The sequence below is a fragment of a genome, unplaced genomic scaffold (genome assembly GCF_019419815.1).
Source record: "Pyrus x bretschneideri cultivar Hongxiangsu unplaced genomic scaffold, Pyrus_bretschneideri_v1 Contig7, whole genome shotgun sequence".
NCBI lineage: Eukaryota > Viridiplantae > Streptophyta > Magnoliopsida > Rosales > Rosaceae > Pyrus > Pyrus x bretschneideri.
In genome coordinates, this window is record NW_025999809.1 from 4,982,620 (window position 1) to 5,046,158 (window position 63,539).

At 36.8% G+C, this 63,539-nt stretch overlaps 2 protein-coding genes, 1 long non-coding RNA gene and 1 pseudogene across 4 annotated transcripts; all 4 read right to left on the reverse strand.

Annotated features, from left to right (window-relative positions):
* Positions 1-39,941: 39,941 nt before the first annotated feature.
* LOC103928693 (3-ketoacyl CoA thiolase 1, peroxisomal-like) lies at positions 39,942-42,885 on the reverse strand. 2 transcript variants are annotated; one of them, XM_048573691.1, is made up of 11 exons: positions 42,778-42,885; positions 42,428-42,655; positions 42,277-42,344; positions 42,085-42,187; positions 41,918-41,995; positions 41,447-41,837; positions 41,111-41,234; positions 40,908-41,016; positions 40,665-40,748; positions 40,421-40,557; positions 39,942-40,141 (listed from the first exon to the last, which is right to left on the reverse strand). In XM_048573691.1, the coding sequence occupies exons 6-10, from the start codon at positions 41,497-41,499 to the stop codon at positions 40,481-40,483; spliced, it is 447 nt and encodes a 148-aa protein (XP_048429648.1). In that variant the 5' UTR covers positions 41,500-41,837; positions 41,918-41,995; positions 42,085-42,187; positions 42,277-42,344; positions 42,428-42,655; positions 42,778-42,885; the 3' UTR covers positions 39,942-40,141; positions 40,421-40,480. The 2 variants fall into 2 exon arrangements, with proteins under 2 accessions (XP_048429648.1, XP_048429647.1); XM_048573690.1 differs by having other exon boundaries at positions 39,942-40,220.
* On the reverse strand, positions 41,526-42,861 carry LOC103928694 (3-ketoacyl-CoA thiolase 2, peroxisomal-like). Its single transcript, XM_048574183.1, has 7 exons — positions 42,778-42,861; positions 42,590-42,655; positions 42,428-42,487; positions 42,110-42,187; positions 41,918-41,995; positions 41,655-41,837; positions 41,526-41,543 (listed from the first exon to the last, which is right to left on the reverse strand). The coding sequence occupies exons 1-7, from the start codon at positions 42,859-42,861 to the stop codon at positions 41,526-41,528; spliced, it is 567 nt and encodes a 188-aa protein (XP_048430140.1).
* Positions 42,886-43,597: 712 nt separating the features above from the next.
* On the reverse strand, positions 43,598-50,249 carry LOC103928692 (annotated as a pseudogene).
* A 2,001-nt stretch (positions 50,250-52,250) lies between these two features.
* On the reverse strand, positions 52,251-52,944 carry LOC125472369. Its single transcript, XR_007254295.1, has 3 exons — positions 52,773-52,944; positions 52,573-52,654; positions 52,251-52,438 (listed from the first exon to the last, which is right to left on the reverse strand). It is a non-coding gene; the product is annotated as an uncharacterized LOC125472369 (long non-coding RNA).
* Positions 52,945-63,539: the final 10,595 nt, after the last annotated feature.

Sequence of the window (63,539 nt, forward strand, 5' to 3'; positions counted from 1 at the left end):
ATGGCCCAAGCTGTACCATTCAAGCCTACATGGGCCTAAGCCAAGGCGAACCGACCCAAGCCACACAAGCCCAACGCGAGCCTAACATATTGCTGAGCCGAGTCCTAGCCTTACACCCATTTGCGCAGCATGCAGAAAAGCCCACTTTCATGGCTTAACCCACTCCTGTGGCCTTCCAAGCAGCCCAAATTGGTCCAAGATCGATCAAATCGTCCCAAGTTCAGATTTCTGGGCCGACGATTGAACCAAGGGCATTCTCACCATATTTCTCTGCAGATTTGATATTTCCTAACTCAAATCTCGTGCCCGGAGTCTACCATACTCCACTGCTCAAGGAGATGCATTCCTTCCAAGCTCTTCCAACCCAAATAGAGAACAACACTTGTTTCAACAAGTCATAGAGTTGACGAGCGCCCTCGCACAACAGACGACCTTGGTGAATTAGCTCTTGCAATGAACAGAGATGCAACGTGCCTTAGATGAGGTGTCCCGAAATAGGACAAGGGCAAATGAAGAACCTCTTCAGTAATGTCCCAGCAAGCAGCCACTCAACTAACCATGAACCGAGAGTTCAAGTAGTGCACACTCCTGATTGGGCCCCGAGATAGTGTATACTTCAGTCTTAGAGTGCAAAGGAGTGTACATTCTCGACTAGGCCCATGAACGAGCATGCATTTACAGTTGAGGCCACACTCCGATAGTCAACATGAGCAACCTTCCAGGTGAAGTGTTTATTTACGGCTAAGCCCGCAAGGAGCATCCTTCACCTCATATTGGAGTAGGCAACATGAAGGATAAAGAGAAGCAGTCACTCAGTTTAACTTAAATTCAACCAGCATTTTACGAAGAATTCCCTTGTCTGCTAGGAACGAACCACATGCACCACTATCGCGATACAGACGAGTTTAACATATGGAAGAGCAACCGAGACCAGTAGTAGCAGTCGAGAGCTTCGCTACCCTAACAAAGGAAAATTCAAGAAGAGGTAAATATGCTCTTAAACGAGGGATTGCACGATTTCCAACGTAACAAGGTAATTGACAAGGCACTACGACGGAACATGACCAACATAAGTAGGTCACCCCTCATGGACGAGATCGAGCAAGTAAAACCTCCACGCAAATTTAGCATACCATAATTCACATCTTTCAAAGGATATGGAGACCCGGATAAACACTTAAAGCACTACTGAAGTGCAATGATCCTCTATCATAACAACGATGCTCTCATGTGCAAGATATTCGTCACTACTTTATAAGGCGAGGTGCAAGATTAGTTACACACCCTGCTACCATAATCCATCCAAAGTTTTGACGAACTTTCTTTGGTTTTCACCAAAGAACAATCATCATATCCCTCGATCAATAAGATGTTTAACCACTTGATCAACATCAAGAAGAACCCAAAGGAAGCGCTTCGCGACTATATGAAGAAGTTCAAACTAGAAAAGGAAAAGATAGTCGGATGCAACGACTCGATAACTAGTGCAAAATGACTCTTAGCAGACCACCCACTATTCAGAAAATTAATCATGAAAGAATATCTAACTCTGGCAAACTTTTTCATTCTGGCAAAGAAGCATGCACTTTGGGACGAAGCTTGCTGATGCACATTCAAGGCAAATTCGAGCGATCTTGAATATAAAGTCCCCTACTAATCTGAAGGAGATTCAAGGTTTGATTGGATGAGCTGCCTAATTTGAAGCAATAATAAGCTCTACCCTCATACGAGAAGAGTTGGGGGCCTAACTACCTGTATTCCACAATTCAAAAACTCTCATCGATGTGGAAACCAGCTACCAGAAATTCAAAAGCTAATTTTGGCGACAATTTTTACAACCCGAAAGCTCAAGTTATACTTTCAGATGCAAGTAGTCATCCTCATGACGCAACATTCCGTTCCAGATGTGTGACGATAAAAACGCAGACACTGGCAGTGCAAAGTTCTTTGACAAATGTAATAACTCAACCCAAAAGGAATGCCAAGGGCAGACAAACACTAGAAGAACACTCAGAAACAAGTTTTGTCATCATAGCCCAAAAGATTCTACATACAAGCAACATGTACCGGCAGTTGAGTACCACCTTCTACTGCACGTCACACGGCCCCAGCCGACCCTTGCTCCATAATTCAGCTCTAGAGCTACCCGATACTTGAAGTTGAGCATCTTTTACTACGTGTAACATGGCCTCAGCTCCACGGCTCCCTATCGCGCCTTCACGCCTAGCCTAGGTGATGTAACAGAGCGATCCAACGACACTCTGGAGGTAGCTGAACATGCCCTAGCCATGCCTGCTTCACCCTATGAAGAGTTCTGGCATTTGCACGTCGACGACGCTTCCAACTACAAAGGCTCGGGAGCAGGCATGGTCCGTGTCACCCCAGACGGTTTAATGATCAAGCAGGCGATCACTCTAGGTTTCAAAACATCCAACAATGAAGTAGAGTACGAGGCCCTACTAGCAAGCCTCTGAATTGCGAAGGACTTGGTGGTGAAAAAGCTAGCAATTCATTCTGATTCCCAACTAATCACTAGCTAGACTACTGAGGAGTACATGGCAAAACATTTGAGGATGGCGTAATACTTAGAGAATGTACGCAAGCAACTTAAGGTAATTCAGACTTACACTCTCACTCAAGTTTCGCGGGCAGACAACGCCCACGTGGATGCGTTAGCCGGCCTAGGATTTGCCTTCAACCACCAACTTAAACGCTCTATTCCAATGGAGTATCTAGACAAGCCAAGCATAGAGGCGGAACCAGCAGCCGAAGTGTCACAGGTTAGTACAACTCCCAACTGAAGACTGCCTGTTCAATGGCACACTCCCCACGGAAAGTTTGAGTTTAGAAAGCTCCAAATAAACTACATGTGGAATGGCATTATCGTCTAAAGATCCTACATCGGACCACATCTCCGCTACCTAGCGCCTCCCGACAACCTAACTGTTCTAAGCTCAATCCACGAAGATGTTTGTGGAAATCACTCTGGAGGTCGATCCTTAGCACAGAAGGCCTTTAACGCAGGCTATTACTGGCCTACCATGCATCAAGATGTTAAGAAGTTAGTGTAAAAGTGCAACTGCTGCTAACGCTACAAGCGAGTACCAGCACTGTCTGCTAATGAACTACACCTGCAAATAAGTCCTTAGCCATTCATGCAGAAAGCAATCGACTAGCCAATGCCACCCGCTACTAGGGGCAGATGCATGATGATCGTGGCAACCGATTACTTCACCAAATATGTAGAAGCAGAACCCATGATAACTACGACTCAGACGGACATAGATCGCTTCATATGGAGGAACATCATTTGCCGATTTGGTATCCCTCAATCCATAATCACCAACAACTGCCTGTGATTTGGCGAAGTTCTTCCAAAAGTATAGCATCAAGCAGCACATGTCCATGCCGAAATATCTTCAAGGCAATAGGCAGGCCGAAGCATCCAACAAGACAATCATCAACTGCCTCAAGAAATCCTTCACCGACAGGAAAGGAAAATGGCCAAACGAACTCCCTGGATGTCTATAGGCATATTGCACCACCAAAAGAGGAGCAACCGATGAGACTTCTTTCTTTTTGGCATTTGGCTCAGAAACAATCATTCATCCCAATATCATCGTGCCACGTATCAGCATTCTACTACCAAACATTGAGCAGAACAGTAAGGAGATGGCCACAAGCTTAGATCTGGCAGAGGAGAAGCGCGAGCAAACTATAGCAAGCATCGCAACCTACCAGCAGCAACTCATCTCCAATTACAACAAGAAGGCCAAGATCATGCAATTCTAACCTGAAGATCTGGTCTTAAGAAAAGCCTTCATCACTACTTGTAGAAAAGACTCCAAAAAGATGGATCACATCTAAGAAGGTCCGTACAAGATCAGTAGAGTATGCAGCAAGGGTAATTACATCCTGGCCACTATGAGCTACAAAAAGATCAAAAAATAGTGGAACACCTACAATAGGAGGAAGTACCATGTCAAAGCCCGAAGACTCAAGTAACTCGATGGGCACCACCTCACAAACCAAGGATTATCTAGCTATTATGTAGTTCTTACCTCACAACTAAGTCCTCGTTCGTTTCACTCATTTTTCAATGAGGAATTCAGAAGTAATCTACAACTTGGCTCGGCTACATGCTTATAATAACTGATCAGTCCTGTACTTCAAAAGAAGACAACGTTTTTCTCAGGGACTCATTGTATGAATTGCACTCCCGAAGGGACCAACCATACTCTCCAGTACGAGAGGATAAACTAATTCTTTGACACCCATCTAGGTCTGTTCTCTAGTGTGAAAGGATAAACTAATTACTTTCTAGTGCGAGAGGGTAAACCAATTCCCGTGACACCCACATGGGTCTGCTCTCTAAGGCAAGAGGATAAACTTACACTTCAAATATCCAGACGTGGATGAGCTGGTTGCCCTGGTATAACTAGGTGCACTATGGCTTACGCCTGGATTCTTAGAAGTAGCCATAATGGTCTTTTTCAAGGCTTAGCTAACTGAAGGATTTTGGGTTTCTTAGCCTAATCCGCAAGGAACTGGGCCACAAAGACGGAGAAGGCACATTAGGAAGTACTAAGGTAGCCTACGGTTTGCCCTGGAACCTTAAAGCTATTATCGAATGTACTAAGGTAGCCTCCAATTTCCGGAAGACTGCCTACGGCTTGCCCTTTGAGCAGTAAAGTCGTGCTAGACTTACACAATTGAACATTCTTATGAAAGGTTAAACAAGTTAGTGTGCATAAACGAAGCTTTATCCACTGTCGACATGCTACGTAGTCGATAAGCTTCACCTCTGCCAAATGCAGAGTGACTTACACCAAGTCTTAAAGTGTTGTGATACTTGCTACGCAACCTACAAAATTGGAGAAAGCAAAGGTTAACAGCCTGCTGGTCACACGGACTTGTCTGTTTCTGTAAATAAGTCGTCCGGCTGTCGACCATATGGCTAAAAACTTTGCAAAGTTTTACACCAACACCTATGACTTCATAGGCTACACGGCCTGTCTACTTATAAAAAAGTAGCACGCCTGCCACTGGTCTATAAAGTCTAAAGGCTAAGGCAAGAACAAAAGAAGCGAAGATGGAGTAAAACAAAGGAAGCAAATTTATAAAATTTTCTAGCAAAATTGATAATCGACTAGCAAAGACCGAAGGAGTTCAAGTAAAGCAAAACCAACAAGGAAAACAAAGAAAATCCTAAAGACTACATAAAAGACTACTCCTCAACAGCTTAGACACTCCATGACTACTCAGTCGCCATACCTTCAGTAAGCACGATACCCTCAGCAGCGGCACCATCTAGCGCTTCATCCCTGGCTGCCTCAACCTGGTCACCAACTTATTCGACTGCTTCACCAATGGAAGCCTCAAAAGTGAAGGCAAACAAGTCATCAGGAGAAATAAAGGAACAAGCATCCATGTCTTCAAGCAGATCTGGTTTCAAAAGCGCATAGATCTCAGTAGCTTCCACAGAAGCAGGCTTAGTGGATTTTTCACAGCTACCCATTCAAGCAGTCTCCCCCTTACCAGCAAGCGAATCAGTCTCAGCAGCAGCAAGAGTGGGCCTTGGTGCCACTTCAGCAGCAGAGTCTACCTGATCGCTCTTTATAATAGCAAGCCTCAACAAAGGTGAACCGGACTTAGCTTCCAACGGACGTCTTGGTAGAAACTTAGACACTGGGGGTATGACAGGACTTCTACACTGAGCAATCCCATCAGTAATTGTACTAGCCATTCTTGACATGGCAGGCACCACAAGCTTAGATCTAGCAGCCTCATTTTTCTTCCCATTGGAAGAAGTCATGTCAATCACAGGCCTCTCGGCAACAGAAGAAGTTCTTAGTTTTTCCTCAACCAGCATCTCTTGAGCAAACAGGGAAGATCTCTTTTTTCCACCTTTATTCATAGTAGGCTCCACGACAGCGATCAGACGAGCCAATGCATCCCATATTTCTCCCAACGAATAGGACTAAGCAACCAACACCATTCATGGTACTTAGCATGGGAGTTTAACCCGTACTGGCTTTTTCTTATTTCTTTCTCTCAGACCAGCAGGTAGAAGGCCTACATGCCTAGCATTCTAGCAGCTTATGAAGCCCGCAACCTCCTCATTTCTCTCAATTGCCGGCCTGGCCCGCGTCAAGTCCAAGAGCCTAAAAGACATGAGCCATGCAGTTCGCCTAACACTATGCCACAACACCTCAATCTGCTGCCTTAGCTGCATAAGCTTCCCTTGGCTCTAGCCAAGCCGAGTAGCCCAAGCAGTGGTCCTTACCACAACACCTCATTGGTCCATGCCGAGTCGACTCATGGCCCTTACCAGCCAACATGCCGTACCACCCCGACAGCTACCCCGCGACAGCACTATCTAAGAAGACGAAGAAAGCAACGAAAGACGGTCATTTGCACGGGAAAGTGTAGAAGATTGCTAGGGCAAGGGGAACAAATATCTTCTAACTTTCTCTCTCTTGTAGGGTAGAATAAATTGCTCTCTAAAATTGATTTAATCATCTACTTAAGGTAGACTTAAATAGACTTTATAAGTGATTTATTTCCCTTTCCTAGAAGGATCTAATTTCCTATTAAAAAGGGAATCTATATCAAAATAGGAAACAATCTTATGTTTCCTAAAGCAAGAAGATCTCTACACCTGTTGACCTTTCCTGCAAGCAGCCCAACAGGTGTAGGTCATTTGTGGAGACAAAAATAATCAAGAAGAATATGGAAGTGACATGTGGATTCTAGGGTAAGAAGGACAAAATTACCCTCGAGGAACACTGGAACTCCTACGCACAAGCAGTGGACAACCATCCTTTAATCAAGTCAAAAGTGCCTAAAATAGGTATTTATTCAAAACCTATTTCATCCTTCCTCATCAAATATTCTCCACAAGCTAACCCCCAAATCTTTCCTTTCAAATTATATTAATTAGCTAATTAATTGATTTATTATTCAATTAATTTATTAACTAGCTACATATCATGAATCTCATCCAAAAAATCATGAAAGTGGTCGGTCCCCATCTTCCCAAAGGGGCCGGCCACACCCTTATATAAACACCCTCATTTTCTCCAAAACCTAAGTTCTACACTCTTACTAAATTCTCTAAATTCTCCAAACACTATTCCCTCAAAATTTCAACTTTGGCATCAGAGGTTCTTCTGCCAAAGCCACCCCCCCCCCCCCCCTTCCCACCATTCATTGTGCGCGCATGAGGCTCTTGGCCTTGACCTAAGGTGTTGTTTGTTTTGTAGGTGCAATTTTATCCTAGAACAAGAAGGACAAAATTTGCATCCATAATATACATACAGAAAAGGGTCTAAGATCTTTGAGCTAACTTAATTAAAGATTAAGCCCTAGCTAGCTAACGTCTCGTTTAGTATCTATTTCACCTTGAGTATTTAAATTTTCATATTTTTGTTGGAATAGAGAGAAAACACAAGGGGGAAAAGCGGATGAGTAAACGTTTAGGACTGGTGGTGGAAAAGAAGTGGAAGAAATGTAACTGAAAAAGTACAAAATTTAAAGACTAAACATTGACATTATCCTTCGTTTCTCACCCTTCCATTTGTCCAACATTCATCCAAACCTTTCAATACCTCATTTCTTGATATATACATTATCTATCATATCCCATATTGAAAAAGGAAGTTTTGCCGAATTAGTTCAAATAGGGTGAAACCTTACTCTTTTAGGGTGAAACTTCAAGTCTTTTTATGGTATCTAAGTATGGTGTCTTGGGCTTAACCATCACCTAATATATTGTTCATGTATTAAGCACTTAAATGACATCACATAAGAGGGCATATTTAGAGTTGTCTTGCATCGAAAAAAGCCTCGCCTAAAGAGTATAAATAATGTAGGCCTCTCTATCTTATTGCAGTTAATTTTAAAATATAAGCAACCCCATTTATAGTGGTGTTCCTCAAACGATAGCTATGATGGAGACATACAACAACAAATGAAGGTTTCTGTACGTAGTAAAGACTTTGTGGCATCAAATAGGGACTTACCTCGTTGCGATTCCATTTGGCCATTCTCTTGGAATAAGAAAAAGTCGGCGGCACTTAGGTACTTTTGTGTGTGTCTAACAATGAACATACAAATGCAACAAAAATAGACATAGAAAGATGCATCTTCAAATCAAATCCCAATCCAATGGTCAATATGACATGAAATGCTAATTATTTCAGTGTGCTATGTTTCATGACCACATAAAAGTTCATTTTCTTTATAGTATTCAAGAAAAACACTCATCTAAGATTAGCAGTGATTTTGCTTTCATTGCACTTTCAGCTTCATATTGGACATTTGTAACATGAATATGAGGTGGGAGCTTTGAAAATCATTTCCTAAGGGGCCTTGGGATTTGAATAAAATAACGTTGAAGAGTACAAATATTTTATATCGGAAAATTAAGAAAATAAAATACAAAAATATAATTAATGTTTCAACTTTTAATGACATTGAGACCTATGCATGATTATTAAGTTAAGAACACTACTGTGATGATCCTTTTTTGTTTTTATTTTTGTGATAATACGAGTATTAATTAATAGTTCATTGGACCGACTCTAAAACTTTGACGGAAGACAAAAAGATTTTCATGATGAAAACGCCTGATATGAAATAGTAAGAGTAATGTTCTTTACTTTTCTGGCTGAACATCTTCAACCACTTTGCAGGTTATACTTTTGCCTTCTATTTTCAGTTGTACAGCTATTATAATGCTGGGTCTCCCAATTTGCTCATTTCTTCAACTTTTCGTAGATGGACATCCAATTCCTATACGGCTCTTAGGGAAAAGGAGGAGGAGAACAAAGCAAAGGGATTTTCACAGATAAAGGGGTCCTTGGGCATTGAAAATGACAGAAATATATATTAGTGAAGCTTAAGAGAGATTACATTTTTCTTTTTTTAAAACAAAAGTGGAAACTGAAAATATCTGATTGGAGATATTGGGGCATACTATATAATCCAGCATTGCAGATGTGGTCATTGAACTCAATGCTCACGCGCATCTCTCTCTCTGCTCTATTCATTTTGTTGGTGCGCTAAATTAACTCTAACCCTTTTGAATTTTTGCTTACAAATTAGCCCCAACCCCTCCTCCTCCTCTGGCCGGTCCATAAAAAATATCAAAAACCAAAGACCAACTCACAATATATATCCATCATCAGGGTTTATCTTAATTTCTCTGGAGAAAAAGGAGGGTTGATTGTAATATTTCAGATTATTTAATCATGAACTGTCTATGAATCTAATTACCAATCATGGAAGTGATAAAATTTATCGAGACAGAGAGAGAGAGAGAGAGATCCCGGCATATTTGTTTTTTTTTTAAAAAACCGATTAATATATAACCAGGGCCGAGCCACAAAGGACTGAAAGCAAACAGAGGCTAACAAGCACAGAAGCTAAAAGAAAGTGAAAAAGGGAGTACAAACAGACGCAACCAAAGCCACGGCGTAAAACCCAATCCCACTACGCACAAACTAAGAGGGCAGGGAAGGCCGTCTTTGTTCAGAATTCCAACGAGTGAAGATGGGGTCTTTCAACCAGCATTTTCTATGAAATCCATAAAAATTACACCAGCATAACCAGGAAATTAGCAGAAACACAATAACAACTGCTAGTCTGTACTAATTCATTAAAAAATAAAACACCAAAGCTCATATGTATATATGCTAGGGTGAGCTTGGATAAACATGATTGCTGATGGTATTCTTGGAATTCGAGTCTGAACCAGAGCAAAAGCATTTGACAATTTGATCCAGCATCATTCTTTTCACTAACCTCTTCTTCACAGGAAAAACACTTCCAGCTTTTGGCTTGAAAATCGATGGCTCAGCCTTGTTGTGGAGTTCCAGCATTTGTTCTTGATATGGGTTCTTCAGCTTCAGCTTCTTCATCTGCTCCTTCTCCACTGCATCTGAAGCTTTCTTCTTCATTTCCATCTATGATTTTCTCTTTTCTCTCTCTTTTTTTTTTTTTTTTTTTTAATGTGTGCTTCGATTTGCTATATATGAAGTTTTGAACCTCTATGAGATGAGTTTATATAGATGAGAAAACACAGAAACAGACAAGAAGTGGCACGGCAGTTGGTGATAGAAGCGCTTTTTAGCCCGACCTTGTGAGTCTGTGACTATGACGCAATGACTAAATACTACTGGTAGTGACCTTGATCACTTTAATTGTCCGACTACTTTGTTTGTCAGAATTAACTGAACTCTCATGAACTGATAATATTTGGTTATGATGAATCTGTGGAAAACAATGGAACATGAAATGCGTATGATTAATTGGAAAATTGGTTTTGATGATCTTAAGAAAAATAAGGATTTTCACACTTCAAGTTTTCTCTATTAATTTGGATACTTCGAAATGATTTTATTCTTCGATTCTCGTTTTATTTAATTGATTAAAAAAGAGTGCAAATAAATAAAATGAAAATGTGAAAATTACCATAAGATAGCTAGTAAGAGTTTGTTTGATACCTATTACGTAAGAGTTAATTGCATTACATAACTCATAAAGTTCTAGGTATATTAAAAGTAAATTTGAAGAATTAGTCATTTTAAAGAAATTAGACAAGATAAAAACGTAACCCTTCTAATCTTATCCATTTTATAACGATTGGAATGAATGAGGAATCCATATTCTACTTGTCAAAACATTGCTGAACATCAAATGGTACCATTAACGTCAAACCGAATATAGTCATTGAAATAAGCAAGTGTGAATAGCTTCACAAGCACAATATGTCAGCAAACCATCAACGACCAATTTGGGCTCTTCCATCTAATCCTCCTCATCAAACAATTTGGGATCTTGAAATTTGATCTAATGGCTAAAAATTATTATAACTTTTAAAGTGAGCCCCTGTTTTTAACCGTTGATCAAATTTCAAGGGTGGATTGTTTGTTGGGAAGGATTAAGTGGAAGGGATCTAGAGATCATCCCTTTCCAATAATAAGCATGCAAATCCTTTTAGTAAAGGTTCTACGTCATCAGACTCATGATCATTGTGGAGCCAAAAATAATCAAGGAAAATATGGAGGCGACACATGGATTTTTGGGTTAAAAAGACAAGATTACCCTCGAGGCACACTGGGATTTCTATGCGCAAGCAGTAGGCAATCATCCCTCAATCAAGTCAAAAGTGCCCAAAATAGGTATTTATTCAAAATCTATTTCATCCATCCTCATCAAATCTTCTCCACAAGGTAACCCCCAAATCATTCATTTCTAATTATATTAATTAGCTAATTAATTGATTTATCACCTAATTAATTTATTAATTAGCTAACAAATCATGAATCTCACCCAAAAAACCATCCAAGTGACCGGTCCTCCTCCTCCCAAAGGGGCCGGCCACACCCCTATATAAACACCCCCATTTTCTCAAAAACCTAAGTTCTACATGCTTGCTAAATTCTCTATATTCTCCAAACACTTTTCCCTCAAAATTCTAACTTTGGCATCGGAGGTTCTTCGGCCAAAGTCACCCCCCCCCCCCAAATTCATCGTGGGCACGTGAGGTTTTTGACCTTGACCTAAGTTGTTGTTTGTTTTGTAGGTGCAATTTTGTCCAAGAACAAGGAGGAAGAAATTTGTATCCACAAATTGGTGTTTTCATTGAGAGTCTTGATCGAACGCTCGTAGAAGACTCTCGCATTCAAGATTTTTCGTTTTCTTGTTCATTTGTAGATTTTTTGTACATTCTTATTCTTGGAATTTTTTATAAAAATTCTTTGATAAAACGTAAAAGAAAAGTACAATGGCAAGAGATTTGGAAATCTCAATGAACGGAAATTCCAACGTTCGAGGATTAGGACCGCGGCGATTTACAGGGCTCAACACAACGATGAATAGAGCGGCACCACCCCCACGGGGCACCATCGTGGCAACCACAATGGCAAGGTTCATGGCACCACAACCACAGCCCAAGCCGTGCCATTCAAGCCCACACGGGCCCAAGCCCAAGGCAAGACAACCCGAGCTACTCAAGCATGACGTGAACCCAACACATTGCCAAGCCGAGCCTCGCACCCACGTGCGCCACACGCCAAGCAGCCTACTCTCGTAGCCCAACCTGCTCCCGTGGCCCAGCCCAATCTTGTGGCCCAACTTGCTTCAGCGGCCCAGCCTGCTTCCATGGCCTTCCAAGCAACCCAAATCGATCCAAGATTAATTCTACTATCCTGGCTTCAAATTTTAGAGCCTATGATTGAAGCATGGGCATTTTCACCACATTTCTCCACAAATTTGACATTTCCCAACTCAAACCTCACGCCCAGAGTCTACCACCTATGGAGAAACCTACCATCCAAGCCCTTCCATCCCGCATGGCGAACAACTCTTGTCCCGACAAGTCATAGAGTTGACAAACGCCCTTACACAACAGATGACCTTGGTGAATCAGCTCTTGCAGCGTACCGAGATACAGCGTGTCTCAGACGAGGTGTCCCGAAAAAGGACAAAGGCAGACGACGAACTCTGTAGCAACATCCTAGCAAATAACCACTCAACCAGCCATGAACTGAGCATTTGGGTAGTGTACATTCCCGATTAGGCCCCCAAGATAGTGTATACTCCCGTCTTAGCGCACAGAGGAGCGTGCAGTCTTGACTAGGCACATGGATGAGTATACACTTACGGTCGAGGTTAATCCGACTCAAGTTCAACCAGCAACCTGCGAGTTGCCAGCTCACCTGCTAGGAACATACCAGATACACCGCAGTTGCGGCATAGACAATTCGAAAACATGGAAGAGTAACCTCGACCAGCAGGTCACGACCGGGGAAGCCAAGAGCTCTGCTACCCAACAAAGACAAATTCAGGAAGAAGTTGAGAGGCTCTTGACCGAATGATAGCGCAACTTCCAGCGTAACAAAGCTATTGACAAGACGATTCAACAAGACATGACCAACATAAGCGGGTCATCTTTCAATGACAAAATCGAGTAGAATGACACACCAGCCCAACTACCAAGAACCGGGGGCAAGCCTTGTTCTCAACACTCCAAACGATTCAATTCTCAAACAGCACATTACCAGTAACCGAGCATTACGGACCTAATGGTCTAATTCCTCCTCTTGCGCACAACCTGGCCCAAGCCATCCCCAGCTCTGCTTTCACAGTCGTGCCTACCTGCTCAACGGCTCCCGGCTGCCATTGATCTATCATCATGGCTCATAACTATGCCAATCTTGCACCACAGCTCCCAGCCATGCCGATCTTGCCATGTGGCTCGCACTAACCAAGCCTCAAAAGGGTACACGACAAAACATCTAATGGTGGCACAATAATTCTGGAAGCAGCTCACTGCGCTCACACCCTTACCCGGGTTCCACAAGCAGTTCGAAGTCTCAAGCAGTTCGCTAAACAAGACCTCACAAGCTAAGGATTATTTCAGTTGTCCAGCAGTCCAGCTTTCCTCAATTGTACTCACGACAATGACTTCCATGCTCTCTAATGCGAGAGGATAAACTAAGTGCTCTCCAGTGCGAGAGGGTAAACCAATCCCCCGACACCCATCTAGGTAAGCTCTCTAGTGCGAGAGGATAAACTAATCGCTCTCTAGTGCGTGAGGGTAAACCAATTCCCTGACACCCATATATGTCTGCTCTCTAGTGCAGAAGGTTAAACTAATTGCTCTCCAATGCGAGAGGGTAAACCAATTCCCTAACACCCAAAAGGGTCTGCTCTTTAGTGCGAAAGGATAAACTAATTACTCTCTCCAATGCAAAACTTCTTTCAACACCTTGGGATTGATTACAAGGAGATGTATTCCCTAACATTCCGCGACCTAATCAGTTTGGTAATTTCCGAAAAACTAAATATGCAATTTATGGACGTGGTAACCACATATCTCTATAGGGATCTAGATACAGAAATGTACATGAAAGTTCCAGAAGAACTTCCATTGACTGTTTCAAATAGTTCTAGACCACGGGACACTCTCTCAATTAGGTTGAAAATGTCACTCTACGGATTGAAACACTCCGAACGGATGTGGTATAACCATCTGAGTGAATACTTAACAAGTTAAGGTTTTGTGAACAACAAATTATGCCCATGCGTGTTCATAAAGAAGTCACATTCTAGGAAAACTCGAAATTTGAAATGAAAGATCTTGGGAAAACTCGATATTGTCTCGACTTGGAGATCGAGCATTATTCGGATGGAATCCTAGTACATCAATCGAACTACACCCAAAAGATGTTGCGTCGTTTTAATGAGGACAAAGCGAAGCCTTCGAGTACTCCTATGGTCGTTCGGACTCTAGATGCTAAACGAGATCCCTTTCATCCAAAGGAGAATGAGGAAGAGATTTTGGAACCTGAAGTTCCTTACCTAAGTGCAATTAGGTCTTTATTGTACTTGGCTCAGTGCACTAGACCCAACATCTCCTTCGTTGTTAATCTTTTGGCAAGATATAACAATGCGCCAACACGCACACACTGGAATAGTGTTAAAGACATTTTCCGCTACCTCAAGGGTACGACAGATTTGGGCTTGTTCTATACCCATGAATGTTCGAGTGTTGTCGCCCCTTATGGTTCTTGAATTGATTCTCGCCTTATTGGCTACGCAGATGCTGGATATCTGTCTGACCCACATAGGGCACGTTCTCAAACAGGTTATGTCTTTACTGTTGGTGACACTGCTATATCTTGGAGGTTTACCAAGCAAATGCTAGTAGAGCAGTTATGGAACATATTCGAAGCACTAGTGATCTTACATCAGTTGTTAACCTTCCTACGACAATCTTTGAAGACAATGCAGCATGTATCGAGTAGTTAAAGAAATGATATATCAAGGGAAACAACACCAAGCATATAACGCTGAAGTTCTTTTACTCACACCAGCAACAGCAGCATCAGAACATTGAAGTCAAGCAAATCCATTCCAGGACAACCTAGCCGATCTTTTTACCAAGTCATTGCCTAAGTCTACTTTTCAGAAGCTCGTCCAAGGAATCGGTATGCGTAAATCTACTAAACTAGTGTATCGAAATGTCTGCACGTAAATATATTGTAATGAATTAATGGCACATAAGAAAATATGCAAAAATATAAGTGTATTGAAAAGCTTCTACCAAAATATTTTCTTATATAACATATTTACCATAAATTGATGATGGAAAATGTTTAAAAATAAAAGCTAATTCATTGGAATTTCAAACGAGTATTAAAAATTACAATATTTTCAGAAAATTTAATTCATGGACACTATTAAAATTATAAATAAATAAACGACATATTGAATACATATGGTGACATTAAATAGAGTTTAGGGACTAAAATCAATTTTTAATCTTGTATAAGACATTTGTCTAAACTTCATTTTACATAACAATTAAAATATAGTTTTCTATTCGTGAAATTGCTACTAAGAAGATAGAAACGCCTTTCGCTAGTAGAATTTTTTTTTTTTTTTTTCTAGCTTGACATCTCTAACAGTTTTGTAGGTTTGATTTTATGGTGCTCTTCCATTTTTTTTTTTTTTTCCACTCTTTATAAATGACTCAATGAGCATCCAATTATTATAGGATTTTAGTGGTGAAAGCTAGAAGCTAGAATTATAAATTTATTATTTATTTAAATAGGTCACATGTTGCCCAAGGCTTACGCTAGGGCTAGTGGAAGGAGATGGCGCGCGGAAATCACGCGATCTAGTAGAAGGAGGCGTTGCACGGAGATGATGCGATCTGGTAGAAGGCGGCTTCGCAAAGAAGATGACATGCCGTTTTGTTTGTATCTGTAGAGAAAGCCCACACCATATTTTTTTTTTTATTATTATTAGGTTTTAAATGGGACTAAAGCCCAAAACTATATAGCCCATCAAATCTAAATTACTGCCACGGCCATGAGCATCCTTTCTTTTTGAAAGTTTTTATTTTACAACTACTGTTTGAGAGTTTGAATTATATAAATTTAAATTTGGGTAATTAATTTTATATTTTTATTTAAAATATATATTTTTAATATGTATTTCATATAAATTACCGTATCGTGTCTTCGTTTTTAGAAATTTGACGTATCCATGTGTCGTGTCCTGTCGTATACTTGTGCCCATGTTCGTGCATCGAAGGTGCAAAATAATAAAACATGAAATGCATATGATTAATTGGAAAATTGGATTGGATGTTGTTAAGAAAAATAAGGATTTTCACACTTCAAGTTTTCTCTGTTTGGAACTTACGAACAATTTATTTTTTTATTCTCGTTTTATTTAATTGATTAAAAAAGAGTGTAAATGACTTTTTTTTTCTCTCACTATTTTATTTCTAGTTATATTTTCAAGTTTAGATTGAGGATGGTCCTAATTGGCTTTCTGAGATGTTTTTGTCTGAGGGTATTGACGCTTGAGTTTGTGATCATTACGTGCTAACGTATGGTACACTTTCCCTTGCATATTTCATGCATGTTATTAGTTATTACTCGGATGCTTCATATTGCAGTATATACCCTTTCTAGTTTCTTATTGATGATTTTTTTTTTTTATCAAACGATAAATTTTATAGATTAGATGTTAGATTAGACACCGGTGGAGTTTGAACCCACGTCGTCGTGCAATGACTCAACACCTTTCCACCACTGTGGTAAAGAGCCACTTGCATTCTTATGAATGATTTCATAAAGGAGTTTTAAAAGACGAGATTCTTTTTCGATCGTGCCATTTCGTTTGGATTTGTGAATAAAAAGTTATATATGGTTATAAACCAAATGATATGGTAATTAATCGTTGAAAAAAGATAAGGCTAAGGAAACTAAATTTGTAGACCCAATTTTGTAAACCAAATGATATGGTAATTAATCGGATTATTACTTAAGTGTTGATTAATTTACTTAGTTCTTTTTTGGTGACACATCATTTAATATACAAATTTGGTTTTCCTAATATTACTCAGGACTTAAATTGTGTACTCCAATTTATATATGCATAACCAACTAACAAAATATAGTGATTTCCTGTAGATTTGGTGGCACCGGCCCTAACTTGGGCAGGGGTTGGCTAGCCATTCCCCCTTCCTCTCTCTGTCCCTTCTTCCTTCCTTTGGTTGCGTTTCTCCCCTGCACTCTATATCGATTTGCCCTTTTCTTCTTATCCCACTGGCGTCCCTCTTCTTGTTCATCCATACTCCAATCTGCAGCCATGCTTCACTAAGATGTTGTGTAGAGCTTCTATGCTTGCACAAGCTCAAGTATTCCCAACATCACCTCCTTCTCTCTGTCTGCCTTTGTTGGCAATGTTGCTCGTGAGTTTCCACGGACTTCTTTCTTCGGTAGCTGGATTTCTTCAATTGTGGCCGCATACCAAGTAGTGCTCGGGGGTTGGATGCTACGGTAGGCAAGTCGACGTGAGGCTGGAGGCATGAAATTGGGTGGATTAAGATGTATTGTTGAAGTGGCGGCAGCAATTGACTTCTCGACTTTGTTTAGTTTTTTCAGTTTTGGGCCCCAACAGTTGGTTGGGCTTTGCTTTGTTTGTTTGGCTGGTTCATTTTTTATGTATTTTTTGTCGTTAGACCTTTGGTTATAAAGTTTGTAAGTTTGCTTGTTTCTAGTGGTAATATTTTACCTTTTTACCAAGAAAATAAAAAATTCGATTGTGATTTTGTTTCTTTGCACTTCCCGTTTTACTTTATGATGTGCATATGGGGTGGGATCGATCCTGCACATTTTTTCTAGGGAGAGAACAGAAAAAGTATGTTACGACAAAGAATTACTTTATGCACGTGCTTATGGGTAGGGACCCTGAACATTTTTTCTAGGGAGATAACAGAGAAAGGAAATTATGACAAGCAAAAGATCCTCTTCGGATTTTTTTTCTTCTAATTCATCAAATTAAAGATTCGTGCAGTTAAAAATTAATCCAACAACTAAAATTATTATAACTTTTAAAGTTGGCTCCTGTTTGTAATTGTTGAATCAAATTTCAACGACACGAATCTTCTAATTTGATGGATTAGGAGGAATGAATCCGGAATTATGACAATGAATACGAGCACCCAGTTTCGATCATGGTCGCTGTCAATTGACTCCCCGATTATTATTTTATTTGAAAACAATATGAAGGAACAAGATTCATGAAATTGCTACGAAGAAGATGGAAACGCCTTAAGTAGTAGAATTCTCTTTAATTTCTAGCTTGACATCTCTAAAAGTTTAATAGGTTTACTTTTTCTGGCTTGTACACATTGAACCATTCCAATTGTATAACGGTGCTCTTCCAATTTTTAGTATTGTCTTCCACTCTTTATCAATGACTCAATGAGAATCCAAGTACAAAATTACTATAGAGTTTTAGATGACGAAAAAATTTCATATAACAGAGATTTTATTTTGTATTCCGAATCATCACATATAGAAAGATAAAAAAGAAATCAATCACAGCATTATATGACTTGAAAGTCATTGAAATTACAACGCACACATCACCAAGAACTCACTAGCAGAAGTACAAAACATTTGCACTAATTGGGTCATTGGTTCATATGCTATGGTGGGCTAGGGTAAACGTGGCTGCTGACGATTTTCTTGGCATTTGAGGTTTCAGAGGCTCCAACACCAGCAGAAGTGTCTGCAACAGACCAAAAACATTGCACAATTTGATCAAGCATCATTCTTTTTACTAACCTTTTCTTCACAGGGAAAACGCTCCTGGTTTTCGGTTTGAACATCCACGGCTCGGCCTTGTTGAATTCCATCATTTCTTCTTGAGAAGGGTTATTCATTTCCATGTCTCTTTTTTTTCCTATGTTTTTTTTCCTCTCTGTGTGTGTGTTGTATGTTTTATGAGGATTGAAGAATTGAAGCCCTTTTCAAGTTTAAATGGGCAAAATGAACAGAAAAGGCCAAAGAGGGTTGGTGGCCGATACGTGGAGGGAAGAAGCATATTCATGGACCATGTGACATCACTCCGTGTCACTTTTTTTCTGAGAGTGACAATTTGTAAACTTCGTCAAATTTGGCATCATAATGTGTTCAATAATGTTGTTCATACTATACTACTATATCACATTTAATGCACCACGTTATATAACAGCTTAAGTGTACATCTTAGATGTAATATTTTTTCCAGAGTAATATTATTCATACCATGTTTCTATACTATATTTTCATACCACCTTAGGTGACATTTGATGTGGACAACCACATCATTTGAATTAATCTGATTTTTTTAATTTAGTTCATTATTTGATAAACTAATAATTAAGAAAAACTAGTTAATTAAATGATGATTGTGGTATACGATGAGTCTTTCTTATTCATTTCTTTGGATTTTGCAAATTAATGTGGTATAAAAATATGGTATGAACAACATTACTCTTTTTCTTATTAAGCTTTATTTTCATTTTTTGCTTAAATCTCAATAATTTTAACCCTTCCCTGTCATCTACCTTTCATCCCTGCCTCCACAATCCCACGAAAGATTGAAAAAAAGAGGCTTTCATCATCCGTGATTGGTATTTGTATCCAATCTTCCTCCTTTTGTAATATTCCAGAAGCAGAAGAGAATATAAGAGAAAATATGGTATCCAATCAATTAAAAACGCAGTGAAATCCAAAGTTTGGCTGAAAGGCGTAAAAACTTGGATTTGGAGATAAAATAGAACAATCACCGTCTATCGCCGGCAGAGGGGGAGGGCACAATCAGTTACCAGAAAAGAAATCACGGTGGAGGGCGGAGAGGGAAGAGGAGGCAACGGCGAGGATAGAAAGCATGAAAATTAGGGTTTTATCCATTTCTTAAAAAATCTATCAAGAAAAATTAATTTTTTTAATTAATGTGATTATCCACTTCAACTGCTACAAGATCTTTTTTAGACTGACATGTCTATCTACTTTAATTGTCGTATAAGATAGAATGAAATTCTGGGATATTTAGATGGAAAGAATAAATTTACTCTATTGTGTTACTTATGTAGGAAAATTTATTTCTTTTACGAGGTAAAAATAATTCAAGAAACTTTGGCCTTTTTTATGTAGCTCGTTATTCAAATTACTTGAAGGAAACATCAAGAAGTGGACGCTTGGAGCTAGTTTCCAATAGTTTGATGCCATCAGGTTGAAAGGAAAAGGCATCAAAGTGTAATTAGGATCTATATAATTCTCATATTTTATTTAACTTTATCGTTTATTCCTGTATGATCCAAAGTCTTCAAAAGAACCAATCTGCGTTTCCATTAATTTGGGACATAATAAGTTAAGGGTGATTTTGTATAAACTCAATACAAAGTTACCATATTGACAATAGATCAACAATATTTATATTTAATTATAAATAAGTCAATCATGTATTGTGACACTTAAATGCATTTAAAATAAATAAAAATTACAAAATTCACCATTACAGTTGGCACTCACTTCAACTAACACGTTTTTTCTTATATTTTTATATTTTGGAATAGGTCAATACAAATCAAACATTGCAATGCAATGTTTGTTTTCTAATTCTATTTTTTACATTTGGATTCAAATGCTGTGTTGCAATGTCCATTTCATAGTTTTGTTTTTTCCATCACTCACATGCCTCATACGTGCCCCTTTTTACATTTGGATTCGGACACTGCATTAGTTTCTTGGTATTGTTTTTTATTTTTTGATACAAACATTGCGTTGTTCGTTTCTTGGTTCTATTTTTTTTCATCGCTCACATGCCTTCTATGTTTAACACCACACGTGACTGCTGATTTCTACATTTGGATTCAGACGCTGCAATGCAGTGTCCATTTCCTGTTCTGTTTTTTACATTTGGATTCAGACACTGCAACGATGTGTCCTTTTTCTGTTCTGTTTTTACATTTGGATTTAGACACTTAAATGCAATGTCCATTTCCCGTATCTATTTTTTATATTTGAATTCAGACACTACGGTGCAGTGTCCGTTTCCTGATCTATTTTTTTATGTTTGGATTCAAACACTGCAACGCAGTGTTCGTTTCCTGTTCTGTTTTTTTACATTTGGATTTCAGGTTCTTTTTACATTTTAATTTGGACGCTCCATCGCAGTGTCCGTTTCTTAGTTCCTTACTAGTTGATATACACGTGCAACCACTCCTTCCCAAACCTTGCCGCCCTTCATCCGCTCCATGATTTTGTGGAGGTCGTTGATGGTTTGGAAGGAATCATGTCAATCGTGATGTTGTAGTAAATTCAGACTCTACATTGCAGTTTGCATTGTGAAAAAAAAAATTGCAATGCAGAGTTCCCACACTTTGCCACTTGAACTCTTCAAACCCAATCAAAGGCTCTGCTTCCATCATTGAACTACCAATTTTGTCATCCCTCTAGCTTGGATAGGCTTTAGAAAAATGGTTTTAGTTATATATTACACAATTTGTGTGGCCCTTCCCACTTATCCCACAATTTTTTTCCTTTTTTCCAATAGTAAACTAGAACTATTGCCCGGTGTATCAAAAGGAGAACCCATTAAACATGGTCACACATGAACAAGACAAAAACAAAATCAAAAAATTCCCATTGAAAGTATATAATGACACAAAATCCATTTAAAATTCCCTAAAAGCTTGATTTTGCTTTGTCTTTCTCCTCCACAACAGCTTCAAAGGTCTCCCCAAACACAACCATAAGCTCGGTGACCTCATCATCATCCTCCTCTTGTGCAGTGGCTCCACAAACACCATTCAATTTCTTGGACTCGAAATTGAAGAGAAAAACCCATGTCTTCCAACCAATTTGTGTGGCCACCGCCAGAACGTGATATAGCAATGGCGGTGGAGGCAAACGGATTTCACATCAAATGAAAGGATTCAAGATGAAATTGAACAGATTCTTGTAATTTCATAAATTTATTTGGGTTATCAAGAGCAAGAGTCAGAGAAGTGAAGGAGAGAGAGTACAAAATATTCTTTTAATCTTAATATGGGTTAAATAGTACTTTTCATGCACAAACTAAGGAAGCACATAAAACATGGGCATGAACCCCATGCCATTGATCTTAAACTAATTAATAAAAATAATTCATTGATCTAGCCCAAAGAATCTATTGATTTTAACAGAAAAAACCTATTGTTGTGAATAAGTGGATGTCCACTCAACTATATGTGGAATAATAGTTGTCCTCCACTATTTTATCTCACTACAAAAAAGATGTAGATGCTTTGATCATGCTTCTTACAAATACAGAAGAGAGAGGCACGACAGTGCAGAGAAATGAGAGAAAAGCTACAAGGCTCACTACAAAGAGAGGAAGAAGAGATGAGAGAATAGAGATTTGTAATCTTATGATTTCAGATTATATATGAAAGCACTACTGCTGCCCTGAGAATGTACTCCAGTCACACTGACTGTAGAGGAACCTCGTAAATTTTGTGTCTTATTTCTTTTATTCCACTGCACACACCATCGATTTTACAACACGTTATCAGCACAAGAAGCTCTCATGTCAGTGGAAAGCACAACGCCACAAATCTTATTCACCTCTGTCGCCTGGAATCTCACAGATAAGAAAATCTTTTCATTTCATCTTAAAATCTTTGTAGTACTGATTTTCCTGAATCAAATATATATATGTTGTTGTATGACCGTATATCATCCTTTGCAGAAGCAAAAAAGTATAGACTCAAAATTCGTAAAGAATCTGACAGCCATGTAAACAGCCTCCGAACTCTAACTTGCACACATCGAATTGAAATACTTTCTGCTTCAAAGTTGTTCATCGATCCAGTACCTACAACATATCAAATTTTCAGAAAATTCCAACGTTGCGATCATTGCAGATGCCTGAAATATCAAACCAGTTTCCAATTTCCGCAAAAAATTGGACAGGCACCTTATGAGTACCAAAACTCCATTTCGGTAGCTCAGATCGAAATTGTTTCTTCACAAAAGTTGTTTGGTATCCTCTTATGCATATCATACTAAAATTTGAGCTAAATCTAATGGTTTGATCTTCTCATAAGTTGCAGACACTCTTGACTCCAAAACTTATGGGAATCGTTTCGACTTTTTCGAAACTCATCGAGGAGGAACACCAATTGGAACTTATTGTTACTACTAGTTCCTGAGTAACTAAAAGGACTTAGAGTTGTCAAATAAATAAAAATAAAAAGAATGAAACAAAAAAAGTGGCAGACCAAGAAAATGAAAAAGCAAAAAATGAAGACTTAATCATTGCATTTTCTGTTTGGCATATTTATATGCATGGTGTTGAATTAAAGCCCATGTCACAAGTTCTATTTACTTTAAAGCAATTTATTTACCATGGACGGTTTTACCGCCTACTGCTTTAAGTTTTGATTTATGTAAATGGTGCTGAATCAAGGCCATTGTCACAAGCTTTATTTACTTAAATGCAATTTATTTACTATGGCTGGAATTACCATCTATTGCTTTAATTTACGTATTGTACTTATCTTTTGTTACGATGAGTAAATACAGGACCTGAAGTTCCTTGGTAAGATCAAAACCTGTAATTTCTTGATCCTCATTATATAAAATGATTGGACCTGAAGTTCCATCATACAAAAAGATCGGGCATAAAATCCCTAGATCCTCAAGATCAGACATGAAGTTTCTTGATAAGTACCTTAAGTTTGAAGAGTCGAAGTGCCACAACTTAATTGTAAGAAATGCCATAAGAGTCCCAATTCATAGGCTATTAAATAAGGACCAGAAGTTCCTTGATGTATGATACATTTTGCTGGAGAGTTTACATCTCGAAATTTTGATGATTATTGCATGTCACTGGACATTGATGTTGAATGCCATGTTCCTCATGTCCATACCCAAAAATGGTTTAGCAGAAGCATTTATTAAGCGAATGAAATTGATTACCCGCGCTCTGCTCATGAAAAATGAAATTGCCAAGCTTCTACATGGGGACATGTCATTTTACATGATGCAATATTAATTCGGTTGAGACATGTTGCCAACCATCAATATTTCTCAGTAGAACTCGTGTTTGGGCACCAGCCAAATATTACACATTTACGAGTTTTTTGTTGTGTTATACATGTGCTTGTTGTACAGCCATAACGTACTAAATTAAGGCATCAATACAAACTGGGAATTTATGTTGAATTTAATTCACCATCTATCATTCAACATTTGGAATCTTGATTAGGGATATGTTTACCGCATGGTTTGCAGACTATCATTTTGATAAGACAGTTTTCCCGCCGTTAGGGGGAGAAAATAACTTTGTTCCAGAAGAATGATGAGAAACTATCATTCCAAAAGAATGATGAGAAAAGACTGTTCCAAAAGAACGAAGAGAATTTGTCTTATTTGATTCATGAAGCAATCAATATAAAAACGAAGTAAGAATAATTGAATGATGCAACAATATGCAAATCAAATGCCATATGCATTTAATGATGCAACGAAATTGATGAAATCACATATAATTGTTGCGAATGTGGCTATAAGAATTAATGTCCCTGTTGGACAATATAATGAGGCAGTAAATAATTTATCTGTTGTGCGCCTGAAGCGTGGCAGACCTTCAGACTCAAAAGGTTTAGTCATTTGAAAGAAGAAGAATATGGCACTACTGAACTATTACATTTCCGAAGCATAACTGTTGCATGCCAGAAGCATGACAGTCGCTGCATGGATATACGTCCCAGAAAGGACAATCCACGGACATGGGAATGTTGATGTCTCATGCACGAAACATGATAGACATATAGGCTCCAATGACTTAACTCCCAGAAGTGGAGATTACTATCTAAGCTCTATAACGCTCAAGAGGAGGTTATGATCCGCATTCTCTAAATTATGACTATCCTGGAAGAGATAGTGTAATGCCCTTGAAGAGGCAATGGATATCCAAAGAAATGAAAAGCTTTTATGCATGCGCATGCACATGAGAATATGGGATCACAGATTGATGATAACCAATGGTAATTTTGGTTTCTACAAATAGCTACTAAATTCATCAATGAGCTGTGTTGATATTGAGTCACGTTCCTTTTCTGTCAACAAAATTATTGGCCAAAATGGAGAAAGGCAATTCCATTACAATTTTGTAAGAATGTGGAAAAATTGACCTATATACTTGAATACAATACAAATAGCCAAAGGATGTTGAACCAAGGAGGTTACATTGGGCATTTGTAATACAGTGAAATACACTCACATGATATAACACAAGGTTACTAATTGAAACATGAAATTATACTCTTGTAAACGAGTTCATAAGAATGGAGAATAATATACGAAGGGTTGTGAGTCGCTCATGTCATATCTCCATAAGTAAATCCCTCAAATATACATGGAAGCAAATTGCTTTGTATAAATTCCACAGGAAAATGTGTCATGAGGTGTAGAAAATCCGTGAAGGATTCAAATTATTTGAAGTAAGCCCTAAAGGGTAAAACATAAAATATGTATTCAATACCAATGGATGGTATAAATTGCCTTAGTGAGTACTTTCATTATGATATTGTTGCAACATACTAAAATCTCTTGCAATAGTTGATGATATTAAATTGGGACTCCTGAAGAGTCTAGAAAGATTATAAAGTGTTGAGAGAAATATTGTCTCGAACTGCAGATTGAACAATATGCCAAGACTAATCTTATCCATGATGTTTATGATATTAAAGAATCATATGGATTGAAGATTATGAGTTAAATACTCAAATGTTGTCGACACTAAGAATGATCATTTATCTTCGTGAGGGTAAAGATAAATTGATATTTGGTCCAGAAGTACCACATCTTAGTGAAGTATATGCTTTATTGTATTTGGCACAATACATTGAATGAAATAAAGCTTATCTATTAATATCTCCGAGAAATTACAGATATGTACATACACATGAGTTAAAAACAAATAGGATGAAGCCTTCACAAAGGTTACTCATGTGAAGCCTCAATACTTGGCAATACCCCAAAAGGGGAGGCACTAGAGATTGATCATGTAACGCCTCAGTACTTGGCAAAAGACCAGAAGGGGAAGGCATCAGTTGCCTTCAGAATCTAGCAACTGAATCTCTGGTGATCACTTTGAATCCAACTTTCGGATTCCTGTAGCTGTTCGAGATCTCTTTTCATCCTCATCGAGTAATTATTTGCAAGCACGTGTAACATTCTATTCTCATGCTTGAGCCCTCTGATCTCTTATTTAAGACTTGCCACCTCAACCATTAATGATTCAACTTGGCGAGTTCAAGCAAGTAGGCGTTGGCCCACATTGAACACTGAGAGCCAAGGAGTCTTGAACGGCCAACTCATCAGACTGTTTTGAAAGGATTCTATTATCCTTTGGAGTGAGAAGATTCCTAGCTACCACTATAGCGATAATATTATTCTTCATTGCAAAGTCCCCAACCGTAAGAGGACTATTAGAAGATAAGAAGGACGAGCGCCATATATTATCATGACGCTGCTCATCTGTATCACTTCTAAGACTCAAATCTAAGCAAATATTAGATAGGCAAGCCATTTTTAGAAATGATGAAGAAAAAAAGAGGTCAAATAAAATCTCAGAAGTGCAAGAAGGGGAAAATTTCTACAGGCAACAACTTTCTGAGCATACTCTTGAACACAATTGATGTCTCTATAAAATAAGAGGCAACAGAGCCACTTGTTCAGAGATTGAAGAGGCATTGCTCTCTGAATTTCAAAAATCAGATTTTCCTGAATAAAGTTCGTTGGCATTTTTCAGACGCAATCTCAGCTTTTTGGATATCGCGTGCAACTTTGTCAAAGATCTCTGACAAAGTTGAAAACGCGTAAATCTTACTGTTCTAATTACACCACAGTTGCTAACAAGAGTAAAGGCACAACACCACTACTTGTTATTGAAAAATCTCTATATATGTTGACCTTCGTTCTCCATAACAAGGCAGACTTGCAAGAATACCTAACTCTTCCTCATATCCAAGAATGCATCTTCAACAAAGCATCTCGAAATACCTAGTTTACTTCCTCTCCGAAAATACCTCTTCAAAACCAGTCACACCAGAGCAAGATTATCTCATATCATCAGGGACGAGAGCAAGAGTATCTCATATCATGCAATATCCCTGTCCTTTCCTTTGTCATTGTTCTTACCTGCAAAGACAAGGATAAAGAAAGCAATATGTCAGAACTTCCACTCAAACTTTCGGTAAGGAACCGACTGCCTGGAACCTTTCCTGATTGCTTACCTAGAATTGCTCTTGAGTTTTCATCTTTAACTATTGATGGAGCTGGGTCTGAAGTCATCAACACCGTAGAATAATTGGCCCGTTGTTGGCTCTTTACACTGAAGCTGCCATGCATGGATGAGTCACCAAGAAGTGAAGGACCATTCAAATGCAAGGTTTGCATTCCACTCTTGCATCAGAGGACAAATACTACAAGAGAAGATGCCAAACTTGCATGGGGAAAATACCACTTCTGCAAGGGGAATATATAAGGCAAGTGAAAATGATACATTGAAACATGTGGAGACAAGCACAACAAAACACGTGCCAGTTCATCCCCGACAAAGCCTAAGATTACTTGTCATATGAAGCTCCTCATGCTTTAATTTCATTCAAGATCAAGCCTCAAATGTCCTTAAAGAAATCACAAGTCCGATTCAAGATCAAGTGTCCATCACCCTTGAATCAAATTCAGCTCCAGATAAAATGAGTAAATTCAGACCTTCGGAGGAAATCAGAAGACCCTCCAGCCCAGTTCAAGAACAAGACTGTAGAAAGTTAACAACAAGTAAAACACCTCTTTCGGCAACTCTTCTCGCTAAGAGACTGAAGCAGAATGATCAACTATCAGCCTAAATGATTTGAAATCAGGGAGAGATACTCATCAGGGGGAGCATCCAAAACAAATCAAGATTTTAACGAGTCAATTGAAGACTTGTGGTCATCCAAGAGGGAGTGTTGTGAATAAGTGGATGTTCACTCAACTATATGTGGAATAATAGTTGTCCTCCACTATTTTATAGGTGCTTTGATCATGCTTCTTATAAATACAGAAGAAAGAGGCACGGCAGTGTAGAGAAATGAGAGAAAAGCCACAAGGCTCATGGTAGAGAGAGGAAGAAGAGAGTAGAGAATAGAGATTTGTAATCTTATGATTTCAGATTATATATGAAAGCACTGCTGCTGCCCCGAGGACGTACTCCAGTCACACTGACTGTAGAGGAACCTCGTAAATTTTGTGTCTTGTTTCTTTTATTCCACTGCACACACTATCGATTTTACAACACCTATAAATTAATAATCATGCCAGCCTTAGAAAAAGGTCTCCCATGTACGTCTAACTAGACGTGTGGGACACGCATGATGTGAGTGCCAAAAATGGAAATCTCCTCAACTTGTTTGCAGCCTACCTTCTATTTGAGAAAATCTGGTGTGTCAATAGCAGGCTATTTATACATTTATTTTTATTTTTAATATATATTTTTTTAATTTTTTCCAATTTAATGTAACGTCGTAACCCCTTTGAAAATCACCCTAGAGTGTGAAATATAGTTAACCTTGAACTAAATCATTTTCTGTTCTTCTAGTGAATCTCCTCTGTCCATGACATTCCTCCAATTTCAGCCATGGAATTTGTGTTAGATAATAATAAGTTGACAATCACTCATCAATTTTGATGTTTGAAAACTAATATGATTCTGACAGTGAGTATAATTCAATATGCCGAATAAAAGACTTTATTTAATGATGGAATTGGGCACCTTTTTTTTGAACAAACGATATTATCTATACTAAGGGAGTGAGTGGTGGGCTAAACCTCACAATGTATTACTAATAATGTGGTTCAAATTTACTTTTGACGAGAATCAAATTTAAAATATCTCGCTTACAAATGATGGAATTGCCCCTTTATAGTTTATATCACATTCGTCACATGCAGTATTAATCGGATCTCTTGTTTGAAGATGAACTTGCATGAACAAAAAATGAGTTGGGAGGAGTTACATGTATGTAAAGCATGGGTAATTTCATGGTCAATTGCTCCAAATTATCCTTTTATTTTAAAAAAAAATGTGAGGTGAGTTGCCTAAGTGCCCCTAAGATTGACTTATGAAAGTGACGACGGAAAGGACTAAATTAACTTGCAACATATGGTCAAGTTAAAGGACGTATATATATGAGTCATAGATAAGTTTAAAAACCATCGTTTCAAACTATCTTTCTACAAATTAAAACGTGCACAAGTTGGTAGTCCTATGATAAATTAGAATAATATGTTTAACAAAAGAAGTATTATCTGATTTTACCAATCTAAACGGATACTAATTAAGATGCAAATGCAATAGACAGAGGAGAGGGAGGATGGGGGAGAAAAAGAAAGATAGGGGGGCCTTGAAAGAGTGTGCATGTAACGTCTAAAAAACCTCATATAATAGCAAAAGCCCAAAGTGTTCACACAGAAATAGACCACAGTCAAGAGTTCAAACTGTCATGTAAGAACATTACACAAGGTTCACAGTGTAAACATGAAACCATTAGATTAAAACAACAGTAAGTAAACCACACAAAATTAGAAGGGAACAACTTGACAAGGCCCTGCAACTCAATTGCATACGAAAAGGAAAGTGACTAAGCAATTTTACGATACAATTTTTTTTAATGGAAAAGATAATCCTTGGGTAAAAACAATTTGAGGCAAAACCATACCTAGTATAATGATAAATTTGTATATGGCAACATGGGAAATTTTGAAAAGTAGTCAAATTGTGGCCACACAAAAGGTTTTTAGACCAATGATCAAATTTTTAGAATTTAACCACGCGAAGGGGATTCAAGGCCGATCAAAGTGAGTTCGAGCATTGTCCGAGGAGGCCTCCAGCGGTTACACTTCTAAATCTTGACAGTAATATATATATATATATATATAAGGGGAGGATGCCAATTTGGTGAAGCATTCAGAAATGCCAAGAAAGCCCTCATGTCATACCTAAAGCAATCGGATAACTACCCATAAAAATAGGGTCAAATTCGTAAATATGATACAATTCATAAATTATTTACAAGTTGAAAAATAAAATATCAAAAACAGAATTATCTACTGCAAACACTACGTGCACCCATCACAAGAATGACAATTATGAACCACTGGATGAAAACACACGCACTTTAAATTCATTGTCATCCCTTAAATTAATCAGCCTATAACTACATCATCACATTCTATCTTTCCACTATACAGAAAAACAAGAAGTAAATAAATAAATAAAAGAAAAATAATACTCCAGATGAGCACGAAGCCACGAACTCCCAACAACAGGTGCAGCGGTTGCAAATTGCAGAGATGGAACTCTCCATAGCAGTTGCAGCGATTGCAAACTGCAGAGACGAAATTGCCATATACCGCACGTTTAAAGTGAGCAACGGTCACTCCACCCCCCGCAACACATACAAAAAAGGTAAACAAATTCACTTTCTTCTCCTACACAGACCAATCTCCTCTACGTGTTTTTTCAAAGTTTCTTCCGAATTTCTGTCAGATTGCTCCTGTCATCCAGAATCATCTCAAACTAGTACAAATTCCTCTTTCTCTGAACTAATTTTCAGTTTACAGAGGGAGATTAAAGAGTTGTAGACAACCAAATATAAGGGGGATAGAGAGAGTGTCCTTGCGAACGTCAAATTTGTATCCAACTTGATTGAATTTTCTTCATTCTTACCTTTTTCTCTTTCTTCATCTCTCTCTCTCTCTCTCTCTCTCTCTCTCTCTCTCTCTCTCTCTCTCTCTCTCTCTTCTAAAACCAAGTCAAATGCTATTCCACCACTCTCCTCCTTCCCTTGCCTACATTCTTATATGCACACACATACATGCATGTATCATATCATATCATCTCATCATGATCATGATCCATTATGTTGTGTATAGATATATATTAAATGACACTCTTTGCTGCCTTATTTAAGAAGTTGCCCGACTCTAATTGTTTAACAAATTATTTTTCTTTGTTTGCATTTTTTTTTTTGGTTTATGCATAGGACTGGACAATTTAGGCGTGGTGCAACAATTGTTACGGTTCGATTCCCCTTTCGTTCAATTTCTCTCATGATTAAAATTACTCAGATTGTGAGTTTCAATTTTAATTATCTTAATATGCTATACGTGTGCTATGGTAATTTAAAAAATTATTTGTTTTCATTCTTAGTATATTTACAAGAATACCGACCAAAAATGAAGAAGGAACTACCTATTGATAAGATCTCAAACAGACATGTCTCTATTTTTACACCTGGTTGGGAGATATTTGTTGGAGTAAAAACTACTGATCTAAGCCAATTGATTCTCAAAGAGTGAAAAAAGAAGAAGCATGAGCAATATGTATTCTAAATTCTTTATTAAATTTGTTACAAGAAATCTAACATTAGATATAACTTTAATATATAGGTGGCGCATGAAAAAGGCTGTAGAAGAATTAAAACCTTCAACAACTCCTCACATCATACGTATTTGGAATAAAGTCCAACAAATTAGGTACAACATCATTTCTTACCTATTTATTTTTAATGGCATTCTCTATTCTGCAAATTAATTATCACAAATTATAAAATTAAAAAAAAATCTACAAAATTAATTATCTCAAATTATAAAATTAAAAAAAAAAACAATTTATGGGTACAGGAAAAAGATTAATAGTGACCAAACAACTTTTCTAAATACGGTAACTCTTCTCTTATTTTCATACGGAAGTATACTATAAATTCAAATTACACTCAATTTTCAAATAGAAATAAAATTGGATTTTTATCGGTTTTACAAGCATCACACTCGTCTCAAAGTACAAAGGTTGGAGTACAAGATTAAGGTAACATTTCTTACTATTTAATTTTGTAAACTTGATTACAATTTGTTACCTCAAACTTGACAAATTATTTATCTTTCAGTATTCTAAAAGTAACTGGAGTAAAAGTATTGCTATGGGAAAATTGTCAAAGTTAAAGGTATTTAGGTTAAATTGCTTACAACCTTTATATTTGGGATTGTGCATTATAGTGCATTATTCCCATCTTAATCAGTTAGACTTCTTATTTTATCATCATTGCATGCAGATTAACCATGAAAATCTAAAGCATCAAGTGCAAGCAAATGGGTGGCTAGCATGACAAAAGGACGAGATATGGAAGCATTTTGTCAGAAGTGGAGAGAAAACGAAAACCAAAATGTTAATGTAATATGACGTTATTGTGGTTTTGGCATTCTTTAATTCCCTCCATTTACCTTACCTAACAGTTTACTTCAATTGTTTGGAGTTAATTTCAATTATACTGCACATTTGAGGTTTTTTCTTATTACAACAATGTCTGCTTAATTTCAAAATGGTTTCTTAAATTTTTTGGCAATTGGCATTTGTACGTCACTTTAGGGTCAATCAAGTGCACAGTGATTGCTTAATTTCAATTGATTTTTTTTTAGTGTGATTTCTTTTAGCTTTCGTTTTCTCTTGGTTGTTTTTATTGCACATTTGGGTTTTTCAATTGCAGGATCATCCACAAATTTCTACAGGAAACAATTATGGAGAGATGGTTCAAATAAACAATGAGATTGATAGCTTTATATTGTAAAATACTACTCCTTATCACATGGATTAAGGTGTAAGTTTATGTTGTACTATGTTAGTAAATGTCACATATCTTCTCATTATTTGAAACTTCGATGCATTTCAAGATCCATAGTCTTGAAGGGTTAGGAACATGCTTGCGAAGGTAATGTCAGAGAAGATAGGTAAAAGCGTCTCTCTGCATGCACAATTCATAAAACAATTTCTTACGAAACAGTAATGTTAAACAGCAAGAAACATAACTAAAGCAAACCCCATCTTTAAGGGACGCGTAGCGTCCGTGATTGAAAAAAAAACCTCTCGCATGCGCGTGAGCGCGTGCGAAGAGGCTAGTAGCTAATTATACTATTTCTATATGTAAGTTGAAGGGCCCGTGCATGAGTGTCAACTGTCGGGCGGCAACAAACAAGGCAGACTGTCTAATTTTAGGAAAGGTAGACATGTCACCTTATATAGCTGTACTAATTGCAGACTTTGATCAACATCTAGCATAATAATCCAACTGATGAAGCAGGTCTTGCATTTGGCAATTCAGAATTCATATAAGATCAAACTCCTTATTTATTTGTTTTTTTTTTTAAATGTTTTTTCTCGACCTAAACATGATAAATTTTACTAAATTCATGGTTTTTCAAACTTGGGGTTTCTGGGTTGTTTTAGTTCTAATATATCAGAACTTTTCACTCATTTCCCCATTTTTTTTCTTTCTTTAAATTGTGTATATGGACCCTGTGAATCTCTTAGATTTTTTTAAGGAAGAATCTCTCTTAGATTTTTTATGCACATTTTATTAACCAAATCCGAATCAGCTACACAAAAGCCAAAAGTGCGCACGCTCATTCATTCTATGAAAAAGCGGAAACATTGAAACATTAAATTAAAACCAGATAGGCAAACCGCATATATAATTTACAAGGGAAAAAAAGAAGCGAAATACACAGAATTAAGTACTGTTGGGAGGACTAGAAAAGCAGCTGAATCATATGCATTACAATGGTGTTTGATGTTTAAGGTGATGAGAAGCGAGAATGAGAGAGCTATTAGGATTTTGGGGATTGGGATGCCAAAGCTGATGTGGAAGGAGGAGGATGAAAAAATGAGCCAAAGTTGAGAACTAAACGATCAAACATCATGCGTTTCACTGATTTTCTCTTGGCGGGAAACACAGTTCCAACTTTTCGCTTGAAGTATGAGTAGTATTGCGTCTCCTGCAGAACCATTATCTTCATTTCCCGATCATCTGGATTCTTCTGTTTCTTCATCCCTTTCTCTTCAGCCTCTGCACTATTTGCCCTCACTGCCATCTCTCTCTCTCGCGTGCTGTGTTGTGGGTTTCTTGCTCTAAGAAGATGGGATTTAAATAATGAAAAAGAACAATGAATGATGAGATGACTGGATACCCAAAAATCAACTCAAGAAAGAATAACATGCATGACTGCATGAGGAAGAGACAACAAGATCACTTTCAAATACAAAAGTGGGATGCCTGTGCAAATGACACGTGGTTTTGTTGGGAAGATTGATTGGTATTTTCAAACCAACCAACAACTTGAAAAACATGTTATAAAGAATATACGGAAGAAAGTGATCGAGTCTGAGGAAAATGTACCATAATTAAAGCTATATATATCAGAGTGTTTGTAAATCATAATCACTAAAGGAGACTCTAAGATTTAATCCAATTTTTACAGCAAAATCTCAGTTTTTTTGCGAATCCACTTTATTATCCAAGACATTTGACGTTGATCGAGACAAATTCTTAACGTACAATTTCAAATACATATAAACAAGCAACACGTTAACAGACTGGCTAGCAAACTTAGGACATAGATATGATCAGCACACTTGTATTTGGTTCTATAATTTTTTTTAAAGAAATTATACCCAAGCTAAACTATAATACGTATGGTTTAATGATCTGTAATCGATCCTCTCTGTAATCTCTTTTGTAAAGTTCATCATAATTGGAATCAATATAAAAGTACTTGAAGAATTTGAAAATACAAAAAGAGATCAAACACATAGAAAAGATGAGATAATTAAAAATAGAAACCAACTGAAAGTTGGATAGTTTACAATGCATAACATGAAACATATTTATTATAAACAAACATACACGTACGGATAGTTTGTAGAGACTGGAATAATTAAATACGTTTCATGTTGAGAAATCCATATTCTCAACATGAAGTGGTATCATTAGCATCATCAAACCCAATATAGTCATAGAAGATATTCAAGTGTGAATAGCTTCACAAGCATAATATCTCAACATTAGGAAAATGGGATGCTCCAGTTATTTTTGTTTTCATTCGACTCCTTGACGATATTGGTTTATTAAACATAAGATATTGTGTGTGTGTGTGTGTGTGTTTGTGTGTGCGCGTGCGCGTGTAAATTATTATATAGAAACAACTTCCAAGAAGTTTATTATTCCTTGCCGTACTTGTTGATAACAAGCATGCAAAATCTTTAGTAAAAGGGTTCTACGTCATTAGACTCATGATCACCACACATCTCGGACATATATAAAAAGCCAAATCTAATCAACTTGTTTCACCGTTACCTACCATAATGAGTTACTAACCGTCCACCCAGCCCACCACTTCACCAATCTAATTTGCTTTGCTTGCGACGAGAGTAATGGTAAACCATACTAAATTTTGATCACCAAATTTGTTCATAAAAAACAGTCCTAAAAAGTGAGAATATGACTTTAGCCCTTCAAACTCAATTTTCTTTATATAAAACCCTACATAAATTTTTTACTCAAAGAAAACCCAATTACTAGGATCCACATAAGCAAATTCATTAACTTCATATTAATTCACACATTTTACATTTTTCACATGCCTAAAATACCCCTATTACATACTTGATGTAGACAATTAATTGTAAGGAAATAGTGAATGATTTTGCAACAAGAAAAAAAAAAGACATTAATGTTAAAAATTTATTGCATATTAATTTTTTAGAAAGGTATTGAATTTTCATAAAACTATTCGATTCAGTTTTTTCACCCTACTCTTGCATACTTTTGAATTTATCCTTTTTTTATTAATATATTAGAACATTGTATTTCATTATCTACATGCACATTAATTTACCTACGAACAATTATACCATGGGTGTAATTCGATGTATATTAAGAAGAAAGGTAGTTCGATGTATATTAAAAAGAAGAAATAATTTACCTATATTAAGAAGAAATGTAGTTCGATGTATAGTATTAAAAATACTATGTTATACCCATGTTTATACAACAATAAAATGTGCCTAACATATCTAACAATACATGAAAAATAATTTACCTACAAGTTAGAGAAATGTTATTTGGTTGGGTGTAGTATAAATTTTTTTAATAATTGGAAAAATTAAATATAGCTAGGTGTAGTGTAATTTTTTTTATATATAATTAGAACAAATTAATTTACCTACCTACTCTTTGAAATGTTTATTTCCAATGATGCAAAATGTTCATTACCTAACTACAAATTAATTTCCAATAATTTACCTACAACAATTATACCATGGGTGTAATGTAACATCTTTCTTTACAATGATACAAAATATTGTATGTACCAATAACAAAACTTGCCTAACATAAGTACTTGTACATGGAAAATAATTTACCTATAACAAAAGAAATGCAGTTTGACGTATAAAATCAACAATATTATGTTTCACTCATGTTTATACAACAACAAAACATGTCTAACATATATAACAATACATAGAAAATAATTTACCTACAAGTTAGAGGAATGTTATTTGATTCAAAATATATAATATAGGTGTAGTATTTTTTTTTTTTAAAGAATTGGAACAAACTAATTTACCTACCAATTAATATGGATAAAATTGCTACAAAATATATCACGAAAAAAAAAACTACTTTTCTAGTTTGACATAGATACAGTTAATGCAAACACTTTTTTCGTTTTATTTCACTTTTTCTACTACTTTTAATTTGGCATAAATTTAAGAATTTGGAAAAGGGACCATAAAGTATGAGTGGCATGAGTGTAAATAAATTGTATTAATATGTCAATAGTGTTCCTATATATTTGCAAATTTTAAATTTGGGCTTAAACTGGATCTTTAAAGATATATGGGTTTTTATCTAGAAATAATGAATTATAAGGACAAAAATCTAAAGCACCCTAATAAAAAATATTGTACTTATTTTTAGCAACTAAACTATAATATACACAGCAAGCACAAGCTAAAACCGACGTCTTCAATCTCTTAGTTTTCATCTTCAGAAAATAAAAAATATTGAGGATGTGTAAATGCTGAGTAGGATATATGGGGGTGTTGATAAAGACGGTTGTGATCCTCCTTCCTTTTATAATCCCTCCTTAGATGTTATATATGGGGGTGTAAATGCTGAGTAGCTTACTATCATAATAGCATATCTAATGAGTAAATTTAATAATTCTAATTGACCACGGACTTGCTTAGTTTGCTTAATTTGTAACTAATATGTTGAAGCTATGCCAGAAAAGCGTATCAGTGCATATTCCAATTAGAAGGTGCATATTCCAATTAGAATGTTTAATACAAAATTATGAGTAAAAGTAGGCAAAAGATAGTAGCTTCGGGGAAAAGGTGGAGGTCCCTCCCATACATAGAAAGCCTAGAATCCTTTTTTCTATTTGTTGGTGCCATCTCATTCGGATTGTGACTAATAACAGATTTGTTGTTTAGCCCGCAAACGATAACAAGAGGATAAAAATAATCAAATTAATTAATAAGCAGGCCGCAAAGGGATTGGGACTTGGACAGGCATTGGTGAATTTTCGTCACATTTCAAGGGGTTGATTAGCCTTCAAAGTTACAACCAGCCAGTAGAAAAAGGCACATGTTCTTTCCCAGGGACCTTGACCTATCTTCTAAATCTTCTTAGCTAGAGTATTAGGTTAATCTTTGGTTGTGCAAAATATTGCTTAACATACATCTTTAAACTTTAGGCTGGGGTTTATTGTATTCAAATAGTTTTTTTTTCACATTTTCTTTGCGCACTATATGTGAAGGTGAATAAAGTATGAAAGATAATGTGAAGCAATGTCTAATCCTTCGTAATAACCCTATCACGTGGGAAGACCTTGAAACGCGCCTGCAACGTATCATTAAAATGCTCTTGAGAACAAAATCATAAGTGTTCACACAGGAATTAGATCACAATCCACAGTCAAAGAGTCCAGACTAACAAGCAGGACATATGACAAAACCACAGCCACACACGTGTTAACACGGAATTAATTAAATTGGAATTAACAGTAATTAAGATCACATAAAGTTCGAAAACTGGAAATTCGAGGATATCAAAATTTGAGTGCATGTCATCCTTTAATCATGCCGTTCAAAAGCTTGGGCAACAAGTCTTCAATCGTACATATCAAAATGACTAGCCAATTTCATACAAGAGAAAAACAAATCTACAACAATGAGAAAATACTTGCATCCCAAAAGGAATTTCACCATTTGCAGATAACATATCATAAACATATAAATTTCATAATCAAAACCGTTTAATTGTTTAATCTTCATTTGAAGCTCATTCTTACAAAAAATCATTCAAAACGGAAATAGTTTAAACATCCATATGTATGGAACAAAAACACATAATAAATTAAGTGTTTATGCATTGAATTAAAATTAACCAGAGATCAACATATAACATTAAAAAGCCAAGTACACATCATAAATCAAGTGCTTCTGCAAAGAGTAAGGTGCTGAATGATAATTATACATGCGGGTTTGTTGGGGGTAATATGTATGAGGTGAATTCTATCTTCTGTCTTGGTGTGTAATTTGGTGGTGTTTCATGTGTTGTGATGAGAAGTGAGAGAGAAGATAGCTATACATTTTATTAGGGTTTGTGGGGATTGGGAGACCACACGCTCACAGCAGAGGAGCCAAAGTGCTTGAGTACAAAACGATCAAACATCATGCGTTTCACGGATTTTCTCTTGGCGGGAAACACACTTCCAGCTTTTGGCTTGAAGCATGAGCCGTTTGTCTCCCTCGGAACCATGATCTTCATCATCTCCTCTTCTGTTGAGTTCGGCTTCATCTTCATAGCTTTCTCTGCTTCTTTCCCGTCATTCACATCTGGGTTCTTCTGCTGCTTCAGCCCCTTTTCTGCAGCTCCTCCAATATTTTCCCTCACTGCCATCTCTCTCTCTCTCTCTCTCTCTCTCGTGTGTGTGTGTGTGTGTGATGTTTTTGTGTTTGTGGGTCTCCTCGCTTTCTCTGTGTGGGGTATAAATAATGAAAAAGAACACGATGACCAGGATATGAAGGAACAGCAAACGATACAAAGATGTTGAGACGGAAAAATGGTTTTGGTGACCCCACTTGCCTTAATCTTTTGAGAGTTAGCGCGTTACCACTTGTTCCATTTTAGTTTTGGAAATATTCATTAGTATACATTCAAATCTAAATAAGAACAAAGGGAGTTAGTGATTGAAATGGTACCATAAAGTAGATGGTCTAACTTGTAGCATGTATATGTACTTTTTTCTCAAACTCAATCACTTGATTCCTTGTGCTATTATTCACCATAGACATGCTTAGCTTTTTATAGAAACTTTGCCAAGAGATATTGATACAGATTGGTCATGTCTAACTAACTTGTATTTTACTATTTAAAAAAAAAATTAAAAAATAAAAAAACCCTATACTTTGATTCTTAAAATCCTACAAGCAAAATATTTGTTAAACGAAGGTAAAATGGTAAACCAAGGAGTTAAATTGTAAACACAAAATGTTAATGTTTTTCTCACTCAAAGTTTTAAGTAGCTGTCAATTTTAAATACAAATATATGTGCATGAACTTAAGGCAAGACACTAAGTGAAGTTTGAAAAACATGAAAAGAGGATAAAAAAAAAAAAGCATGAAGTAAAAGTAGGAAAACTTGAAAGATGAATGGTTCCCGATCACTATTCTTATTGCACATGATAATTTTGCAAGTTGGCTTTCGAAACATCAACAATATCTAATCAAAGGTTTAAGAATCTTATTGATGACGTAGGTTGAACGGAATTAAAAACGTTCTTTTGACCAAAAGAGGGAAATGAGGAAGCTTCAAGCTTCCTTGAAACTTCCAACTTACCATTTTACAAGTTGCATGACACCCAACTTGCATGACCAGTTGAGCAGTGAGCTTGAGAAATGACAAGGAAATTATCTCGCATTGTTTGGTTTGTGCCATTTTACAAGTGATCGCCTCATTGGATTTGGAGGTCGTCTTCTTCATCTTCTTCTTACTTTCTCGCGATCGGATAGTATTAAAATTTAAATGAAATTTTCATGTACCTGAAGCTTCATCGAAGGTATATGAACAGCAATGTCGATCGATATTCGAGTCAGGAGAGACATTCCCAAATGCCAATGAAAAATACTAAAGATAGCATGCGTGTAGAGGAAATAGTGGATTTCAAGATGAACGAACCAGACCTAGCTGGATCAAAATAATAAAAAGAGAGAGAGAAAAAAAAAACTCAGGATTCTAGTTTGGAAGGTGAAGCATGTATATTCTAGTTCGTTTTAAGTCCAGACTGCAAATATCTTGTTGGAAGGCTCCATTAGTGCTGCAGTAGGCCGCAACATCCCAGCCGTCTGCAAAAGGATAAAGCACCAACACAGATGGAAGCAAGGCAATGTCGCTCGTACACTGAGATTGTATTGTGTTTGCTCTCTGCACCGATCCATTGGCATTCAATTAGTCAAAAGAAGCATTCATTGTGCTAACTTCCAGCACAATGAATGCTTGAACGACGTTTTGTTTTGGAAAATTATCGGACAAGAAGTCCTTAAAAATCAAAGTAATTATAAAACGTGTGGCAAGGACAACTAACGGACAAAGTCCATAATATAAAAAGCATAACAGGAAGAAACCTGCAAGATTGTTGCTTTAAACAAGTGTTTATTTAGCATCGTTTGACACAAGATGTTGCTTTATACAGTTCTAGCGTTGCATAGCTCATCAACTGAATCCCCTCTTTCAAAAACTGCAGAAGCCCACATACCTGAGCCTGCAACAAGGACACATGCTTAGTTGAGTTTCATATTCTCATATCAAGCTCTCAATATTCTGCCTTCCTTCATAAACAAATCAAGTTGAAGGGGTGCAAAACCATACCTATGCACATGAAGATAACACCAAAGCGGTGATCCCTGCCACGACGCTTCATTTCATTTAGGAGAGTTGCTACGCAACAAGCACCTAACACAAGAACAGATACAGTATTCACGTTAAATCACACAGACCCCCACTTCCTCGTTGTTCAGTAAGACCAGGAAATAAACCAAATAATAGCACATTAGACACACGTGCACGCATGTTTATGTCATCACACATTAGCTTCAGCTTCACTTCATATACCTGTAGCGCCTAAAGGATGGCCTAGAGCAATAGCGCCTCCATTAGCATTGACTTTTTCAGGATCCAGCTCCAATTTCTTGCAACAATAAACATATTGAGATGCAAATGCCTACAGAAAACCAATTAAACTGCTCAGCCGAACATTCTTCCAAACTAAACTACATTTATCGTGAATGTTACAGTTTTCATTAGCAATGGACTACCTCAATTATCTCAAACAGATCAATATCATCAAGCTCAAGACCAGCAGATTTCACTGCTACTGGAATTGCAGAAGCTGGACCTACTCCCATGACAGCGGGATCCACACCACTGGCAGCAAAACTCCTGCACAGAGATCATAAAGTTGTATCGAAAGTAGAAAGCAAACTGTAGTTAGTTCTTGAACATATCCATCTCATGGAAATTAACAACAATTAGCAACGAAAAGAATTATTAAGAATTAATATAACATAGCAGCATTACAGAGTCAACTCGAGAGCCCTCATATTTTTTCTACCTGAAGCAATTAGATTGAACAGGGTTAATCAACATCATACCTGAAAACATCAAGAATAGGAAGTCCCTTCTGCATAGCTAAACTTCTTTTCATGAGTAGGACTGCTCCAGCACCATCACTCACCTGGCTAGCATTTCCTGAAAGTCAAAAGTAATGAACTGATTCACAATGATTCAAACAAGTTATACAAAACAAAAAAAAACCCTTCATACGTAAAGAAAGAGTTGTATAAAATTAAATGAAGAAACTGTCATGTGTAGTAGGCAGAATGCTTTATAAAAATCGAGTGATAAAAGATCTGCAGTTGTAGATCCATCTCGTTTAAATGCAGGCTTTAGTTTTGCCAAATCGTTCATGTTTGTATTTGGTCGGATACCATCATCCACAGAAATTGTAACAGGCCTCTCCTCTCCGGTTTTTGGGTCCACAATCTGATGATACAAATAACCAATTACAAGAAAATAAAATATAATTGTACTTATGCTAAGGCATTTTGCGAACTGAAATTTACCTTAGTTGATACAGGGACAATTTTATCTTTGAATTTACCAGATGCTTGGGCTACAGCAGCATGCCTATGTGATTCAACCTATTTACATAAATTCATTAAATTACAGCTTCAGCATTACCAGTTTATCTAACGGTTAATAGATGTTATAACAGATTAAAAAAACTCACAGCGGTCTTGCTCCTCCCGAGTCACACCATAACGTTGTGCAACATTTTCAGAAGTAATACCCATTGGAAGAAGGCAGTCGCGGGCTTGTGCAAAGATATCCACCTATTGACAACATATATCAGTTCGAAAAAAACATTCCTTTTCTTTATGTTAAACATTATATCTAGTAAACAAAGAGAGTTGGAATATACTAGAGGGTTAATTTTACGGGATCTGCCAAGTTTATCAACTGTCAATGACTCCAATCTAGCAGCAATGCCTGTATTCAAAACAAGGATCATCAGGTAGAAAACACATTCATTCCTCTGGAATTGAGTTGGGAATTCAGGAACTGTATCAAACCTTTAAAACAGGTGCCAGTAAATCATCAGGTAGAGTGTCCTTAAAAGCGCCTCGCTTTGCCTTGCAAATAAAGTTACAAACTTTGCTATAAATTTTATACGAAGACACAAAAATCAAGTAACTTTATCAGTCAGTTTAAATCACTCAGGCCACAATCACTACATCGTCTCCAAAAGCAGCTGTTCTATGGTAGGCAGCAGCACTATCTCCAGCTGCACATATTGAAGCCTAACAAAACAATTCAGAAGAAAATAAATTAAAATCTAAAAAAAAATAATAATAATAATATAAAACAAAAATATTTACAAAAATGAAGAAGTCAACCGAAAAGAAAGTGGATATAAACTTACAGAAAGAGGAGCAGATTCATAATTGGAAGAAGAAACAGAAGAATTGGGTCTCAAATGCTGCAGCAGAACCCTCTGTCTGTTCATTGCTACATCCATCTCTCTCTAGAAAATGGAATTTGCAGAAAGCTCTTTGATCAATTAAATTTTTGGAGCAGCTAAAAACATAAGCAATGGTTTGTGGGAACAGTTGATGTTATCCACACTGAGCTGTCCCCCAACAACTATTTTTTGTTTTTGTTTTTTTTTTTTTTCTTTTTGAATAAAATGATGTTATTTACACTAAGGAGGAGAGTGTGGATTTAGTCTCACAATTAGCTATCAATAATATAGTTCAAATTCGTCCTTGGTAAGAATCGAACCAAAAACCTCTCACTTATCAGTAAAAAAAAATATCATCAAACCGTAATACGGCTACTTTTTTTTTGTGTTTTACCAAAACTCAATTTAGAAACCAATATGAATTCCCACTTGAGGCCAATTTTAAAAAGCAAAAACCTTTCACTTACCAGTAAAAAAAAATATCACCAAACCGTAATACGGCTACTTTTTTTTGTGTTTTACCAAAACTCAATTTGGAAACCAATATGAATTCCCACTTGAGGCCAATTTTAAAAAGCATTTGGTAGTTGTGAATCATTTTACCAGGGGCTTGAAGGAGACCAAAATCATTGATTGATGGCTGCGGTGCAATTTCGTTTTCGATACTTTTTTGCTTACAAAAAATATAAGTGTACGTAAAAAAATGCTAAGGAGACTCGACTTTAATATTATAAAATATTATACTAAAACATAAGATGACATAATTCATAGAGAGTTCGACTTATGAGAAAATCTCCTTAGCATTTGTCACATATGAATAACTGATTACACACTTTTAATCAAAAATCAAAACTAGGGCACAATAAATAGACGAGGAGTCATATAGAGCACGGTTAAGTACTCATCTATCGTCTATTCAGTGTTGGTTTTATTTCTACGAAGAGCCATCATCATCAAAGGCTGGTGAATGCACATTTTACAGATCAAGAAAAGAAAAGGGGCAAGGTAAACCAAACAAAGCTCTATGATTTCTGTGTTTATATACATATGGAGAATCGTTTCTTCCGCAAAAATACATGGACACCAACTTAGTAGAAAAACTGTAGATCGTCTCTTTGCTCGCAACCTCTTAGTTATCTCGGAGAATGATGGACGGATGTCAGGATCAGGTGACCAGCACTGCTCCATCAGGTTCTTCCACCCGGAATCACACCGTTCAGGAATAGGAGGTCAAAGAATGTTCTTCACAATCCCACCTTCGTTCACAAGTTTCCAAATCAGTAGAAAAAATGATATACAGATACAAAGTGTCCCATACTAATCCTAATTCAAAGCAAGGGAAAGAGGCTCAAAACAGATACAAAGATATTTTTCGTCAGCAAAATTTCTTTTATAAAAGAATCATTTTATTTCCCTTTCAATCATCACATAGGTGGACTTTCATTCGCAATCAGTACTGATGATAACTAGGTCCATGACATAAACTTACCAATGATGGCACCGCAATGCATATTGGCATATGGTTCCCTCCCCGGTCAAGATCTCCCATAGTGAAATTCCAAATGAGAAAACATCAACCTGTCAAAGTTAATTCAATAACGTTAAGTAATAAACAAACAATTCTAATTCAATAACGTTAATTACTAAACAAACAATTCCTTACATTGCTGACATGTATATAAAGTCATACTTACCTTCTCGGAAACCCGGCAGCTGCTACCATTTAACAGTTCTGGTGCCATCCAAGGAAGAGTTCCTCGCACACCACCAGATACCAAAGTATTGCGTTTGATTCTCGATAAACCAAAATCTCCAACCTAAAAGATCAATCCCCAATCACCAGTATTTAAAAAAAAAAAAAAAAATCTTTCATCCAAGTCCCCATGGAAAAAAATCAAATAAAGAAACATTTTGATATGGGGCTAAAATTTCACATAAAAGGTTCCTTTACAAACATCACATTCTGACTTCTACCCTCCATATAAGAGAAAATTCCCATTGGATCTACCCAATTCGATCAGCTGGGAAACTTTTGGCACAGTAATAGTGTACCTAGTTTTAACAAATTTTCCAATTCTGCATTAAGACAACAAAGGAAAATGCTTTCTAATAATGTGCTTTTACGTCGATCACTGAACATGTAACTTGGTTCCAGACTAACTTACCTTGCATATAGGTCGTTGAGGATCCCTCAAGTTCACTAGCAGATTGTCACACTTCAAATCAAAATGAACAATATTCTTTGAATGCGAGTATTCCATGCCAAAAGCAGCATCCATGTACTCATTTAGAGTTGCCAACGTTCCTCCACCTCCATCAGGTACTACCCCATATAATGCAACCACTTTTGGATGATGGAGGGCTGAAAGGATTTGAGTCTCTCTCCAGAAGTCTTTTGTCTGATACAGCCAAATGAACAATCAACTTCACATGCATGTCAAATGAAAATACAAATTTTCGCAAGAAATTTAAAGATTGTCCATAAGGTACCAAGATATTCCAGATAAAAATGACACCTTTGTTTTAAGGCAGATGGTGAATGTCATGATAGGTGCCAGAAGCCAAAGAAAATCATATTACTCTAACATTTAATGTCACGGATTATTGTCATAAAACAACTAAAGATGTTAACTTTCCTCAACACCAACTGTGCAGGTGATGGGAAAAAATGACAAAACAAATTTGTTCAGGAAACCCACCAGTCGGTCTTGCTCTGATGATCTTCCTGCAAAACAGCTGTTTTTTATTCGCTTTATAGCAACATCTGTTCCCCACCATTTTCCGTGATAAACAGTTCCATATGTACCAGATCTTAATTCCCGTAATTCTTCAAGATCAGCATTTTTTATAATCTGGACCACATTTAGAAGATTCAGTTGCATGAACAAAATTAAACTTTTATAAATACCCACAAAGGAAAAATGCTGCAAAAATGATCTATTCACAAATCAGAGAGCATTTCAGTCATACTATTATTATCTCAAGGAGCAACATAATTACCACCTAAAGCAATCAAAGACAATATGAGAAGTTTACACAAGAATGAGTGATTGTTGTCTCATACGTTCCTACACATCCATTTGTTATCAGTGAATATAGCTCTCTCTATAGGCTACATATCTACGCACATATATCAAGTCAGAATCTTGACAAAAACTTTTATCATTCGAAAGTATTGAGCTTTGTATCCCTATTCCCTAATGAGAATATAACAGGAGTCAAAACTGCATACTCCAAATTAAGTGTTTAGAGGCAAGAGGAGTATGAACCTTCTCTTCTCATCAGGCAAAAATACAATCTTAGGGATTTAGGAGACATGAGAAATTAAAACGGGAATCGTTGCATTTACCAAGAGACAATCCCATCATATGTAATCACCAGATGCTATACTTTTTTAAGATGGAAGATAGACCAGAGTCAAACAGGAAAGGGAGGCACGGTGAGCTTTGTCTCAGTTTGAAAAGAAAAAAGAAAAGAAGATTGGGTAGTTTCAGGAGCAAAATAGTTCATTTGTGTAGAAACTATAACAGCATCTGAGAGCTAGGAAGTTATCACCCAATAAATTTTGTTATACCAAAGATTCAGAAAATGGGATTAGGTATGGTGGTACCCTTTCTCTTCACATTCATAATATACGGAACTAATTTACTATGTTGAGTACAGTGAAGGGGGAAAGCCATACCTTCCTATGAATGAATTTAAAAGAGGGGATTTTCCTGCATTTTTAGGACCAAAAACGAAGCAGCTAACATTTCTTTCTGTTTGTTTCCTTTTACGATCTACTGATCTTCTTCTAGTAACATGGATGGCTGAAGCAGGACTGCCATTGTATCCAACATATATCAAACTCTCCAAACTTTGGTTTGGATTTAACAGTGTCATGAGGGCTCAATGGAATCACAAAAAAACAAAGATACAGTTACAATTTACAATTGGCTTAAGGAGATTCTTTAAACAAAGAAAAAAGGGAAACATGTATATCATCCAAAATAAATGGAAAAAAAATCCACGAAGAGCATATGTAAGCTAATTTAAACAGGGTAGCAATGAAAACGAAGATACCTCAGACAAAAATGCATTAAGAGGTAAATTCCCAGATGCCGTTCTCTCTGCAGCATCCTTATAAGGAGCTTCACACCAAGGACTGAAATTTCAGTAAACTGCATATTAAAAATCTATTTTTGGAGAATAAAAAGAAACCATGACAGGAACCTACATTATTTTATCCACAAATAACAAAAGGTAAAGGGAACATACATTATTTTACCCACACCAATCATTTCCAAGTCAATCCATACCAGTGGCATTTTGTACTCTTCCGGAGGTATCTCCGTAATTTGCTTACTCTGCTTCTCATTTACCAGCTACGACTCATTTCCACATAAAGATACAAATCTGGATAACAGCAACTAACGCCAAACCACCCAACTGTCCTTTTACAAACAGAACTGTTTACAATAAGTATATATAACATGATTTGATCTGCAGTGCTTTCACCAATAGTTATGAAAACAAAGATTCTAAAGATATGCATGCAATAGAATGACTATTACCTCCAAGTAAGCAGTTGCACGGTTGCAATCATAAGTTGCACACATCATGTTCAATCTGATAGCTTCGGTATAGCACTTGACAACATTATTTCAGGCTTTTCCTTAAATGCAGTATTTCCCTGGGAAAAGATGAGTAAACATTGGTATCACAGTTCTTTTGCTGATAGAAAATGAAATTAAACAGATATAAGCATAATATTTGGCAAACAAAGCAAGGGGAAAGTAATTTTCTGATATTTCATTTAATTAAGGGGATGGAGAAATCTAATTTCAATTTTGAAGGAGAACACCATGTACTTCATTCATATCAAAGAATAGCACGATTCTAATTTCAATTTTGAACATAATAAAATATATGGCATTCATATATTACTTAAACTTCTTTCAAATGTACTTTTGTATTTAAAGATCGTATATTTTAATGAGTTTAAATTGACTTTATATAGAAATTATACCTTATTACATTTAAATAATAATGTACATTGTATAATTACAGTTATAGTCCATGAATACAATTAGAGGCCTTTGAATTTCTTTGCAAGAGAAGCTTTATACGGAAAAGCAACCGCAAATATACAGAAGGAGAGAATTTGAGGTTTGTAGTTCACCTGCACAGCAATTTCTTACTATATAGATACATCTGAGTAGTGAGAGAGCTTTAGATAATACTATTCAAGTCCACAGGTAATTATAAACTATAGTCATATAATATCTCACAATAAAAATCAATGTGACTAAAAACAAATGATTTGTATCAACTTTGATACTTTCTCTTATTTTCCCTCTCTTTCTCAGCAACCAAACAGCAATAAAAAATTACCAAAAACTGAAAAGATTGAAGGACCTGCGCCGGTTGGAATGCCTGGGTCGCCATCTCCACTTGGTGTAAAAAAATCAGGGTGGGCATCTTCAAGAGCACCTAAACCCTTCATCCACAAACGTATGTATAAAAATCAACAAACTGATTGCATTAATCCGTAGAAAAAAAATGCTAAAATTCAAAGTTGGGGTGCAAAGAACCTAATTTTCAGCAATCCAGAGTCACAGATCCAAGGAAGAGAGTATATTTTTTGAGGCACAAACCGAGGCATTCAAAGTTGGGGTGCAAAAAATATGCTTCTTGTGGATCTGGGAACTGGATGAATGTTTTGCTGAGAAATTGGAGGATCGAACATGGATCTGCGAGTTTGACCGAAATATCATCCATGGGTTGCCGATCGAATTCTCCCTCTCTCTCCGTGCAACCAACACGCAGCCCATTCTCCTAACCCTACACCCCCACCCAAATCGAGCACAACTCTCTTTCACTCCTTCGAATCGCTATCTCCCTGTCACTAAAACCCATCCCCTCAGAAACCTAACCCCCGAACCGAGCATGACCGCTCACTACTTGGTTTGTGGGCTTTACGGCGAGAGGTATGGGGAGCGGAGAGAAAGGAAGACCAACAACTACCCTCTCCCACATCGAAATGACAATGGATGCAATCGGAGCTTCGGGTTTGAGGAAGCAAATTATATTATATTATATATATACTAAAAGAGAAAATTGCCTAAAACACTGTTAATTCTGGAAAACCATTAACAAGAGTTTTTGACTACAAAACTTGAATATTCACAAAAAGGAACTGAAAAATACAAGTTAAAATTCAACAAGTATCTAAACTATATACCATTTCAGGATAACTTAAATCATAGAGATCCTCATCATGTGTCCAGTCTTCCAAGTTCAATTCCGGAAATGAACGGCATCCATTAGAATAAAATCATTGACCTTTCTCGATTTTCCGACAATTAGGGCATTGCATTGCCCCTTTTATATTGAAGGCTGAACCAATGCAATCTGAAAGAATGAAAACAAAAAAATAAAGGAACATGAAAGCTCGGTATCATCTTCAGTGAAAAGGCATAACTAAACTTATGTCCTTATAAGAACTATATAACTATGCCTCAGTAAACATGCAACGCCATTTTCTGATATGAGGTGATTTAAAAATCAAGTAATACTATATTCGGAAAAATATACTGACGTCAAATTTTATCAAAGTAATCTGAAGAATGATCTATTGAATCAAACAACTACAACAAAGCGAAATGTAGAAATACAACTACATGAAAGATCTAATCATCATATCTTGCATAACCAACAGATTATGAAAGAACCATATATGTATATATATGTATATGTAAGTCTAGAACAATGACAACCCAACAAAACCAAAGCTTTAATTCAATGAAGCATAATTCAGTTTAAATTTCGTAATTTATATTTCTTCAATTTCTTATCTTTCTTACAATTGTCTCGACCAATCAAACAACCCAGCACCGGAAAATCAAAATCCAAATTAGATTCAATTTTGACTCACCTAGATGAAATTCATGCCCGCATTGCAGCTTGGCCCAAGATCTATCCCCATTATCGGCCACGACTTCAAGGCAAATCGAGCAGGAAACAGAACCTCCGTACGATTTGCCTCCACAACCACCGCCACCGCCAACACCATCGCTTTCTTCAACCACAACCTCTTCATCGCTGCCGAGCCCCATAGAAACCCCCAAATCCCGATAAGCCGGCGTTTCGACGTTCAATTCCCCTCTCTCTTTCTCTCTGTTTTTTTTCTCACATATAAAGACCGAGGCGAAGTAAATCCGGCAGAACACAGCGTTTTGGCTTGGCGAATCACGACGAGACCAAGACAACGTCGTTAGGATCGAAGCAGAGACGGAGGAAGACGGTCAGTCGTCAGAGATGGTGTTCTGGGAGGAGAAAAACTTTTGATATTTGACGGACACTCGAGTTGTACCACATTTTCATACGCATACGTGGACAACATATCATTTGAATTAATCAGATTTTTAACTCAAACTCAAATGATGCGCATGTATATATCAGATGTCATCTAAGTTGATATAAAAATATGGTATAAAAACATATTATGAATAGCAGAGTTCTTAAAATCCGTCTAGGGGACGCCTAGGAGCTGGGCGGTGGCCAGCCGCAGGGATTAACTCTTAATCGGGCGGGGAAGGAATTAGGCAGGCGCCAAGGCGGCTTGGGCGACCATTAAGTTGACGTGTCACAAGACCACCCTCAAACTTTCCCATTTAATTATTTTTTTAATTTCGTCCAATCACGTTCGGACAGCCACCATTAAGTTGACGTGTCCAAAAAAGAAAAGAAAAATGGGTCCCTGGATAAAAAAGAATAAATGATGGTCTCCTTTGTTTGCGAGTGTCTTGCTGATGTGAGTGATGGGAACTACGAGCATCCATATGTACGGAACAAAAACACATAATAAATGAAGTGTTTATGCATTGAATTAAAATTAACCAGAGATCAACATATAACATTAAAAAGCCACACATCATGAACCAAGTGCTTCTGCAAAGAGTAAGGTGCTGAATGATAATTACACATGCGGGTTTGTTGGGGGTAGTGGGTATGGGGTGAATTCTATCTTCTGTCTTGGTGTGTAATTTGGGGGTGTTTCATGTGTTGTGATGAGAAGTGAGAGAGAAGATCGCTATACATTTTATTAGGGTTTGTGGGGATTGGGAGGCCACACGCTCACAGCAGAGGAGCCAAAGTGCTTGAGCACAAAACGATCAAACATCATGCGTTTCACGGATTTTCTTTTGGCGGGAAACACACTTCCAGCTTTTGGCTTGAAGCATGAGCCGTTTGTCTCCCTCGGAACCATGATCTTCACCATCTCCTCTTCTGTTGAGGTCGGCTTCATCTTCATAGCTTTCTCTGCTTCTTTCCCCTCATTCACATCTGAGTTCTTCTGCTGCTTCAGCCCCTTTTCTGCAGCTCCTCCAATGTTTTCCATCGCTGCCGTCTCTCTCTCTCTCTCTCTCTCTCTCCCTCTCTCTCTCTCTCTCTCTCTCTCTCTCTCTCGCGTGTGTGTGTTGTGTGTTTGTGGCTCGCCTCGCTTTCTGTGTGGGGTATAAATAATGAAAAGTGAACACATTGAGACCGGAATGTGGGCCACGGCCTCTTGAGGGTTAGCGCGTTATTTTAAAAATATTGAGTTACCGAATCTATAACCACATTCTCTCGTTCTGGGCTTTTATACATTGTAAATATTCAAATCTAAATAAGAACAAAGGGCATTAGTGATTGAAATGGTTACGGTCTAACTTTTAGCATGTATATGTACGTTTTTTTTCTCAAACTCAATCACTAGATTCCTTGTGTTCTTATTCACCATAGACATGCTTAGCTTTTTAGAGAAACTTTGCCAAGACATATTGATACAGATTGGTCCTGTCTAACTAACTTGTATTTTACTAAAAAATAAAAAAAAATAAAAAAAAGAAACCTGTACTTTGATTCTTAAAATCCTACTAGCAAAATATTTGTTAAACGAAGGTAAAAAGGTAAACCAAGGAGATTAAGTTGTACACACAAAACGTTATTGTTTTTCTTATTCAAAGTTACAAGCAGCTGTCAATCTTAAATATAATTATATGTGCATGAACTTGAAGCAAGACAATAGGTGAAGTTTGAAAAACGTGAAAAGAGGATAACTTTGTAAGTTGGTTTTGGAAACATCAACAGTATCTAATGTGGCTTTGGAAACATCAACGGTATCTAATCAAAGGTTTAAGAATCTTATTGACAACGTACGTAGGTTGAATTAGGAAGCTTCCTTGAAACTTACCCGACAGACCATAACACTAAGCTAAAATTAATGCCAAAACAAAAGGCCTCCAAACATCAAATATGGTTGAAAACTTACCCGGGAAGCCAGCGTAAAATGCTGCATCCTGCACTCAGTGGCTGTAAGTGAGCCAGTGGCTGCATAGGTCAATATCTTATCCTTTTTTTTTTCTAAATGCAATATTCTACTTTAAATTAATATAAACTGCGTGGACAAAGATTCAAACTCGGCTTCATAGGGACAGTGCAGATACATTCATAATTTGAAGAAACACATTCATTCCTCCGGAATTGAGTTGGGAATTCAGGAATTGTACCAAACCTTTAAAACAGGTGCCAGTAAATCATCGGTAGAGTGTCCTTAAAACCGCCTCGCTTTGCCTTGCAAATGGCAGTCCGATACGCCCTATTTAACATGATTTTCGCAGCAAGATTTAATACAGAAAAGCTACAAGGTTACAAACTTTGCTATAAATTTTCTACAAAGACTTTAAAGTAGTAAAAATTAAGTAACTTTATCGGTCAGTTTAAATCACTCACGCCACAATCACTACATCGTCTCCAAAAGAAGCTGTTCTATGGTAGGCAGCAGCACTATATCTCCATCTGCACATATTGAAGGCTAACAAAACAATTCAGAAGAAAATAAATTAAAATCTAAAAAAAAACAAAATAATATAAAACAAAAATATTTACAAAAATGAAGAAGTCAACAGAAAAGAAAGTGGATATAAACTTACGGAAAGAGGAGCAGATTCATAATTGGAAGAAGAAACAGAAGAATTGGGTCTCAAATGCTGCAGCAGAACCCTCTGTCTGTTCATTGCTTTAACCATCTCTTTCTCTCTCTCTCTATAAAATGGAATTTGCAGAAAGCTCTTTGATCAACTAAAATTTGTGGAGCAGCAAAAACATATGCAATGGTCTGTGGGAACAGTTGATACTATCCACACTGAGCTGTCCCCCAACAACTACTTTTTGATTTTGTTTTTTGTTTTTTGTTTTTATTTTTTCTTTTGAATAAAATGATATTATTTATAGTAAAGAGAAGTGTGTGAAATTAGTCTCATAATTGCCTAACAATAATATAGTTTAAATTCGTTTTTGGTGAAAATCGAACAAAAAACTTCTCACTTATCAATGAAAAAAAATATCACTAAAGCAACTACTTTTTTTTGTGTTTTACCAAAAACTCAATTTGAAAACCAATATGAATTCCTATTTGAGGCCAATTTTAAAAAACATTTGGTAGGTGTGAATCATTTTACCATGGGCTTGAAGGAGATAAAAATCATTGATTGATGGCCGCTGTGCAATTTCGTTTTCCATACATTTTTATTTTCAAAAAATATAAACGTATGTAAAGAATTTGTACTGTTGAAATTTAATTTAACAGCTATAAACAATGGCTTACTTTAAAAATTATAATAACTTCAGTCATTAGATCAAATTTTAACAACACGAATCCTCTGATTTGATGGATTAGGAAGAAAAAATCCGAAGAGGATCCTTTTCCTTTTACTATGAGCTTGAAGGAGACCATAATCTTATTATTTTATGCATTTTATTTTTAAGTTGTATGTCATTTCAATTTAATTCAAATCATATATATCTTTCTCGTTAAAACTTCTCAATTATAATTTGTTTCAATTTAATTAGTAAGACTTTAGAATCAATTTGATTTATGTGGCATAATATCCGTCCTTATATGTTATACTGTCATATGATTCATATACTTGCGAGCACTAAAATTTGAGACTTAATGAGGTTAATTATGGTTATCTAATTTTCGCAATAAGTTTATGGCGCCATTGCCTGGGATCAAATTTGATTATATTACTTACTAATTGGATTGTTAAATTGTTTTAGTTGGTTTAGCTTTAATGTTAATTGTTAGTTTTTTATTTATTTTTCAATAATAAATTATTTTCTTAAGTCTCTTGTTAGCTTACCCATTGTTTTGTATTTTTGCAGAAAAGTGGAGCCACTTAATCGTGTTGCCAATACAAAAATTCAAGTTTAGGGGTGGATTCCATCTACATCTTTGCTTGCCCATCTCCTTTAAATCCAAAAAGTTTATGTAAGATCCCACATCACCTAGAGGAGTGAATGTTGTAAGCCTTATATGTATATTCCCATCTCTGCCTAGCACGAGGCCTTTTGGGAGCTCACTGGCTTCGGAGTTCATCGGAACTCCAAAGTTAAGCAAGACCGTGCGAGAGCAATACCATGATGGGTGACCCACTGAGAAGTTCTCGTGTGAGTTTCCAGAAACAAAACCGTGAGGGCGTAGTCGAGGCTCAAAGCAAACAATATTGTGCTACGGTGGAGTCGAGCCCGGGATGTGGTGGGGCCCAGGTCGGGATGTGACAATTTGGTATCAGAGCCAATCTTTGGCTGCGTGTGTGCCGACAAGGACGTCGGGCCCATAAGAGGGGTGGAAGTAAGATCCCACATCGCCCAAGGGAGTGGAACCTGTAAGCCTTATATGTATATTCCCATCTCTACCTAGCACGAGGCCTTTTGGAAGCTCACTGGCTTCGGAGTTCATCGGAACTCCAAAGTTAAGCAAGATCGTGGAAGAGCAATCCCATGATGGGTGACCTATTGGGAAGTTCTTGTGTGAGTTCCCAAAAATAAAACCGTGATGGCGTGGAAGTTCTCGTGTGAGTTCCCAGAAACAAAACCCTGAGGGCGTGGTCGGGGCCCAAAGCGGACAATATCATGCTACGGTAGAGTCGAGCCCGGGATGTGGTGGGGCCCAGGTTGGGATGTGACAATTTGGTATCATAGCCAATCCCTGCCCGCGTGTGTGCCGACGAGGACGTTGGGTCCCTGAGGGGGTGAATTGTAAGATCCCACATCGCCCAGGGGAGTGGATCATGTAAGCCTTATATGTATATTCCCATCTCTACCTAGCATGAGGCCTTTTGGGAGTTCATTGGCTTCAGAGTTTATCGGAACTTCAAAGTTAAGCAGATCGCGCAAGAGCAATTCCATGATAGGTGATCCACTGGGAAGTTCTCGTGTGAGTTCCCAGAAACAAAACCGTGAGGGCGTGGTCAGGGCCTAAAGCGGATAATATCATGCTACAGTAGAGTCGAGACCGAAATGTGGTGGGGCCCCGGGCCTGGATGTGACAATTTCTTTGTCCAAGAGTTGTATTCATTTATTTTTCTTTTTCTGTACCTTTGTTGTCTATCTTCATTATTCTTATCTTCATTTTGTAGTCTTCTTCATTTTAGTTTTAAAAAAATAAATACATAAAAAAATATAAAATTTTGAAAAGTTCAAAAATATTTTATTTTTCTTGGAGGCTTGTTTTATTGGCTACTTCCAAATTAGGTTCTTTACATTATCTTTGTTTTAACCATATTTTGATGGCCGCGACTTGGAAAACCAAATGCATATAGCCTTGTTGATGTGAAACTAGAGCATGATTTAACACTTCATATGTGAATCTAGTGACTTTATATGACCCTTTGTGAGCTTTTGAGCCTAAAATAGATTGAATCATTATGCATCAATCTCATTTATTCTTGTGTGCATGTTCTCATTTTTACATGCATCTCTAGAACTTACTTTATACCTCTCGTTACATTCATCATTCATGCAAAATATTGGAAATGACATAGGCATTTTTTTTTCTTTTCGTTTGAGCCTTTCTAGCCAGCCCTTATAATTATTTTCCCTAATCAACCATGAGCGTTTATGTGAGTCTTTTTTTTTATTTCTTTAACCTATATTTTCCCTACCTAGCCTTGTAAAAAATTTCCTACCCGTCTAAAGATCTCGTAGAGTAATTCTTTAAGACGAGAGAAGGTGTCGGGGCCTAAATATTGTAATAGAAAAGAAAAAAAAATGGTGAAAAAAAATGAAAAAAATGAAAAGAAAAAAAGAAAAAGTTGATGTTTGATAAAAGAGTGAGAAAAAAGGACAAAAAAAAAAAAAAAAAAAAGCGGCTGCTTATTATTAAAAAAAAACAAAGGGTAAAGTACAAAAAACTACCTCAACTATTGATGTCACGACACTTTCATACCTCATCACACATTCGTCACACACGGTGTTATTGGGATCCTTTGTTTGAAGATGAACTTGCATGAACAAATAATGAGTTGCGAGGAGTTACATGCATGTAAAGCATGGGTAATTTCATGGACTATTGCTCCAAAATATCCTTTTATTTTTAAAATGTGAGGTGAGTTGCCTAACTTGCCCTAAGATTGAATTATGAAAGTGACGGAAAGGACTAAACTTGCAACAAATGGTCAAGTTAAAGGAAGTGTGTGTGTGTGTGTACAAGTCACAGATAAGTCCAAAAACAATCGTTTCAAACGACCTTTCTACAAATTAAGACGTGCACAAGTTGGTAGTCCTTCGATAAATTAGATTAATATGTTTAACAAAAGAAGTATTATCTAATTTTACCAATCTAAATGGATACTAAGTAAGATGCAAATGCGATGGACAAAGAGGAGAGGGAAAAGACTTAGGTTCAGATATCATGGATGGCAAATTCGATATCAAATTAGGTTGCTTATTATGGAATTTAGTCGAACTCCCCCTCTTTATAGTGTAAAAATATTAATGTACTAAAAAAATAAGAGAAGAAGGATGAAGAAAAAGAAAGTTAGACGGACTTTAAAAGAGTGTGTGCATGTAACGAATAGAAAAAGCCCCATGAGAGCGAAAGCCCAAATTGTTCACACGGAATTAGACCACTGTCAAGAGTCAAGAGTGTTATGTAAGAAAATTACACAACGTTCACAGTGGGAACATGAAACCATTAGATTAAAACAACAGCAAGTAGACCACACAAAATTAGAAGGGGACAAGTTAACAAGGCCCTACAACTCAATTGCATACGCAAATGAAAGTGACTAAGCAATTTCACGATACAATTTCTTTTAGGGAACTTTAACGAAAAACTTTCAGTACTGTTCATTTTAACGAAAAACCATATTTTTACACTAAAAAGTCAATTTTGGTACTATTCACTTTATCCCTTATTTTGTCATTTTCGTTAAAACTCAAAGTTTTGAAATCATTTTCATTAATTTTTCCTTTCTTGGGAACTTTAATGGAAAAGAAAATCCTTGAGTAAAAACAATTTGAGGCAATAACCTTACCTAGTATAATGATATATTTGTATATGGTGACATGGGAACTTTTGAAAAGTAGTCAAATTGTGGGCACAAAGTAGGTTTTTAGACCAGTGATCAAATTTTTAGAATTTAACCACGCGAAGGGGATTCAAACCCGATCAAAGTGAGTTCGAGCATTGTCCGAGGAGGCCTCCGGCGGTTATATTTCTAAATCTTGACAGTAATAGCTAATTATACTGTATATGTATGTTGAAGGGCCCGTGCATGAGTGTCAACTGTCGAGGGGCAGCAAACAAGGCAGACTGTCTACTTTTAAGAAAGGTAGACATGTCACCTTATTTAGCTGTAGTAATTAGACTTTGATCAACATCTAGCATAAAAATCCAACTGATGAAGTAGGTCTTGCATTTGGCAATTCAGAATTCATATAAAGATCAAACTCCTTATTTATTTGTTTTTTTTTTTTTAATGTTTTTCTCGACCTAAACATGAAAAATTTTACAAAATTCATGGTTTTTCCGAACTTGGGTTTCTGGGTTGTTTTAGTTCTAATATATCAGAACTTTTCTCTCATTTCCTCATATTTTTTTCTTTATATTGTGTATATGGACCCTGTGAATATCTTAGATATTTTTATAAGAAGAATCCCTGTTAGATTTTTTATGCACATTTTATTTCCCAAATCCGAATCAGCGACACAAACACGTGATTTTGGTGGCCCATTGCCCATATTTTCATAAAATTGTCTGGCACGGCCCACTTGCAGTAACGTTTGTTTTTTTTTGGAAAACACTTGCAGCAGTAACGTTTTATGTTGGGAAGATTGATTAGAATTTTCAAACCAACCAACAACTTGAAAAACATGTTATAAAGAACATACGGAAGAAAGTGATCGAGTTTGAGGAAAATGTAACATAATTAAAGCTATATATATCAAAGTGATTATAAATCATTATCACTAAAGAAAATTCTAAGATTTAATCCATTCTACAATAGAATCTCAAGTTTTTTTGGGCAAATCCAATCTGTTATACAAAACATTTGATCTATTGATTGAGATAAATTTTTGACGTACAATTTGAAATACATATAAATAAGCAAACATGTCAACAGATTGGCTAACAAACTTAGGACATAGATACGATCACCACGCTTTTATTTGGTTCTATAATTTTTTTTAAAGAAATTGTACCCAAGGTAAACTTTGATATGTAGTGTTTAAAGATCCGTAAAGATCCTCTCTATAATCTTTTTTGTAAAGTTCATCATAATTAGAATCGATATAAAAGTACTTGAAGAATTTGAAATTAAAAAAAAATTAAAAAAAAAAAGAGAAAAAAAAAACACACAGAGAAGACGAGATGATTAAAAATAGAAACCAACTGAAAGTTGGATAGTTTACAATGCATAACATGAAACGATATGCATTGTATACAAACATACACGTGCGGATAGTTTGTAGAGATTGGAATAAATATGTTTCATTGTGAGGAATCCATATTCTACCATCAAGGTAGACGAAACATTGCTCAACATGAAATAGTATCATCAGCATCGTCAAACCCAATATATTCATTCAAGATATTTAAGTGTGAATAGCTTCACAAGCACAATATGTCAACATTTAGAAAATGAGATGCTCTAATTATTTGTGTTTTAATTCCACTTGTTGACGAGATTGTTTAATTAAACATTATAAGATATTGTGTGCGTGTGTAAATTATTATATACAAACAAATTCTAAGAAGTTTGGTTCATTAGGTAGTTTGTTTGGTTCATTAGGTTGCTATATTATTCCTTGCCGTACTTGTTGATAACAAGCATGCAAAATCTTCAGTAAGTTCTACGTCATCAGACTCATGATCACCACACATCTCGGATATATATAAAAACCCAAATCTAATCAACTTGTTTCAACGTTACCTACCATGAGGAGTCACTAACCGTCCACCAACCCACAACAACAGTAATGATAAACCAACACTAAATTTCGATCGCCAAATTTGTTCATCGAACAATGTTTTAGTATTTGTAATCCGAATAAAATTTTACTTATTATTAGCAAGTAAACTATAATATACAAAGCAAACGTACAAGTTAAAACTGACCACTTCAATTTCTTAGTTTTAATCTTCTGAAAATAAAATATTAAGAATGAGTAAATGCTGAGTTGGATGTATGGTGGTTTTGACAAAGACGGTTGTGATCCTCCTCCTCCCCTAATTTATAATCTCTCTCGATGTTATCGGCACTTTAATTTTTTTTTTTTTTTTTTGGTTGAAAGGAGTACGATATTCATTGAAGATTGAAATACATACAAATTGAGGATAGGGTGCTTACTATGGATCTCGATAAAAATCTTGTCGGGGCTTTCAACCCGATCGAAGGGAAGAAGAGTGTCCCGCACCCAATTAACTACTAGTACTATCCTCTAATAATAAATTAGAAATTACATCAGGAGGTTTTTCAAACCAAGAAACCGGATGATCAACAGTGAAACTAAACCGTGCAAGGCTGTGGGCCACCCTATTCGTCTCTCGTCATCCAAAAGTGAGTTTCCATTGCTTGAAGTCCTGCAAAAACGGCATAGTATCATCAATTATATGTCCATAATGCCCATGAAATGCCGCTTCTGCATTTCGTAAGTAAATTTAATAATTCTAATTGACCAAGGACTTGCTTAGTTTGCTTAATTTGTAAGCAATCGGTTGAATCCATGCTAGAAAAACGCACTTCAATTTGAATAATAAGGCCACAAGGTTATTGGTGAATTTTCGTCGCATTTCAAGTGGTTGATTAGCCTGAAAAGTTACACCCCACCAGTAGAAAAAGGCACATGTCCTTATATATAGGTCAATTTCTGCAGATTTTATATTTAAAAGTAGGTATGAAAAACACATATAGAAAACATACATCGGGATCTAATTAACAAACTGCACAACTTCTTTCCTAGGGACCTTGACCTATCTTCTAAATTGTTTACCCTCACTAAGTTGGACTGGACTGGACTGGACTACCTATTAGTCCAATACTGTGTTTGTTCCATGCTGGGACTAACATTAATGAGACTAAAGGGGACTAGCATGGACAAAACCCTTCACTAAGAGGTCTTAGCGAGGCCTCCCAATAATTATGGGACTAGCTAAGACTATCCTCTCTTTCTCGTCCTCGTCATGCTCAACGACAACTCCCGACAGACTCCTCGTCATCTCCGGTCACCTAGATCAATCATTAACTTTCCGACTCTCTTTCAGATCCATTTCACAACCAACTTTCATATAAAATATACCAAATTGAAGCTGGGAGTGACAAGATTACGATTTTACCTGAATCAAGGCCAAAATGTGGTCGTATGTGTCCAGAAAATGGCCTGGAAGTCTTGGCCTATTTGGGCTTCTTCAAATCCATGACAGATTCGAGCATTCAAAGCTAAGATCTCGGTCCAGGGATGGTGATGAATTTTTTGGCGGTGCTAACTTCATCCAATGTAACGAGGGTTGGCCAGAAACACATCAGGAAACGTGCAACTCGTCGAGAAAATTGGAGCCGAGGTTCCGTTCGAACAACGCATAGCTAGAGAGGGAGGGAGGACAGAAAAATAGAGACTAGAATCAATAAGGAGTTTGACTAGGAATGAGAAAGAGACATGAATTGAGAGGTCTAAGAGGAAAAAAAGAGGGAGAGGGTGGGACGATGAGAGAAGAGGTAAAGAGTGGGACGGAAATGGTAGGAAAAGATGGAGAAAAAGATAAGATCATAATAAAATATTAATAATTTATATATTAAATAATATAATATTAGAATTTGTTATTATCCAGCTTCTTAGTCCAATACTGCACCAAACGCTTCACTAAGTTAGTCCAGTTTAATCTAGTCTAAGCCAATCCAGCTTAGTCCTTGAAGCTAATCCAGTCCGAGATAGTCCGGCGCAACAAACGCCCCCTTAGAGTATTAGGTTAAGAGAGTTTTAACGAAAAGTTCGCGGTACTATTCATTTTAACGAAAAATCATATTTTTACACTAAAAAGTCAAATCTGGTACTATTCACTTTACCTTTTATTTTGTCTTTATCGTTAAAACTCAAAGTTTTCAAGCTTTTTTCATTAGTTTTCCTTTAGGTTTCGGGTGTGCAAAATATTGATTAACATACATCTTTAAACTTTAGGCTGGAGTTTATTGTGTTCGAATTTTTTTTTTCACATTTTCTTTGCACGCTTTATGTGAAAGCTAATAAAATATGAAAGATATCGTGAAGGAATATATCATCCTTCGTAATAATCCTATATCACGTGGTACAAATTTTCTCCTAACATTAATTTCACAATTAAATGGGGGAAGACCTTAAAACGCGCCTGCAAGCGTATCATTAAAATGCCCTTGAGAGAAAATCACAAGTGTTCATATAGGAATTAGACCAGAGTCAAAGAGTCTGGACTAACGAGCAAGATATATAACAAAACCACAGCCACACACGTATTAACTTGAAAGTATTAATTAAATTGAAACTTACAGTAAAACCACATCAAATTAGAAAAATGGAAATTCCAGGAGATCAAAATTTGAGTCCATGTCATCCTTCATGCTAAGCTTGGGCAACAAGTCTTCAATTGTATATGTGAAAGTGATCATACAAGAGAAAAACGAGTATATAACAACGAGAAAATACTTGCATCCCTCCACGAGGGAAATAATGTTCATATTTCACCATTCGCAAATAACGTATTTACAATATATAAATTTTATAGTCAAAACCGTTCAATTATTTAATCTTCATTTGAAGCTCATTCTTACAAAAAAAAAAAAATCATGCAAAATAATGCATGCAACAAGTACACATAATAAATTAAGTGTATGCATTAAAAGTAGGGTAAATTGCATTTTACCCTTTCAAGTTTGGGGACAATTGTAACTTATATAACATCTTTAAAGTATTTCAATCTCATACATTTACTTATCTTTTATTTCAGTTTCATATATTCGTTACATAATCTGTTAACTTAGCCGTTAAGTGATGACATGGCAAATATGAGGTCCACAATTTTAATAACGTGGCAAATAAAAAAATTAATTTAAAAAGAAAATAAGGGCTGCCCTTCATCTCCGTCGACCTCCACCGCTTCCTTCCTTTCTCCGACTCAGCTGGTGGTATCGATTATACATCCAGCACTCCCATACAATAGAGCAATATTTAAGCAAAATGGGAACTTACAAATTGAAAACAATTGAAAGCCCTGTCCTTTGCAACCTGAACGTTGACCGATTCGAAATCTCCCTCTGAAGCAAAATAATCCCAACATTCCGGAGTCTCTCTCTCTCTCTCTCTCTCTCTCTCTCTCTCTCTCTCTCTCTCCAAACCCCCTTAACTGTATGCTCTTCTTCCTCTAAGCGAGAACCCACAAATCCATTTGAATTAAACCCTAACTGATTGCTAATTAAAATTGGTACCTTCAGACGAATTGGTCCAATCACGTTCGGAGAGCCACCATTAAAATATTAGACGAATTGCTAATATTTAATTATTTTTTTAATTTGGTCCAATCACGTTCGGACAGTCACCATTAAGTTGACCTGTCCTAAAAAGAAAAGAAAAATGGGTCCCTGGATAAAAAAGAATAAATGATGGTCGCCTAGTGTCTTGCTGATGTGAGTGATGGGAACTACGAACATCCATATGTACGGAACAAAAACACATAATAAATGAAGTGTTTATGCATTGAATTAAAATTAACCAGAGATCAACATATAACATTAAAAAGCCACACATCATGAACCAAGTGCTTCTGCAAAGAGTAAGGTGCTGAATGATAATTACACATACGGGTTTGTTGGGGGTAGTGGGTATGGGGTGAATTCTATCTTCTGTCTTGGTGTGTAATTTGGGGGTGTTTCATGTATTGTGATGAGAAGTGAGAGAGAAGATAGCTATACATTTTATTAGGGTTTGTGGGGACTGGGAGGCCACACGCTCACAGCAGAGGAGCCAAACTGCTTGAGCACAAAACGATCAAACATCATGCGTTTCACGGATTTTCTCTTGGCGGGAAACACACTTCCAGCTTTTGGCTTGAAGCATGAGCAGTTCTTCATCATCTCCTCTTCTGTTGAGTTCAGCTTCATCTTCATAGCTTTCTCTGCTTCTTTCCGGTCATCCACATCTGGGTTCTTCTGCTGCTTCAGCCCCTTTTCTGCAGCTCCTTCAACATATTCCCTTACTGCCATCTCTCTCTCTCGTGTGTGTGTGAGATGTTTTTGCATTTGTGTTTGTGCTTTCTCTGCGGGGTATAAATAACGAAAAAGAAGAATACTGCAAATTTGATATTACCCCTTGAAACTATATTTTCCTCTACTAAAACCCATCTCTTTTTGTTTTCTTGAATAAAACTCATTGACTAGCCTTCAATT

Coding starts and splice junctions, on each gene's coding strand:
- LOC103928693 (XM_048573691.1), bottom strand. CDS start 41,499: ATGAAAAGAAGTTTAGCTATGCAGAAGGGACTTCCTATTCTTGATGTT. Junction 41,235..41,446: donor CCTATTCTTGATGTTTTCAG/GTATGATGTTGA, acceptor ATCTCTGTGCAG/GAGTTTTGCTGCCAGTGGTG. Junction 40,558..40,664: donor TGTTATCTTCATGTGCATAG/GTATGGTTTTGC, acceptor TCCTTGTTGCAG/GCTCAGGTATGTGGGCTTCT.
- LOC103928694 (XM_048574183.1), bottom strand. CDS start 42,861: ATGAACAGACAGAGGGTTCTGCTGCAGCATTTGAGACCCAATTCTTCT. Junction 42,188..42,427: donor TACTGGCACCTGTTTTAAAG/GTTTGATACAGT, acceptor TGTTGTCAATAG/GTGGATATCTTTGCACAAGC. Junction 41,996..42,109: donor ATGTTGCACAACGTTATGGT/GTGACTCGGGAG, acceptor TTATGTAAATAG/GTTGAATCACATAGGCATGC.